This window comes from Arachis ipaensis, chromosome B10 (assembly GCF_059453495.1).
Source record: "Arachis ipaensis isolate K30076 ecotype BB chromosome B10, ASM5945349v1, whole genome shotgun sequence".
In the NCBI taxonomy this organism is placed as follows: Eukaryota; Viridiplantae; Streptophyta; class Magnoliopsida; order Fabales; family Fabaceae; genus Arachis; species Arachis ipaensis.
The window spans coordinates 131,413,039-131,485,127 of NC_142435.1; the positions used below are offsets into that span (position 1 = coordinate 131,413,039).

A 72,089-nucleotide genomic window follows, 5' to 3' on the forward strand; every position below is an offset into this window, starting at 1 on the left:
GTTTCATTTACATTTAATTCATTATCATCATCAATTCATATCTCATTTCCAAATTCATTCAAAAATCATATTTTAAAATCAATCCTCATCATTCTTCACTCAAACTCAATCATCATCATCCATCCTCCCATTCCGTTCATCAACAATCCCAATTCAAAACATAATTCATTCCTTTCTAATTAAATCAAACTCAAAATGTAATTATTTTCTTAATAACTCAAAATCAAACCATATAACCCTTAAATTTTGGCATCATCTCCTCTAAAATTTGAATTCTGCCACCCTTCTCGAGTCCCATCCAAACATTCCTCAAATTCTTTTAAATCATTTCCACAATCAAACTAATTCCAATATCTCAAATCATTTTCAATTTTCAAAAACCATTCCTGATAAATCAACAATCCAAATCCAATGTCTCAAATCCTTTTCAATAAATCAAACTCATTTCCAATTTCAAAACATTTCAAATCTCAAGAAAATCAATTCGGCAACCACCAATTTAACAAAAATCAATCAATAATTCAACCACACAAACAATTACAATCGTCCAAAGAAACTCAAACCAATCCATAAGACTTACGAAATCACAAAAATATATATTTCACATTAATATCGATTTATAACAATTCTCGGAAATAAAATAAATTTAAGGAAAGTGTCCCTACCTCGACCGTGACCTAACTACACGATAAAACTCCATTTTCTCTCGGCCCGCAACGGTGGCAGCCGCAACCTCAGCTCTAAACGTGTTTCGCAGCAACTGCAGCAACTCTAATCGCAACATATAATATCCGAAACTCAGTCTTATAGCAATTAACACCGCAAAACCTCAGCGTAAGATAACAGAGCAGTGACTAAAGGGCTTTTCAAGACAAAAACGCTTACCGCAACTAAGAAGACACGACTGAGCCAAGTAGCGGCAGCTCCGGCGGTGGTTCCGGTGGCCACAGGACTGCTCCCGACAATGAGAACAGCGGCGAGGCTTCTTTCTCCTCCGGCAGCAACATCCGCGACAAAAAGCTCCCTATTCTCTCACTCCCGCTCAAGCTCCTCTTCCCGTCAAACCCAACGATGGCTGCGACGGCGCAGCAGCTCGACGACGGGGTCTCCATCGTCAAAGACAGATCGGCGTGGGGTAAGGCATGGCAGCGACGGATCTGACGTCGATCAAACTCGACCATGACGGTGGCACAACAAAGCACTAATGGCAGCGGCACAGCTTCCTTCAACCCGCGGACTCCCTCTCTTCGCGGTTCTAGTGGAGGCTCGTGCAGGGACTGATGACGACGCAGGTAACGCGAAGGTGGCAGTGAGCTGGAGCACGAATGACAGCGGCCATGGCAACAATCTCCCCCTCCACTGGCGCGCTCTCTCTCTTTCTTGTATCTCCTCTCTCGCGCGTCCTTCTCTCTTGGCAGAACAGCAGCGGCGACAGCGTTGTGCACGACGCGGCAGCGAGCTGGACGCAGTGGTAGGGCGCGGCTAGCCGGCGAGCTCCTCCTTCCTCTCTTCCCTTTCTTCTTCACTGCAACCTACTTCCCCCTTTCCCTTTCTTCTTTATTTCTTGCTTCCTTTCGTTCTTTCTTTCCTTTCTTTCTTTCTTTCCTCTGACCGTCTAAGTGAGTGAGCGAAGGTGAGGCGGTGAGTGAGAGTGGCGGTGAATGTGAGTGGCGGTGAGGGATTAAGGTTAGCGGGTTCTAATTTGGGGATTTAGAATTAATAGATTAGGGTAACTTTAATAAAATAAGGGTATAATGTATAAATTTAAAATATAATTTAATCTCTTAACATTACTTTAAAAATATTACTTAATTATCAATTTACTAATTGACTTTTAATCAAGTATTTTAATTTAAAATTAGAGATAATAAAATTAATTTTCTTTTCTTATTAAAATTAAAGTACTAAATTCTAAAATCTCAAATATTAAACTAAATAATATAAAATTCTCATTCTTTTACAACGGTTAAGTTTTATAATTTAAATATAGAAAATTATTCAATAATTATAAGATTAAGTAAAATTTTTAATTTAATTATCAAAACTTGATTTAATTACTTTTAATAAAATAATTTTTAAAAATAAAGTTTTTAATGAATAAATAAATTAAAATTAGCTCATAATAAGATTTTTCGAAAATTCTGGGTCTTACAAGATACCCACAATTAAGAATTTAGTTGAATCTTTAATTACATATTTTTTGGGAGGAATATTTTATTAATTTTAACATTTTTTACACGAAAATGACTTAATTTTAAAACTAAAAGTAGTATAGGGATCTAATGAGAAAGAAAAATTATAGGGATTTAATTATAAATTTAATAAAATTATAAGGACCAACAGAGTAATTAAACTCATATTTTATTAGGAGGGAAAAAAACTCTACTAAAGCTAACCTACACAAATTAGTAATTTGTTAATTCACTTTGTAATTAATTTTTAGTAATTACTCAAATCAGTTTCCAAAGATTTTAAAAGCAGATATTTTAGTTTTCCAAAAAATTAATACACAAAAATATTCCTAAAATTTTACTCCAGCAGATGAATCAACCTCCATTCTATTTTTTGGTAGAGTAATTACCTAAATCAGTCACCAGGAATTTTAAAAGCGGTTATTTGAGTCTCTAAAAAAATTAATACACAGATTAATTCCCAACATTTTTCTTTATCAGACAACAGTTTACGCCTATTTTTTGACGTAACTCACTAACAAAAAATGAAAATTTGACACAATTTTTTTATTAACATGGTTTATACACACATTTTAAAATAAAAAAAATGTACATGCCACATGAATGTGTATGTGAAGTTAGTCTAACTATGAAGTAAAAATTCAGTTAATTTTTTGAGTTAATTGATAATTTGGTGATCAAGTTGAGATTCAAGTGAAAATAGAAGAATAATTTTTATTATACTTAATTCCTAGCTATCACGTCAAACTAAGTTATATTAAATACAAAAATATCAAATAGTTTCAACTTTGAGTTTCTTGTAAAATAATATCTAATAATTTTATTATTATTATTATTATTATTATTATTATTATTATTATTATTATTATTATTGAATTACAATATATATATATATATATATATATATATATATGCAATTTTTTTATATTATAAATACATACATAAAAATGTAATGAAATAAATTTATTATTATTTTTGTCCAAAAACATACAAAAAATTATGATACAGTATTATTGTGTAATTAATTAATAATAATAATAATAATAATAATAATAATAATAATAATAATAATAATAATAATAATAATAATAATAATAATAATAATAATAATAATAATTATAACACCCTACCACACAGAGCCTTGCGCTTAAGTCGTAAAGCAGAGGTGGCGAGATATTACGACCTCTAAAAGAAAAGACGTATGTAAATATAGTTGAAAGAATTTCATAACTAGGAGCTTTGAAGAAGAAGTTAAGCAAAAGAGAAAATAGAAAATCGTGTCACACTCGTATGGATAATCGTAAAACGGATAGGTAAGATCAAAAGTAGGCTAAAAATATAATATACATATCAGAATTTCAAAATACAGATATCAAGCTCCAGACTCGACCTGCGAAGCTAAGGCCAGCCAGAGTATGTAATTATATATATTTATACAACCCAAAATATAACTCAAGCTACAAAATAAACACCTGTTTCTCCAAGTCAACCTCTAGGAGGACAAAATACAAACTATACATGCGGAGATTCTATATACATATATACATAGCCTAAAACAAAGTATAACAGCCCAAAAGATAGTTCTTCTCTTGTAAGGAAGGTCTCCAAACGCTCAACTAGGTGCCTCTCGACTTGCATCTGAAAAATAACAGAAATATGTATGGAATGAGAACCGGGGGTTCTCAGCATGGTAAAGGAGTCCACATAGTTAATATAAAAAGTCCAGGAAAAGTCAGAGGCATTCCTAGAACTCCAACATTCAGATTTCAGGTTAAAGGCCCAACTAAACCAGAAACTAAGTAAGTTATCTAAGGTATTCAAGTTCTAAATCGAACTTTAACCTAACACTTCACTTTCTGTCTCCTCTAATCCTTCGAATCACTGGTGGAACAACCCCCTCACACCTCCGCTAAGAGGAGTATCTCAGAAAACATACACACACAATTCAAGCAAGGAAAACACAGACAGAGGTGCAATTACAGCAAATAGAACAAGTAGCAGATAAGCAAAGTTAAGCAATTAAGCAAACTAAAACAATGCACACCTAAGCAAAACATACAAATGCACATGATGTATACCTGTCCTATGACTGATTGATGCGTGAGCATCTTATACCCTTTTTCTTAACATTTTACAGTTGTTTTTAGTTAGATTTTATTTAGTTTTACTTGATTTTAGTGCAAAAATCCATTTTGGATGCTACTTTGAGTTGTTTTAGTGTTTTTATGATTTCAGGTGAAATTCGGAGCAGTTTGGCGGAGTTTGGAGCTAAAAAGGAGAAAAGCTGACAGCCTCCCCCCTAGGGCGCTAAATGTCAGGCCTGCGTTTTGTGCCAAAAGCATGTGCGCAAGTGCTCCCCTTTGGGCGTGAAATGCCCAATTGGACGTTTAATGCCAGCAGGCTGAATTCAAATGTGAAGGCCCACTCTTGGAGCATCTCTAATGGATCTAGCATTTAGTATTTTAATTTTTTTTTTTTTTGTAATTTTTATTTACAAACAATATCTTTTAGGTTTAGAATTTATTATTTTATTTTATATCCGTTTCAGATTAGGTTAGTATTTAAAGGAAAAGACCACTTAGGTCTAGGATCTTCTTCCTCCTGAACGTTTTCAGAACCCTAGTTTCTCTGTAAGCCATGAGCAACTAAACCTCTCGGTTAAGGTTAGGAGCTCTGTTTATTTCTATGGATTAGAACTATTATTCTTCTAATTTAATTAATGCTTTGATTCAATTCTAAGGATTGTTTTCATTCTTAATCTTATGAACTCGGTGGAATGAGAGTATGACCCTTTTCTACATGAGTTCTTGTGATTCTCGAAAGAGTTATCTCGCTTGAACTACAACTTGAAAACAAATTCCTCTTGAACTGCTAATTACATGAACTGATTGGGATATGTGACATATAATCCTATTAGTCTTGGGTAATTAGGGTTTTTGTGGCATTAAACTAGTTTTCTTAACTTAACCCTCTAATCGGAATTAAGTGACCACGAGAGTGGCGGTTAATAAAGGTTAGAGGAGGCTAAATCACTAAGAGATTTGGGTTTAGACACTTATGGTTTGCCATAGAATGAATCATTCATTATTAAAATAGTTTGTAAGAAACTTTAATCCGGAAAGATAAATATCTCCGAAACTTAACTGTTTTCTCATCCTGTTTTCACACCAAACCCTTATTGCTTTCTTTACTTGTTTATTTATTGTTTTTATGCAAATTGACATAAGTCCAACTTGAAATACTTGTTTATTTATTGCTTTCTCATCCTGTTTTTCTGATTCGCCTGACTAAGTCCAACTTGACAACCATTGCTTGCTCAGTCTGAAAATCCTCGTCGGATCGACCCTCACTCACCTGAGGTATTACTTGGATGACCCGGTGCACTTGCCGGTTAAGTTATGCGTGTTCACAATTCGCAAACCAAGTTTTTGGCGCCGTTGCCAGGGATTGTTTGTGATTGACAACTGCCAGTTGTCTTGTTGCTTAGATTAGGTATTTTTCTTAGTTTTTTTTCATTTACTTTTCTTTTACTTTTTTAATTTATTACTTACTTTTATTTTTATTTTAAATTTCGGTTTTATCTTGTTTATTTTCCCTTTAATTTCTAATTTTAAGTTTGGTGTCCTTTAGTGTTTTTCTCTTTTTATTTTCAAAAATTTTAGCATTTTTCTCTTTTTAGTTTTCAAAAATTTTTAAGTTATTTTCTCATTTTTTTTCGAAATTTTTTTGGTTAATTGCTTATCTTATTTTATTTTATTTCTTTCACATAGCATATCTCACTGGGAGTTCTCTATACTCTGACATAGAGAGTCCCACTTTTTCTTTGTTTCTTGTTTGTTTATGAGTAGGAACAGGGATAAAGAACCCTCCTTAAGTTTGATCCTAAGCCTGAGAGGACCTTGAGGTAGCATTTACAACAAATTAAATCTTACAAAGCCGGAGAGAATCTCAAGGAAACTTTTGAGAAGGAAGCTGAAGAGCTCACCATGGACCCTAATAGAGGAAATCCGAATGCTAATGAGCATGAAAAGAGGACTCTGAGCTCTTACACTGCCCCCACTTTTGACTTTTATAGGCAGTATTTTAGTACCTGTGATTGGTGCTAACAATTTTGAGCTGAAGCCGCAGTTGATCACCTTAGTGCAACAAAACTGCCAGTTTCATGGACTCCCGCAAGAGGATCCCAATTTATTTATCTCTAACTTCCTGCAGATTTGTGACACAGTGAAGACGAATGGAGTGAATCCTGAGATTTATAAGGTCATGCTCTTCCCATTTGCTGTGAGAGATAGAGCAAAGCAGTGGCTTGACTATCAGCCCAAGGAGAGCTTGGACAAGTGGGACAAGGTGGTCACTGAATTTCTGACCAAATTTTTTCCACCTCAGAAGCTGACTAAACTTATGGTGGATGTCTAGACCTTCAGGCAGAACGAGGGGGAGTCCCTTTATGAAGCCTGGGAGAGATTCAAACTGATGATTAGGAAGTGTCCTCCTGACATGTTTTCAGAGTGGACCAGGCTACAGATCCTTTATGATGGCCTCTCTAAGATGGCCAAGATGTCACTTAACAACTCTGCTGGTGGTTCCTTGCATATGAAAACAACGTCTGAAGAGGCCAACGAGCTTATAGAGATGGTTGCTAACAACCAATATCTATACACTTCTGAGAGGAACCTGTGAACATTGGGACTACTTATAAGAAAGGAGTCTTCGAGGTGGACACTGGATGCCATTTTGACTCAAAACAAGATCCTATCCCAATAGATTAGCATGATCTCTCAGCACTTGACCGGGATGCAAGTTTCAGTTGTCAACGCTCAAGATGTATTCTATGACATGACTGAGAGCTACACCCAAGAGGACGCCTATGGCTACGGTCAACCCACCATTGAGCAAGTAAATTACATAGGAAACTCCTTCAGAAATCCCAATAATGATCCCTATGCCAATACCTTCAATCAGGGATGGAGAAATCACCCTAACTTCGGATGGAGAGAGCAACCACAGAGGCCCCAACAGAGCTTCAACAATAATCACAATAATTAGGGTGGAACCAATCAGAATAGATTCAACAACATGCAGTTCCAACCCTCTCAGTAGCAACAAGGACCCTCTCAGAGCCAAGACAATTCTAATCTAGCCACAATAGTCTCTAAGCTTTCCAAGACCACTCATAGCTTTATGCAAGCGACAAGAGCTTCAATTCGGAACCTGGAAGTACAAGTGGGTCAGTTAAGCAAGAGGATACCTGAGATACCTCCCAACACTCTTCCAAGCAACACAGAGGTCAATCCAAGAGAAGAGTGTAAGGCCTCATCATAGGCAAGGAGGCCAAGCATAGAAAGACACATGGTGCTAAGGATTTGAAGGAGAAAAAGGCTCAAGAAAAATCTCGAAGTACACTGGTACACTCCCCAATAGTGGTGAAGGAGCCTGAAGTACAACGCCCTTAGAAATTGCAAGAGGAGACCAAGGATGAGCAACTCACTTAATTCTTGGAAATCTTTAAAAAGTTGCAAATCAATAGTCCTTTTGTTGAGGTGTTAGAGACGATGCCTCCCTATATGGCCTGTCTGAAAAGCGTACTCTCTGAGAAGAAGGCCTTGAAGGGAGATGAAACTGTGGTGCTGACCAAGGAGTGCAGCGCACTAGTCCAGAAGAGGCTACCCGAGAAAATGCCAGACCCCGGAAGCTTCCTGATTCCCTGTACTATAGGAACCATCACATTTGAGAAGGCATTGTGTGATCTTGGTTCAAGCATGGATCTGATGCCTCTCTCTGTGATAAAGAAGCCGGGGATATCTGTGATAAAGAAGCTGGGGATATAAGAGGCGAAGCCCACAAGAATTGCACTTGAGATGGCCGACAATTCCCAGAAGCAAGCATACGGATTAGAGGAGAATGTCCTAGTAAAGGTTGAAGACCTTTACCTCCCTGCAGACTTCGTGATGCTTGATACAAGAGAGGTCATTCTTAGCCACAGGAAGAGCCCAGATTGACGTTGAGAAAGGAGAGTTATGCCTGAGGATGCATGAAGACTATTTGCTGTTCAAAATTTTTAAACTTCAACCACTCTCTGACAAAGGAGGTACTTGCGTGCAGAGTTCAAAGCTCAAGCCTTCTCACTTGATGGAGAGCCATACAGTTTCCCCTGACATCAAACCTAAGTTTGGTGTTGGGCATTCACCACCCACCAAAGATAAAGGAGGCCCCAAAAAGAAAATACCCAAAGGCTGGAGGAACAAGAAGTTTCCTACTGAGGACTTCTCACCTGGCATGAGAGTAGTCTTCACAAGAAGTCTAGCATACCACATACTGTGAACAGAATCCTGTCTCTAGAACATGTTGAGCTAATTCATGAGAGTGCAGGAAAGAAGTTCACTATGAGGAGTGAAGATTTGAGCCCCTATGATCCTCCTCCTTAGAGGAGCTGCCCGTCAACCTAATGACGGTAAAGAAGTACTTTTTGTGAGGAAATCCAACCATACATATCCTTTAGTTTATTTTTGCTTTATTTCAGTTTCTCTTTACTTTAATTTCATATCATTTTATTTGTCATTAATTTTTATAGTTTTCCTAGTTTTTCTAATGTTTGTGATCATGTACAGTGCTTAGAACAGGGACAAGAGAGCTTAGACAGAAAAACCGAACACCCTAGAGAAGGCATGCTGTGGACGCTAAACGCCAACGAGGGCATTTAGCACCAAAAGAGGGAGTTTGAATTTGGATGTTTAACGTCCAAAAGGGAGCTCACCCACACCAATTTTTGCTCTCCCTAGGGGGTTTAACGTCCATTACTGGCGTTAAACGCCAGAAAAAAAAAGTACATCACCCCATACTAGCGTTAAACACCAAAACCAGCGTTTAACGCCCAGGGGGCGAGTCTCGGGAATGGAGGCATGGCTTTAGCCATTGGTTACACCCCACTACAAACCAGTCTTACCCATTCAAACCTTATCTATTCTCTCTCTTACTTTCTCACTTTCTCAACCACATTCATCCATCCCATCACCCATCACTTCCCTTGATTCTCTCACCCTACCTCTCACTCCACCTAATCAACTCTCATCAATCCCATCTATCTCTCTTCCCAACAATCCAAATTCAAATTCAACTTTTCCCCCACCCTTATCCCATAACTGAAACCCAACCTTTCTCCCACCTATAAATACACCTCTTCACATCCACTTTCACCACACCTCACACTACTCTCTCCTTCTTACTTACCATTCACCAAACACACTCCTTTTTATCTTTTTCCCCTTTTCCACTACCAAGGCCGAAACCGCCTCCACTCTCCTCTATCTCTTTCTTCTATTTTCTTTTCCTTTTCTTACTTTATAACTTTACCTTGCTCGGAGACAAACAAACTTTTGAGTTTAGTGTTGGGCGCTCCACTTTATTCTTCAATTTTTTTTACTACCTCTATAGCACCCAAGAAAGGAAAATCCTTATCATGAAGGAGGAAAGAAAAGGCACCTACTCCCTGTAACACCCTCACTACCAGAATGTCACGCTTCTGGAGAGCCACTCTGATAGCAAGAAGTATTACGACTTCTTTATATACTTAATATTAAAATAGGAGCCTTTGACTTGACACCGTATCGCTAATTTCTTTTAAGAACGGAAATAAATACCTTATCTTAAAAAAAAAAAAAAACAGACATAGATTCATATACAAGACTTCTTACATAATAGCTTATAATGTAATATACATAAAAAACATACAACTCCTATCCCTCTTACAAAATTGAAATAACAAATACGAGGGAAGAAAAATTATCTAATTAATACAATATCATATAAACCAAAACGCAATATAACTCTTCATAATGCTCCTTTATCCGATTTCTGAAAAGGTAAGGCTGTAGGGGGTGAGAACCTAACCACACGATCTCACCACGGAGTTTCAGAATTATCATAAGAAGATATTTAATAAAAAAAATGTTTTCAAGCTCAATGATTATTATTATTGCTTTATGAATCTTTTAAAAACAATAGCTAATCATTCAAAACCTTTTCAAAGAAACAATATTTAATCTTTTAGAAATCCAAAGCCTTTCTTTTCTTATAAGAAAATCTTAATCAGAAACCAACCACGCAATCAATCAACACAATCATCAATTCAGCACCAAAGATCATTCTCAAAAGTAGCACACCAGGACAAACACAGGCAAAACAGACAAGAAAAGCACAGGTTTAGGTAGCAGTTACAGCAAATAGTTCAGGTAGCAGTTAAGAACAGTTTAACAATTAGGCAAACCAAAACAAATCTAAACCAAAGCAAAGCATACAAATGCATATGATGCATGCCTGTCCTATGGCTAATGAGCACATCTGTCGTTATACAGCCAACCCGACAAGTCCGGTTTGCTAAACCATTGGACTGTCCCCCGACGCGCATCCCCATGAGTCTATGCATAGCTTTTTCTCATATATATATATATCAAATTGCTTAATGGGGGTACCATTCTCGGGAATTTATAAGTGCCCGATCACCCTTATGTCGTAGGGTCAACAGAGTATCGAGTCTCAACCTGGAGCAAGTGGTGGCAAGCCACTGCGTCTACCCAGGGAAACTCGTGTCTCAGATAAGTCAAATTCATAAGCCATATAAATAATTCATTCAACATTCATCAATATCTAAGTCATTCTCAATATCATCATCATTCGTCAATCCATATCTCATTTCCAAATTCATTCAAAAATCATATTTCAAAGTCAATTCTCATCATCCTTCTTTTCATTCCGTTCATCAATATTCCCAATTCAAAATATAAATCTTTCTCTTCTAAATAAATCAATCTTAAAATGTATAATGCTTAAAACCAAATCTTTCCAAATAATTACTTCAAACGAAACTTCCAATTTTATAAAATTTTGGCAGCATCTCCTCTAAAATTCGGACTCTGTCATCCTTTTTTGGGTCCCGTCCAACATCTTCCTCAAACCCTTTCTCAACCATTTCTAAATCTCAATCATTTTCCAAAACTCAACCAGTTCTAACATCAAGTTATCTTCAAATCCAACCATTTCCAATAATAAATCTTTTTTCAAAATTAAACCAGTTCAAATATTAAATCATTTATAAAATCAAACTAATTCAAAATTAAACTGCTTCCAAAATTAATTCATTTTCATATTTCAAATCATTTCTAAAGCCGATTCATTTACATTATCAAAATAACTTCAAAACCAAGAAAATCCACTTTTCATAATAGTCAACTAAATAACTTTTAAAACTAATTTCTTTTCAACAATCACACACCACTCAAGCAATCAAGCAATCAAGCAATCTGTCATTCAATCCAGCAAACAACCACATTTATAAGATAATCATAATCACAGACATATGTTTCTCACATTAATATCTATTTATAACAACTCTATAAGATAAAATAAATTTTAAGAAAATCCCTACCTCAATTATTCGCAATCTGCATAATTAAACGTGTTGAATACCTTTTTCCCTTGGCTCATCACAGCGGCAGCCACAACCACAATTCCAAACCAATTTTGCAGCAACCATAGCTACTCTAATCGCAACAAGAAATAACCGAAACTCAATCAAATAACAAATAGCATCGCAAAACCTCAGCCACATAACAGAACAGTGACTAAAAGAGTTTCGAAGTAAGAACGACTTACTATACCAGCAAGGAACTAAAGTACAGCGCAGCCGCAGCTCCAAAGGCTAACTTTGGCAAGCTCCAACGGCAGCGGCTTCAGCCTACAGCGAAAAAACTCACTGCAACAACAGCTTAGAGCAAAGGCAGCAGAGAAACTCGCGGTGACTATATAACTTGGCACAGACAACCTCAGCGATAACTCTCATGATAAATGTAAACTTAACGGAGAAAGAAGCTGAAGCAGGGTTAGGGCTTACCAACAGACACAGGCTTCAAAGGCAGTTTTCGGTGCCAGTGGTGGCGGTGAGGAGCTCCGGCAACATAGCAGCCGCGCGGGCAGAACGACGGCGAGCCCAGCAACGCGGCGGTGATGGCAACTCCGCGACGGTTTCCCTCGCGCGTGTTCTCTGTTTGGGACTCCAACGACAGCGTCTGGCAGCGGAGAGGACGAACGGCGGCGGCGCTAGCAGCAGGATCCGGTGGCGACCTCCCTCCCATCGTGGCTCCCTCACGAGCTCTCTCTCTCTCTCTCTCTCTTTCTCTCTCTCTCTCTCTCTCTCTCTCTCTCTCTCTCCTCTGGTGTGCGATGGCGGCTTGGCGAGTTCGGCGGGGACGCGGCAGAGCGTGGTGGCGGTGAAGCAGCAGCAAGGCGGCGACGGCTCCTCCCCCACTTCTTCTTCCTCTCCACCTCTCTTTCTCTCTTCTTCTTCACCCCCTTTCCCTTCCTTTCTTGGTTCCCCCTATTTCCTTACTTTCCCTTTCTGAAATGTGTGTGTGCATTTAGATTAGGTTAGGTTTAGGAATTGTATAATTAGGGTGAAATTAGGTTTAGATAAAATTAGGGTTAGGTTATATATTTTTATTAAAAATTTAGGTGTAGTAGTGCAATTTTATAAAATAAATAAAAAATAGGGTAATAATTAAAAATCAAATTAAATATAAAACATCCATCTTTAAAATACCTTTCAATTACAAATTTGTAAATTAGTTTCAATTAAATGCTAATTAAATAAAAATTGGAGATAGATAAATTAATTCTCCTTCTCATTTATAAAATAAGTTTGAAAATATAAATATTTAAAATTAAGACATATAAAATATTCACTATTTTTCAATTATAAGAACTCTAAATTAAAAATAAGAGTTTACTCAACTTTTATATATAAAAATCTCCAAAATATAGTCTTAAATAAATATAATGCATCATAAATAATTAATTAATAACTTTTAAAAATTTAGGGATTTTACACTCCCGACCCATGGAACTTCACCCGGTTCTTTCCTAAGACGCATGAGGACCACTTTTATGAGGTGGTGCACAAGAAGAAGGTGATTCCCGAGGTCCGCTTCGATCTGAAGCCGGATGAGTACCCGAAGATCCTATAACAGATTCTGAGATGAGGTTAGAAAGTTCTGGCCAATCCCGTGACTGAGATTGGAGTATTGATGGTGCGGGAGTTCTATACTAATGCTTGGGTGACATACAAGCATGTCATAGGCGTGAACCCGGAGCCAAAGAATTGGCACACTATGGTCAGAGGGCATATCATGGAATTCAGCCTGGAGTGTGTGAGGGTGGCGCTACAGTTACCACCATCCAGAGAGGACCCTCAGTCATACACTCACAGGGTCAACACTGACCAGCAGTTGGATTAAGTTCTTGCAGACATTTGCCTCCCTGGATCTCAGTGGATGAGGGATTCTAAAGGCAAGCCATACCTGCTTGGTAGGCATGACCTTAAGCCAATAGCTAGAAGATGGTTGGAGTCCATCCAACGTTCCATCCACCTTACGAGTAATTGTTCTGAGGTTACAGTCGAGCAGACAGTGATGATTCACTGTATTATGCTCAGCAATGAGGTGGAGGTGCATGAGGTGATACCTCAGGAGTTCTACAGGATAGCAGACAAGTCCTCCACCACTATGAGACTGGCTTTCTCTCATATCATCTACCGCCTATGTGCAGTAGCTGGAGCTCACATTGATAGAGATACCCCGATCGGCATAGAAAGACCAATCACAAAGAAGGATATGGAGCACGCTAGGGAGCTTGGACAGGGACCGCAGCAGGAGCCAGTTCTACCGCCTCCACAGGATCTTCCGAAGATGCCTTAGGGAGTTTACTTTCCTCCCTGTGACTATTGGGACTAGTTGACTACATCTATAGGAGAGCTGACATCATATGTTGATCAGCTGAGGATAGAGTATCAGGATCACTCTGCTCTCCTCCACCAGATGATGGAGGAACAGAGGAGGCAGGGGCATGATATAGAGGAGCTTAAGCACTCTAGAAGATTCTTCGGAGGGAGCAGCAGCCACCATCACTAAGGTGGTTGAGTTTCATTCTCCCTTCCTTTATCTTATTTCTGTTTTCTAGTATTTTATTCTAGTCTCTGATTTCCTTTCTGAGTTTGCATGATCACTATTAAGATTTTTCTACTTTCTAGTTTAGTTATTTATTTCATTATTTTATGTTTAATTTAAAAGGATGTCTTATGTATCACTTACTGAGCTTAAACAAATATTAAAAGAAAAAAAGTAGTAGAATGCATGAAATATTGAGTATATATTGTGTGTTCTAGTTACTTTGATGTGGTGGCATTATCTTTAACTCTGAATGTATGAGTTAACTGTGCATATTTGATTTTGGAGTTAAGTATACTGGCTCTTGAGGAACAGAGACTTAGAGAAGTATTATTGATTCTCTGAAATAAGAAAAAAATAGATTGTTGAAGCAAAATAAACAGAAAAAAATTGAAAGAAAAGAAAAATCAAAAGAAAAAAAAGGCCAAAGCTTTGAGCATCAATGGTTAGGAGGATCAAAACTGATCTAAAGCTCAAAAGAGTGATTTTCCCTAACCATATGCTTGTGGTGTGAAAGTGTTAAGTAACCCTTGAGACTGAACACTTAAAGTTGTGACCATTTGCTGTTACTGAGTATGCCTAAGGCTCTGAGCACCACTGTCTGGGAGAAAAAGAAAGAAAATATTCGAACCCAAAGGAGTTCCCCAGTTAAGTACTTGTGGTGTTCTTGTATCAAGTTAAGCTTGAAAACAAAACACTTAGAGTCACGGCTAGGCTCAATGTGCAAAGCACCAAAGAAAAGAAGAGCTGTGTTCAAGAATCAATTAGAGCCTAAAGAGGAGAATCTATAATATCATCCGAGTTCTAGTTCCAAAGGATACTGACATTTCTGAGCTTCAAAGGATAGTGAGATGCCGAAGCTATTCAGAATTCGAGTGTCATAAGCACCATTCAGTAACTAGATCTGAGCCTAAATGACAACTTAAGTCTCGTATATTTTCTCTTTTTGGTCCTACATTGTTTTCGTTGCTTGAGGACAAGCAATAGTTTAAGTTTGGTATTGTGATGCGTGAGCATCTTATACCCTTTTTTCTTAGCATTTTACAGTTGTTTCTAGTTAGATTTTATTTAGTTTTACTTGATTTTAGTGCAAAAATCCCTTTTGGATGCTACTTTGAGTTGTTTTAGTTTTTTTATGATTTCAAGTGAAATTCGGAGCAGTTTGGCGGAGTTTGGAGCTTAAAAGGAGAAAAGCTAGTAGCCACCCTCACCCTAGGGCGCTAAACGCCGGCAGCATGTGCGCAAGTGCTCCCCTTTGGGCAAGAAATGCCCAATTGGACGTTTAATGCCAGCAGGCTGAATTCGAATGTGAAGGCCCACTCTTGGAGCATCTCTAGTGGATCTAGCATTTAGTATTTTAATTTCTTTTTGTAATTTTTATTTACAAACAATATCTTTTAGATTTAGTATTTATTATTTTATTTTATTTCCATTTCAAATTACGTTAGTATTTAAAGGAAAAGATCACATAGGTCTAGGATCTTCTTCCTCCCACACGTTTTTAGAACCCTGGTTTCTCTGTAAGTCATGAACAACTAAACCTCTCGGTTAAGGTTAGGAGCTCTGTTTATTTTGAAATTATATAATATTCCATGAAGTCAAACTCCATGCTCAATAATATTCCATGGAGTCAAACTCCAAACTCAATCATATAATATTCAAAATTCATATATATATGCATGCCCATGGGGGAACCCGAGGAGTTAAAGTGTCTGGTCACATCTTGCGACAGAGGGTCAACAATTAGTCTCAATGTCATCATCATTCATAAAAAAATTTATACACAAAATTTAATCTATTCTTTTCTAAATAACCACTTCATACGAAACCTCCAATTTCCATAAAAACTTCGGTAGCACCTCCTCTAAAACTCGGACTTTTGCCATCCCTCTAGGGTCCCAACCACCAAACCAAACACCTTTCAGTCATTCAAATCATTTCTAGTATCAAATTATTTCAAAATCAAACCAATTCCAATATTAAATCTTTTTCATAAACCAACTAACTTCAATAGCAAACCGTTTACAAAATCGACTCTCACATCTCTCAACTAATCCATTCAATTTCGCAAACTCACCATGAATCCTCAACATATCAACAATCATCATTATTTTATACCAATCAAAGTCATAATCCGACACATACAAATTCATTCATCTTTTATACACACATCATAAACCATATTCACAATCCATCAATAATTCATTCAATTCATTCCTATCTTAAGGTCTTCTAGCCTAAGTTTTCGCGTGACATTAAATATTAACAATGAGAAACTAAAATCATACCTTGGCCGATTCCTCTCTAAGCTCAGAACACCTAAAAAAACCTCTCCTTTCACAAGCTCTAAGCTTCCAAACATCAATTCCTCAAGCTTAATCACCCGGATTTCATTCCAAACCGCCCAATTGAACTCCAAATCAACAAGAACACAATCTAATTCACACAATATCACTATAATCATCATAGGGTTCACTAATTCAATGATTCACAAGGTCTAACAGTTTCTTACCTTATCCATGGATCAATGGACAGAACCCAGTGATTATCCACCGCTAGAATATCTCTAAACCATCAAAATCACAAAATATCTCCATTTCAAAACCTAAATCACAAAAATGAAAGGAAATAACTGAGAATGAAATCTCAAGTTTCTTACCAAATTATTAGGTGAATTTTGAAGAGAATTCCGAAACGAATGTGTGGCCGCTGACGGCTCGTCAATCGGAACTCCAAATTGAAAATTATGAACGATTGAATTTTGCAGAAGTTAGGGTTTCGGTTACGCTCTTTCTCCTCTCTTCTTTCAGCATACCGATCTGAAAAATGAAGGAGAAAGCTTCGTTTGGAAGCTTATATAGGTTGGGCCTTGGGTCGGTTTAGGCCTGGTCTAATCAGTTCAGTCTGTTAGTCCGGTTTTAGGTCAAAATCTTTAAAATTAATGTCAAATTTCGTATTTTAATTATTTCTATTTCATGAAATTAATTTTTTAATTTCTTTAAATAATAATTAATTTATTGCTTAATTATTTACTAATTACTCGGAGTTTACAATAATAATAATAAGAATAATTTTAATTTTTTATGTGGTGTAACTGATATTAATGAATGTCATTGAATGTATGAGCATATTTTGGGCTTGTTTGTGTAAGCTTCTAAGAAGAGATCTTTTTTCAAGTTAACTTTTTTCAAAAGATTTTATAGAAAAGTAAACGTAATTTTATGTTTAGATATCTCATGAAAAAAAATCTTTTTATATCATATAAAAGTATTTTTTGTTTATTTATAATATGAAAAATATCTCCTTTTTAAAGAAAAAAGATCTTTTAAAAAAAGATGTAAGTTGTAACTTCTCAAAAAAGATGTTTTTTCTAGTGTTTTTATTTTTTACTACTAAAAATTTACCAAACACGCTGAAAAATAAAAAAAAAATCTTTTTTCATCGAAGAAAGATCTTTTTTTTATCAATTTAATGACGCCCAAACAAACACTTACTTACAATCTTACATAGTGCATACACATGTATATAATCAATGTTTGGACCACTTCTTAATGAAAGACATATCTGACTTGGAGTTAGAAAATACTCAACATAACAAAATAAAATGTACAAACAACAAGATATGAAAATAAACAAACCACAATAATATGCTTTTAATGAATATGAGACTTAGTACATCTCTTTTTGTTAGATTTGGAATTGTGTATGTAGTGAGAATGATTCAATAATATTTTTTAAAAAAATACCATATTAAAAATCAAATAGGTTTAACCACGGTTCTGAAAATCGAACCGGACTGGACGGTTCAACTGGAATAACCGGGAACCAGTCATCTAGCCGGTCTGGATAAGGTTAGAAACCGCCTGGTAAAAAACCGGTAAAAAAACCGGTCAAACTGGCAGTTAACCGGTGAACCGGGAGAACCGTCCGATTTTTTAGCGGTTTTTAGTTTGAAAGTAAAAGTGCTAAACGGCGTCGTTTTGTCTCTTTAAAGAAAAGAAAGGCTAAATGCCTAACGAAGCCCTAATCAGTAATCAGAAATCACCCAGAAGCCAGAAGAGGAATCAGCAGTTCAGCACCCACAGCAACTAGCTCTCCCCTCTTCGCAGTCACATAGCCACCACCACCAATCGAGCAGCCCATCGCCATCGCCACCGCATCCCGCAGCCACAGAAGTGACAGCGTTGACCACCGCAACCACCACCGCATCCTGTTTCGTCGCCGAGCTCGCCTCCTCTTTTGTCACCGTTACTTTCCGCCGGTAAGTAATACTCTGTTATTCACTTAGTCCTCGTCGCTGCCTTCTGATTTTCTGTGCATGATTTTATGATTTATTTGTTCATGGTTATCTGATTTTGATTTTGATTTTCTAGATTTATGATTTTGATTTTGATTTTGATTTTTTTAGATTCATGATTTTCTTATTTATTTGTTCATGGTTTTCTGATTTTGATTTTGATTTTCTAGATTCATGATTTTGATTTTGATTTTCTGGATTCATAATTTTGATTTTTGATTTTCTGAGGTTATTTGTTCATGATTTATTTGTTCGAGCTCTTTCTCTGTATTCGCCGGTGTCGCCATCTCTTCTGTCGCCGCCGTCACTCCTCTTCTTCTTTGCCGCCGGTAAGCACTCCCCTTCCTCTTCGCCGATGTGTCTCCTTTCTCCCCTGTTTGAGCTCCCTCTGATAATAGTTAATTTTGTTCATAATTTTCTGTGATAATAGTTAATTAGTTTGCTGAATTAATTTTGTTCATAATTTTCTGTGGAGTTTGTTGATTTTATTGTGGAGTTTGCTGATTTTAGTTTTGCCGTGAAGTTTACTGAGTTAATTTGTTCATAATTTTGCTGTGAAGTTACCTGATTTTATTGTGGTGTTTGCTGATTTTAGTTTTAAGGTGGAGTTTGTTGATTATTTTGCTGATTTTAGTTTTTTTTTGTACATTGAAGATGGAGCAATCACAAAGAGTTAATTATATGAATTAATTATTCTGTATTCTTGATTTGAATTCTGAATTATATGAATTAATCATTCTAAAGGTTGGATTCTGGATTTTGGATTTTGTATGTAATTTGTAATTTGGATTTCAGAATTTTGGATTCGGATCAGCTTCTTAAGCCATGGCAAATTTCTCACCCAATTCAATCAATCATGGCATTCGCGGATATGTTCCTGTATTGATTTGCCTATTTTTTGTTTTCATTGGTACCATTTATATCTAAATAACAGAGAGACTTTGTGTTAATTAATATGAATATATTATCCTGTTAATATTTTTATTGAGCATCTTAACCTATCCAGTATTAGTGCTTCTAGTTTCATTATAGAAAAAAAGTATATTATGCATTAAAAACAAGTTGTATCCACCATGTTTATCTCTCTAATTTTTGGTTTAGTGTTATCAGATCTTATAATTGTGCAGTTGTAATTTTGTCTATGTTTAACTAGTAAACATTAGTTAACCAAACCTTATTAATAAATTTTTTAAGAAAATTACTAATGTCAAATTTTGAGGTATAATACCTTTTAGTCTAATGTTGAAGTATATCTCTAAAATTATTTTCATATTAAAATTTTTTGACTTAGAAATTATTGAGTTTAAATATTTAAAATTATATATTAAATTTTTAATAATTTTATTTAATATTTAATTAAACTGATTGAACCCCGGTTGAACTCCGGCCGAACCACTGAACCAGTGAATCAGTCGTCTCACCGGTTCATTGACCGGTTCGGTTTTCGCAACCGTTTAACTTAACCTTAAAAGTTAATTTGATTATAATATCTGCTAATATTTTTTTCTAATAAATACTTAAAGAATTTAGTGAGTTATGCTAAAAAATGGACGGGAGACTGTTATATCTAACGAATAAAAATATTGGAAATTGATCTGTATATTAATTTTTTGGGGGACTAACATGTTCGCTTTTAAAATTATTGGAGACTGATTTGGGTAATTACTTCAACTAAAAATAAATTGGGGACTGATTTGTCTACTATAATAAAATTTTTAGATTGTTTTTGTGTATTAATTTTTCTTAGGAACTAAAATATCCGCTTTTAAAATTTTTAGAGACTTATTTAAATAATTACTCTTAATTTTTTTAAATCATAAAATTCTAATGATAAAATTAAAACTTAAAGTAAAATATAAAAGATATCATTTTAATAAATCTGGTAGTTATATTTTAAAATCACAAAATTAAACATATATTTTCAAAGAATAAAAAAATAACTTGCTCAAACCGTAAGTTTTATTGATTGAATATATTACATTACGAATTACGAAAATCAAATCAAAATTAAGTATTTTTATGCGATTCAAAATTTTAATAGTTAAACTCTCAATAATCTTAGGAAATTAAAATGAGTCAATTTCAAATAAAAATGAAAAAAAAAATACCAAAATGAGTATATACGAAATCATAAGTTATAACTTATTTTAATAATTTTATATATAGTTTATAATAATACTAAATAACATTTATAATTTAAATTAAATTTTTCGGAAAAATAAACTAGTTACTACAAGAATTTACGTGATTCAGTTTACAAAAGTTATGAACTTATTTGTAATTAAATTTGAGGGTAAAATGCATATTTAAATCAAATGGAGTCTAAAATTACACAATTTATCCAAAAAAAAAAAACGTTATATGAATCTCTTAATAGGACGTTTTTATATAAATCGAACGACCCCATTCGATTTATCCATTCCAACACTAATTCGAATCAGATCAATTCGAATTACTATACAAAGATGCAAATCAAATCTAATCAAGTCGATTTATGCATGCATGAAATGGCCTAGTAAATCGAATCATATTGATTCGAATTATGCATGTGACGTGCCTAGTAATTCGAAACAACCTGTTTCGATTTACACCTCGTATTGTTCTTATATAATTCGAATTTGTCTGATTCGAATTACCAAGAACATATAAATCGAACAAGGTAAATTCGATTTACTGCGACGCCAACGTATATAAATATGATGTGAACATGAATTCCTCATGAGAGTGAAACACAATGGCTAGTGAGGATAGTTTTTTAGTGTTGGTACACTATAGAGGGTCGATTAAGAAAAAAACACGTTCTGGAATTAAGTTTACTGATAAGGATCCCCTCAGTGTTTTACTGAAACCTACAACGAGCTTCGCTGAGTTCTTGAATTCTATAATCCAATAACTGGGGTTGCTAGGCATGAAACGGGTTGAGAAGTTATTCTATCGAATTCTGATTCCAGTTTTGCGAGATGATGTGAAATACGATTCGTTTGTCATAAGGAGTGACGAAGATTTGGAGGTTCTGTTCTATTGTCGTCGGTAGTTTTCCAAGGTCAGGACCCCTGAGCTGTTGGCCAAGCATGTAGATGTGGTCTCTAATTCAGGAAGTTCAAACCGAAATTCCCAAGCTACAGCAACAGCAGCCTGTTCTAGTTCGAAACCTGTTGGTGCTTCTTCATCCGTGCCTGTGATTGCACTCGAGGCAATGGTGGTTGCCTCTCCGTCCTTCGCAAATGATCTAAACCGCAGTGGTGATGGAGAAGTTGGTGTTACAGATACGGCACCGGTTTCATTATAGGGTGGAACACCGGATGGTATAGACGATATACTGCGGGATGATGATGACGATGATGATGTGGAGCCGGACATCATTGCTGATGATAGTGGTGATGACATAGCAGCGAGTAATCCAGCTGGGGCTGGCGGAGCGTCTAGCTCAGGGACTCAGCAGTACTCCCCGGGCTTTTCAACTTTGGACTTGGATGCCATGAGACATTAGGAGGTTCCTGGCGAACCTATTGGATTTGGTGCCAGAGATACACAGGGTACCGGAGGGCTAGCGAAGTTTCAAGTTGGTTAGCAGTTTTAGGATAAAAAGGAGGCCGTGTTAAGCGTGAAGGCTTATAGCATCTGACACGGGATTTAGTACAAAGTGGTGGAATCCGATTATCACAAGTACTTTGGGAAGTGTAAGGAAGTTGGCAACGAGTGCACATGGTTGATTCAAATTTGTCTCCACAAGTGTAGAGGTATTTGGAAGGTAAAACAGTATAATGGATCTCATAATTGTCTGGCCACGTCGATATCGAGTGATCACAGGATTCTTGATTATCATGTGATCTCGGCATTCATACTGCCAATGGTTAGAGATGATGCAGCCATGTGTATCAAGGTACTGCTAAATGCGACAGGGGCACATTTCGGTTTTAGACCGACTTACAGAAGGGTTTGGTTGGTTAAGCAGAAGATCGTGGCACAGATTTACGGAGATTGAGATGAGTCATACAATGAGTTACCGCGATGGGTACTAGGTGTGCAGATGACGATGCCTGGTAGTGTTGCAGTGTTGAGGACGAGTCCTATGCGAGTGGGTGGGCAAGTGGAGCAGTCGCATGCCTATTTTCACCGGCTTTTTTGGACATTCCCACCATGTGTTGAGGCCTTCTGGCATTGCAAGCCGTTAGGGACCCATCTGTACGGCAAATACGGGGTACATTGCTCGTTGCGATTGCTCAGGGTGGGAACTCCAACATCCTGCCGATTGCATTTGCACTTGTGGAGGGTGAGAATGCTGAGTCGTGGTCGTTTTTTCTATCCCACCTCCGCCAGTACGTGACTCCGCAACTGGGTATTCTGGTGATATCAGATCGGCATAATGGTATCAAGGTGGCACTTGAGGCTCCCGACGGAGGTTGGCTACTACGGAGCGGCACCTCGTCCTCGTCTCCGTCTCCAGCTGCCTCTGCCTCCTATGGGGGTGGAGAAATTTGAATTTTAGGGGATACTCTGTAGAAATTTTTATAAGATTTTCAGTGAAATAAAAAAAATTAAAATTATGTTTTCAAAATTGTTATAATTAATTGTTGGGTTGCTGTATTTTTATGCAATTATTAATTTGAATAATTATTTTGATCTTAGTTTATGTTTTTGCTTTTGTTAAGTTAGTGTTATGATAAATATTTATGGTATTTACAAGAGAACTATATATTCATTTTGGTTTTTATGAAAGAAAAATTTTTCCCTTGCAATTAGTGTTTTATTGCTCTATAGGCACTTGTTAGTTTGCTAAACTAACCAAAAAACTTATTCATTCTAATTTAATTATTTTTGAAACTAAAATACTATGTAATTTCCTATTTTTTAAATTTACTAAACTAAAACACTTTTAGAATTATTTGTTATTTCTTAAGTTTCTTCTTATGTTATTATTTATTGGTGTTTGTTATGTTATTAATATATTCGCTGTACAGACATGATGACAGGTAGCAGAAGTAGGTCGAATGGGTCACATGGTCGTAGTAGAGGACAGGCTTTCACCGAATCCCTTAGGGCTACCTAGTCATCGCTCTCTACCCCGACTATCCCGTCAATCCCTATGACGTCATAGGCGGTCTATCGGACCAGTAATTCATCATGGTCCCAAATCCGAACTGGGTGTCTCCTTCTGCTACGCCCTCTACAGATGCAGCGACGACGTCGACAGAGCCCGCAGTCGATGATTCCTCCAATGCCCCCGAGCAGGATGCCCTTCTACCACCGCCCATCATCCGACTGAAGATTTGGTCCAATGGCATTCAGTCGTGAGTTCAAGGTTTTAATATTAAGTTTGTTTATCTTATGTGTTTGTTAATGGGAGATTTTTTCATTGACAGGTTTGCACCAAACCACAATTCTTGCACTACACAAGAGATATCTGAGGTCATTAAATCCATGTACGACCACCCATGGCTGACCTACACGCAGATCCCGACTGAAACCACTGAGGCTGGTTTCAAAAGTGGGTGGTAAGAACCCAATTTTGTTTGAATCAATTAACCGTATTTGAACTGTATTTTATTCCGAGTAACTAATCTTGGCGACTCACTTTGTGAAGTTGAAATTCATATGGGATGCAGAACACAGTGTCATGATCAAGAAGATCTATGATCACCGGGCAAACAAACGACTTCAACAGATGATGAGCGATGTTGTTAGGGGAAAGACCACCTGACATCATTGATCCGTCCAAACATCAAGTGTGAACTGGAGGCCTATCTTAGAGATAACGACGGGTTTAAGCGTCGCCGTTTGACGAACGTCACTAACAGGGCTTCGCCCAAGTCGTCGAGGTATACGGGTCGGTCGGCGATCTTCATGAAAACAAAGAGTAGACTAGTAAGAACTTTTGCATTGTTTAATATTTTAATAATTACTTGAATTAGTTTTTTAATTTCTTCATTTATTTTATAAGAATGTAACTGATTTATAAGCATTCTTGTTTTGAATATAATCTTTGGTGTTAGCCTCATTTTATTGATATATACTTATATAGTCTTGTATGAACTGAACTGACTTGATCTGATATAGAACTGCTTTGTTAGTTAAATTTTTTTTATTATCAAGTTAATTAATTAGTTAGTAGAGTTTACTTATATTAACTTTCTATTTTAGTGGATTTAGGTGGTTAGGATAGGTTAGAATAGGTTAGATTAGGCTTTGAGATTGCTGAAAAATGTTGGATTATCGAGTTATTTGTTGATTCCTGCTGCTAAAATTGTTTGAAAAATTCTTAATTGTATTAATAATGTTTGAGTTGTTTGTATGTTACCTTAATAATGATTGAAAAAATTAATAAGTTGAGTAGGGTTGATGGATATTTGGTTTGGATGGAACCCTTCAAGGGTATGCTAAATCCGAATTTTAGGAGAGACTCTGTCGAAATTTTTATAACATTTTTAGTGATATGAAAAAACTTAAAATTATGTTTTGAAATTAGAATTAAGATTTTCTATATTTTGGTTCCTATATATTTATTTGCCATTGTTTAATTTATTCGTTTATTTTATTACTTAGTTGATATATTAATTTGTAGTCTAAGTCATTGCATCGTGAGGCGACACTGGCAGAGACCTTCAAGTATACCCATACTTTGAAGACAAACAAGGAGAGATTTGCTGATGAGCGGTCTACAACCCATTGTGTGAGTTTAAATTAATCCTAATTTGCAACTTTCTTTAGTTTAAAGTCAATTATTTAACTATTATCCTAATCAAAACTAAGGTGTATGATGTAGAAGGAGTACACGCAAGAGTTGGAGGCTGCGACTTAGCAATCTTAGCCACCTAGTGGGGCCGAGAAGCCCGCTCTAAGACCTCAGTGGTGGATCCTGATAGGATTTGGCGCAAGACCGCCTCTGAACCCCATAAGAATTGCCGCTTCAGGTTAGGATAGTTCCTCACCAGTGGCCTCCGCTCCTCTGCGTTGGCGGCTTCCTCTGCCTCTGCCACCAGCCCTGCTAATCCCCAAAAAGTTGTTGACTTGAGAGAGGAGGTGCAGAATCTAACACAGGAGCTTCACCAGCAGGCGGAGCAGTCTGAGCAGAGATATCAAGAGATTCTTGCACGCGTTACCGTCAGCTCAGACCTGACAGAGAAACTGGAGGAGCACAGCCAGCAGATGTGCGTTGGAGGCAGCGGTGCTGCTGGTAAGGCACCGACGGCAGCACCTATTCGGCTGCCTCAGCAGGGGGACCACGACACCGTCGCCGACGACGACGAAGATTACTGGGATCTATAGGTTTTAGGGTTTTATGCATTTTTATTTGTTTACTTCATTGTATTCTATCTTTGTGACATTTAATTTTATTCAGACCATTTCTGGCAACTTTAAATTTCTACTAACAATTTTGTTAACAAGAGTCTACTAATCGTGGCTTAACTGTGCCAAAAAAATTTTAAAAATAAAATTAACATTATCATAGGATTTACGTCGGATAAATTCGATGGTAACTTGGCACCTGAACACGTGAAACGGCGCCAAAGTTACTGTCGGATGTATCCGAGGGTAACCATCAACACAATCTCGCCAAATCCATTGAAAAGATCGATGGAAAATTCGCTGGTAGTTAGTGTCGAACAAAATAAATCTGCCGGTAATCATTTTAGCGGTAGATTTATTTGATGAATCCGACGATAAATTCAAAGTACTCAATTTTTTTCTTGTAGTGACTTGCAGTGAGCTGGAATTTTCAGCTACAAATTCATGATCAAAACCAAATTTTAATGAACTAAATCAATTTAATCAAAATCAACAACATAGCCATCTTACTTTATAGAAGGGGCATCTGAGAAACAATTTGTTAGGACTTGTCGGCCTCCTCCACTTGTACAAAATGGCATAAACTCCACACTGCACATCGAAGCAATGTTATCTTTCTCATCTTCACCTTGTACACGTTTAATGGTGAATGACAATGAGACTCGTCGTGTACTCGAGGAAGCTCATTCACTTGCCATGAAACACGACACAATACCCCTCACAAGCTCTAACAAAAATGACATCAATGGTGCTGCAATGGAGTTTGCCTTCGATTTAAAAAATTAGCGCAGCTCCCAAAATGACGTTGTCTAGTCATTAAAAGACCTATTTGTCCTAATATTTTTTGAAACTTGATGCCAATGCACTATAACAGACACGTAACACCGTCACAACCACATAAGCACCACAATAGCTAACTCCATTACATTTGGCTAAAGAGATTGCACGAATGTTCTATTATCACGTGTTTCAAATAGTGATGAATTATTTTGTATTTTTTAATCCTGAGAGACGTATTTGTCTTCGATTAAAAGGTTAAGAATTTATGTCTTTTTTTTCTAATTTTAAAATTAATAATAAACGATATACAATTATATTACATATACTCAAAAATCAATAACCAATAACAATTGTATAAACATACGTATTTTTGCTGTTTTAAAAAAAATATTATGTTACTGTCATTGAAAAATTTTAATTACTTTATTATGATAAAATTAGTTAATAATTCTAATGATTGATTAATTTGTTAAAAATGTATCAAAAAATATATAAAAATACAAACAAATACATGATAACTATTTTTAAGTTCATAGACTATTTTTAAACGTCATATTATTAGTTTTGAAAACTAATAATATATTTTCAATATTAATTTTTCATCACACGTGCTTCATGTGTTTTTTATGCTCCCATAACTTTTACCCACTCGGGTAAACTTGGTTGACAGGAATATACCAAAGGAATGAAAAATCTTAAATTTGATTTTTATGTTAATTGTTGTTCCTCTTTGTTTGGGATTCACTCATTATTAGTTGTGAGAAGATATTTGGATTCGGAAGCTGGATTAATGGATTAGAATGCTCAAGTCAGCCATTGCTATTGGAGGTTGCATTATTGTTAGTTTGAGATCACTAGTTAACTAACTCACCTGAATTTCTGGATCATCATATGTTATTTTTTAATTAAAATTTAAATGTATCTATATAAATTGTATCTAAATAGACTACTTTTTATTTACTAAAATTTAAATTGATAGACATTTAAAATCAATAAGGTATATAATTATCGACTATACATAAAAAGAATTTATACGTATAAAATGAGCTACTAAATCGAATATCATGCATGTATTTATGCATAAATAAATGTATTATTTTATATATTTTTTATATTTTAATGTATAATTTATATAGGTGGCTATTTTTGTATACACATCATAAGACGTAATGCTTATTAGTTCAGGTCAAAATCAATTGAGATTAGTTTTTGGAATTTTTTATTTTATTATTTATTTATTTATTTTACAAAATTAACAGTTTCAAATCTTGAAAAAGTTTCAAACTAGAGAGGAACTATACTTCTATAGTATTTTACTACTTCAAGTTCTGAATTCTCAGACTGATTTGTAAACATTTTTTTTCTTTAAAATAAAATACTTCAAAAAGAAAAAAAAATTGTCCTAGTTACTATGCCAATAACTAAATCAGTACCAATATAGTTTAGTATCTGTTGGACAACAGTTAAAGTGGACGATAGAGATTTACATAAAGATATTCAAATTGTGCAAATAAATCGCATGCATTATTACTTACAATGACCATAACTAAAACAATTATACTGCGTCAAACACAAAAATTTCAGTTATTGGAATAAAATATATGTTAAAATTTAAAATATATATTAAAAATAAATTAAACAATATATATTTAATAGACAAATACACTGTAAATAATTTTATGGTTGATTTTTAATGTGTATATAATATTTTTTATTTTAAAATTATTATTATTCATATCATAACATGAAATAAAGAACCGAACCACATGATCTCTATTTACCTAATTAGTTGTTTACTCCCTTGAAGTTCATGCAAATAACTAAGAAAGAAAGTAAGATAATAGTAGCCCTTTTTTGTGAGGAGTGTGGGTCATATATAATTATGCACTATTGAAATACAAGATTTTGAGATAAATTATGGCTATGGTTAAAGTTAAAATAATAAATATTTTTTAGTTTTAGTGGATAATTATGTATCACTTTCTAATTAATATATATCACCTAATATTTGGAATAATTCACGTTGATAAAATAAATGAAACTTAAAATTATGTAGATATCTTAAACTAGAATTGATTACACGTCGTATCTTGAACATCTTTATATATAATTATTCTCCATATACAAGTCATTTTTTAATATAAATTTATACAAGTCATTTATATTACGCGTGTACGTTCTTCTTCGTGCCGTTACTGCACGTTCTTTTTCGTTATTTTTCTCTTTTGCAGATCTTAGCCACTACATTTTTTTATGTTTTCTTGCCATCATTGAGATGGTCTTGTAGCTTGCCTTCCCTTCTTTTTGATAGGTCAAAGTTTCTATGGTTTGCTGTGTAAGGACCGGAGAGAAAGAAAGAGATTAGAGAGAAGAAAGTATGAAGAAAAGCAATCAAGTGTGTTTGAATAAATTAATTAAAGTGAGTTGCTTTTACTTCCCTTAGGTGGAGTAGCGTGTAGCATTGCTAATCACCATCATATCAATTTGTCAATTTCTCTCTCATAGTTCCCATGCAATAAATGATAATTGAATGAATTTGAAATCCATCACATGGTTAGAATTGAGATCCGTTGGAGGGCATAAGCAAATATCAACATTTGCTTTCCTGATGAATTGTTTTTGGATCATGCATAGGAGTGTATGGCAAAATATGTTTAACTTGGGCTTGCAACAAGTAATGGATCAATTTGGCCCAATTAAACAAAACATAGTTTCAACCACTATGATCACAATAATTTAACATCAAGGCTGAATGAGAATTATTTCAATGGGCTTATTTAAATTTGTTCTTCTCTGTTCGGCCCATAAAGAAAACTGCACAGCAAAAATTATTTTAATTAAACATATATTGATCAAAGATAAATTAATAATTTTGCTGTTAATAATGTTTGATCATCATCAATTTAAGTTAGAGTTTTTCAAACTCATCAATCTTCCCCTTGATGACAAACATTATTAAAATTGAAATGTAAGGAAATTAAAGAATTAGAGTATAGAGTACTCCCTTTGAAGATTTGTATTTCTCCCCCTTTCAAATTGTTACATGGCTCCCCCTTAATATATGCCATTTTTTACCAAAGGAAGCACTAACCTATAAAAATTTAATCAAGCTTCAAGTAACAATGTTATTTAGCATATTCATTACATGATGCTAAATGCTTGATTTATGAGTAGATTTGAATGATATACAAAACTTATTTGTTATCATAAATTAATTTTCTGCTCAAACTTTATACATATCAATTTAGTACAAAAAATTGTTCAAAAGATTTTCAAATATTTTTCAATCAAGATATCAGAGCAATATGATTATGGTAAGGAAAATATTTTTGAAACACACATGATCACATCAAACATGGCAGCTGTTATATTTTACATAGTTTAAAAGAACTGCCAAAAATAAGTTATCAAGCCATCATGTTTACCAAGATGAATCAGAATATTCTTATTTCAAAAGAGGCATGCATATTCATCAAGATAAATCAACAACCAGGCATTCATCAAAACAAATGCATTGTCAAACATTATAAACCAAATGCATTTCCAATAGCAGCAATCACAGTGAAGCAAATGTAATATCAATATTATCAACATGCTTGTTCAAGCATCAGATGTATTCTTTTAACAAGGGTGATCATAAATTTTCAAAAAAGAAAATTTCATCCCTGTTTTTTTCAGATTTCAATTTTCAGCTCTTTCTCCCCCTTTTGTCATCAAAGGGGCACCTGCAAAAAAAATTATCATGGAAAACAGAGTATGCAGAATATAACCCAAAATATAATCCAAAAGTGTTCATAAAGTATCACAGAGTTATACTACTAGCAGTATTCAACCCAACAAAACAAAGTAACAGATTGAGTCTAAGTGTGCCAATATCAAACAGTAAACATAAGTTTAATCATCAGAGAGATTAAAGTCAGATTCTTCGGCCTCTGCCTCACTACCCACTTCATCCTCAAGGTTTTCCAGCATTAGACCGACCCTATCTTTGCATTTCTTCCAAGCCGACTCATTTTCATATGCTAGTTTGCGTGCTAACCTATGAAATTGTACTATGAGTTCGGACATGTGAGAGAATTCTGTGAGAATGTCTCTGAAGGATTCGGTTGCCTTGGAGGATTCTGGCCGACTTTCAAAATCATCATCAGAAGTCATAGATTTCTTTCCCTTTTTAACAGCGCCGCCTCCTTTGATCATAAAGACTTTGTTCTCTACATCCTCATTTGTTAAATCTACCTTAAAGTACTCAAAAATACACGTGAAAAATATTCCATAAGGTAAATTAGCCTTTTTGGTACTCTTTATAGACTCCCACATATGTCTAATCATGAGATAACTAAATGAAATAGAAGATGAAGTAACGAGAGCAAAGATTATGAGACAATCAGATACTGTTATCCTGTTATGAGAGCCACTCTGTGGGGTGAGAATGTGAGTTATGATGCGGTGCAGCAGTGAGTTGGTTGGTCCAAGAGCCTTGTGAGTAGGGACAGTACCATCTAGTCCAGATAGATTTTTACAAATATGTTGAAGAACTTGTTTGTATGTGACCCCAACGTGTGCATCTCATTTATCAGTCATGTATACCCTCGGTCCTTCATCCGTGTATCCAAGGGCAGAGCCAATGGTCTCAGCATTCAGAGTGATATGCACACGCTTCACGTAGGAGTGAAGACTACCATCAGTCAATCTCAGATTAGCATAAAATAGCCTTACCAACCCTGGGTAAACCATTTTGTGAATGAGGAGCAATGGAGACCATTTGAGATTGTCAAACAGAGGATGTAAATTGATTCCTTTGGCAGCTAGAGAATCAAGATTCACCAAGTATGAGGGACACAGATGCCTTGTGAGTAGGGACAGTACCATCTAGTCCAGATAGATTTTTACAAATATGTTGAAGAACTTGTTTGTATGTGACCCCAACGTGTGCATCTCATTTATCAGTCATGTATACCCTCGGTCCTTCATCCGTGTATCCAAGGGCAGAGCCAATGGTCTCAGCATTCAGAGTGATATGCACACGCTTCACGTAGGAGTGAAGACTACCATCAGTCAATCTCAGATTAGCATAAAATAGCCTTACCAACCCTGGGTAAACCATTTTGTGAATGAGGAGCAATGGAGACCATTTGAGATTGTCAAACAGAGGATGTAAATTGATTCCTTTGGCAGCTAGAGAATCAAGATTCACCAAGTATGAGGGACACAGATTCCAAGGAAGCAACACATGCCGGATGTACTCCGTCTATCCACCCTATCTCCCGCATAATCTGCATCACAAAACCCTACTACACAAAAGTCATCAGTTTTAGGATACCACAAGCCATAATCACTAGTTCCCTTAATGTATCTAATGATGCGCTTAACGGCCGAAAGATGTGATTCTTTTGGGTGAGATTGAAATCTTGAACATACACCCACACTTTGGACAATATCCGGTCTAGAGGAGGTAAGGTACATAAGTGAACCTATCATTCCTCTATACTTTGTTTCATCCACATTTTGACCATCATCATCCTTTTCAAGTTTTGTATTAGGATGCATTGGTGTACCCATTGGTTTGGAGTTTTCTAGGCCAAACTTTTTGATAAGTTCTTTTGCATATTTTCCTTGGTGAATAAAGGTACCACTAGGAGTTTGTTTAATTTGAAGGCCAAGAAAGAAAGTTAGCTCTCCCAATAAACTCATCTCAAACTCACTAGTCATGAGTTTTTCAAACTCTTCGCACAAAGATACGTTGGCCGATCCAAACACAATGTCATCAACATAAACTTAAACAAGGAGTATATCTTCATTAGATGCTTTAATAAATAAAGTAGTATCGGTGGTACCCCTTTGAAATTGATTTTCCAACAAGAAGGCACTAAGCCTTTCATACCAAGCTCTTGGAGCTTGTCTAAGACCATAAAGAGCCTTAGATAGTTTAAAAACATGATTTGGAAACTCTTTATCTTCAAAACTGGGGGGTTGTGCCACATACACTTCTCTATCAATAAAGCCATTAAGGAAAGCACATTTAACATCCATTTGAAATATTTTGAAACCTTTATGGGCAGCATAGGCAAGAAGCAACCTAATTGCTTCCATTCTAGCTACCGGAGCAAAAGACTCATCAAAATCTATACCCTCCTCTTGATCGTAACCTTGCGCCATCCTCACCAAGTTTATTTTTAAACACCCACTTAGTACCTGTAACTTTCTTACCATCCGGATGAGGTACTAGTGTCCAAACCTCATTCTTGTCGAATTGAGCAAGCTCTTCTTGCATTGCTTTGACCCAAGATGGATCTTCAAGAGCTTGTTTGACATTGTTGGGCTCCATTTGTGACAAGAGGGCAAAATTGTTTGGTTCGGATTGCCTTTTGGTGGAGGATCTTGTTGTTACTCCTTGAGAGGGATCACCAATTATGAAGTCATGAGGATAACCCCTCATAGACTTCCATTCTCTAGGCTTCGAAGTGGTGTTGAGCTTTGATGAGTTTCTGGTGGTCTCACTATTTCAGTTTCTCGTGTCTGCTCAGGAGATAAAATGAAAATGTCTCCTCCAATCTGACGAGACAAAACTGGACTGGCAGATTCCTCATTTTGAGCAGATTTGGGATTTTCTTTACTTGTTCCAGCTTCTTCACCATCTGAATCATTATCTATCACAGTACTGGGAATTAAATTAGAATCACAAAAAGTAACATGTATGGATTCCTCCATGGTTCTATGCTCTTTGAGATAAACTCTATAGGCCTTGCTTGTGGTGGAATATCCAACAAACATTCCTTCATAGGATTTTGGATCAAATTTTCCAAGGTTTTCTTTATTGTTAAGTACAAAGCATTTGTATCCAAAAATATGAAAGTACTTAAGATTTGGAGGGGTTCCTTTCCGTAGCTCATAACGGGTTTTCTTCAACCCTTTTTCTAATGATTGTCCTATTCAAAATGTAACAAGCCATATTCACAGCTTCTGCCCATAAAAATTTAGGAATCTCATTCTCACAAAGCATGGCCCTAGTCATCTCTTGAAGGCTTCTATTCCTTCTCTCAACCACCCCATTTTGTTGAGGTGTTCTAGGGCATGAAAAATTATGAAAAATTCCTAAGTCATCACAGAATTTTTCAAAATCTTGGTTTTCAAATTCTCTTCTGTGATCACTTCTTAAATGGGCAATTTTTAAATCTTTTTCATTTTGAACTTTCTTGCAAAGAGTGGAGAAGGCATGAAAAGCATCATTTTTATGAGAAAGAAAAAGCACCCAACCAAATCTAGAGTAATCATCTACCACCACAAGACCATAGTGTTTACCTCCTAAGCTTTGAGTTCTTGTTGGACCAAAAAGATCAATATGTAACATCTCTAATGGCCTTTTGGTTGAAATTCCATCTTTTGGTTTAAAAGAGGATTTTACTTGTTTGCCCAATTGACAAGCATCACAAGAAAGATCCTTATCAAATTTGATATTTGGAATTCCTCTAACCAGATTTTTCTTAACTAGCTTAGAAATTTGGTACATGCTTGCATGACCCAACTTTCTATGCCATAGCCATTTTTCAGATTCAAGAGATGTGAAACATGTCACATTTTGTTCTTTCAAGTCCTCAAGAGTTAATCCATACACATTATTGCATCTTTTAGCTTCAAATAAAATATCTCCAGTTTTCTTACAAACAACCAAACATACAAACTTCCTAAAAATAACTTCAAAACCCAAATCACACAGTTGACTAACACTAAGTAAATTATGTTTCAAACCATTTACAAGAAGGACATCATTTATACAAGATAAAAAGTTTTTACCAACTTTCCCAACAGCCACTATTTTTCCTTTTGCATCATCACCGAAAGTGACAAGTCCTCCATCATATTCATCAAGCTTTATGAAGAAAGTTGTCTTTCCGGTCATATGCCTAGAGCATCCGCTATCCATATACCACATATTTTCTTTCCGTTTGGATGCTAGGCATACCTACAAAACAAGCTCAAGTGACCTTAGGTATCCAAATTTTGTTGGATCCTTTCACGTTAAACCATCTCTTATGTCCTAAGCTATTATAATAAAAAAACAACCTTGTAAACTTTTTCACCTATCATCCTTTCACCAAAAAAACATTGTATGGAAAAGTGTCCATTTTGGTTACATAGTCTACAAAATCTTGGAGTTGCTGTTTTGTTAAAGCTTCTTGGGTTTTGAAATCTTGTATCATTGGAGGATGAAGCAATATTTTCAAAATTAGATTTTTCAAAAGATTTATGAAACCCCAAGCCAGCTTTATCATAAAGAGGTTTTTGGCTAGCCAAATTTTGATTTAGATTTTCAGAACTTTGTGTAAACTTGGCTAAGTCTTCTTTAAGCCTTTTGACCTCTTTAAGCAAATCTTCATTCCTTCTAAAACAATCAACATATGCAACAACCGAATGGTCACTTTCACAGCTCCTAAGTTGGGCTTTTAACTGCTTATTTTCTTCAACAAGATCACAAGCAGTTTCGGCCTCCCTTAGCTTTTCTTTTAAAAATCCGTTTTCTGCTTTAAGGATGATAATTTGTTGTTCAAGTTCTTGATTATCCATCAAAAAGTATCTTATTTTTTCAGAAAGATGATCTATCATAAGATGAAGAGATTCAGTGTCAGGGTTGGGAACAATTACCTGCTCAACAAGGTCAGCCATAAGGCATGGTTGAGACTTTGTTTCAGATTCCTCATCATCATCATCTGAGTCATTTTCCAAATCTTCCCATGAAGCCATCAGTCCCTTCTTCTTTCTTCTTTTTAGCTTCTCCTCCTTCTTTAACTTGGGACAATCAGATTTAAAATGTCCCACTTCCTTGCAGTTGTAACAAGTTACTTTGCTAAGGTCTTTCTTCATTTTCCTTGAGCTGCTGCTTTTGCCTTTGAGCTTTACCATTTTCCTGAATTTTTTGGCAAATAACACAAACTCATTTTCAGAGGAGTTATCACTGAATTCATCATCCAGAGGGTTAGTTACAGAAGAAAAAGTAATTCCTTTCTTTTTTGAATCTTTTTTCAAATAAGTATTTTCAAAAGCAAGAAGGTTTCCTCTCAAATCATCACATGTCATGGAATCTAAGCTACCGCTCTCAGAAATAATTAATGCTTTTGTTTCCCACTCTTTTGTGAGACATCTCAACACCCTCCTCACAAGCACAGAATCAGGATACGTAATTCCCAGAGCATCTAAGCCAACAATGATGATGTTGAATCATTCGAACAGTTCATCAATAGACTCTCCTTCCTTCATTGCAAACATTTCATACTCTCTGTTCAACATATCTGTCCGAGTCTTCTTTACAATGGTGGTTCCTTCTTGAGTGATTTGCAGTTTGTCCCAGATTTCCTTTGTCGTTGTGCATCGTGATACCCGCCGGTATTCCTCGAAGCTGATAGCACAGTTGAGCAAGTTGACAGCCTTGGCATTTAGTTCCACCTTCTTCCTATCTTCCTCGGTCCAGCTTGCTTCTGGTCTAAGAGTGATTACTCCTTCAGCACTTGTGTTAGTTAGAAATTGAGGACCTTCCAGGATGATCTTCCATAGTCTATAGTCTACTGCTTGCAAAAAGATCTTCATTCTTTCTTTTCAATAGGTATAGTTTTTCCCATTGAAAAGAGGCGGTCTGTTGCTTGACTGTTCTTCTGTAAGGTTGTAGGACACCAGATTAGAGCCACTGCTTTCTGCCATCTGGATCTTTTCTCCAAGCTGCAAAGCTTGCTCTCTTTGAGACCAAGCTCTGATACCAATTGATTATTTTCAGTGGCTAAGAGAATGGGGGTTGAATCTTAGCCCCCTTTTTCGCTCAGTAACACTTGCTGGTCTTCAGGAGACTTTTTGATTTTTCTCTCGTCCCTAGCCACGAGACTTTTATTTTTGTCTCGTCACTTGACACGAGATATTTTTAGTTTTAGCTCCTGTGCAGTAGAAACAAAAATGGAGTAGAGAAGAGAGAAAATTACACTCAGATATATCCTGGTTCAGCTGCTAAGTGCAGTGCAGCCTACATCCAGTCTCCATCACAACCATGATGGAATTTCACTATAATCTTCTTGATTACATACTGTAAAGTGCTAACCCAACTTACAAGGAGATTCCCACAGAATCATGAAATATGTGTAGATGAACAAAGGAACTCTAAGGACATCTATGGCTTTTTCTATTAATTTTGCACTCTCTGCCTTTTTTCGCTCTATGGCTTTTTCTTACAAACCTCACTGTTTGCCTTTTTCCATGAGACTCAAGACATTAAAAAATTAAACAGAAAAATACAAAACATAATACATTGAAGGAGAAGAGAAATCTGTTAGCTCAGGTAGCTCTGAGAACCATGTGCCTTGCACTCTCACACTTTCTCCTTGCTCCAAACAGTGGATGTTCTCTCTTTTTATAGAAGAGGGAAGCCTCCACTTTTGAAGCCAAAAACCAAGCCAACTTCTTCTTCTCCAAGAACAAAAACCGGTTCGGCCAGAGAGAGAAGAGATAACCCATGCAAAACCCAACATGCAATTACCTCTAGTCCTTCCTTGGTCATCACTCTTCATCAATCCGAGCGCTCCATCCTTGGCTTGCTCTCCGAGATGGATTTCTGGCCCTTGATGCTTCATGATGATGATGACTTCTTCTGCTCCACTTTTGCTTCCTTCCTCACGTAGCCACCCTAACTACCTTCTGTGATGAGTGAACCCAAAAGCAATGACAAGCCATCTCCTCCAAAATCTTCTCCTTACTGGCCGAATCTCCTTCTCCATTTTTGGTATAGAGGAGCCAAAATCTCATCACCATATCTTTCCTTTCATGGTTGCAGATCTTAGCCACTACATTTTTTTATGTTTTCTTGCCATCATTGAGATGGTCTTGTAGCTTGCCTTCCCTTCTTTTTGATAGCTCAAAGTCTCCATGGTTTGCTGTGTAAGGACCGAAGAGAAAGAAAGAGATGAGAGAGAAGAAAGTATGAAGAAAAGCAATCAAGTGTGTTTGAATAAATTAATTAAAGTGAGTTGCTTTTACTTCCCTTAAGTGGAGTAGCGTGTAGCATTGCTAATCACCATCATATCAATTTGTCAATTTCTCTCTCATAGTTCCCTTGCAATAAATGATAATTGAATGAATTTGAAATCCATCACATGGTTAGAATTGAGATCCGTTGGAGGGCATAGGCAAATATCAACATTTGCTTTCCTGATGAATTGTTTTCGGATCATGCATAGGAGTGTATGGCAAAATATGTTTAACTTGGGCTTGCAACAAGTACTGGATCAATTTGGCCCAATTAAACAAAACATAGTTTCAGCCACTATGATCACAATAATTTAACATCAAGGCTGAATGAGAATTATTCCAATGGGCTTATTTAAATTTGTTCTTCTCTATTCGGCCCATAAAGGAAACTGCACAGCAAAAATTATTTTAATTAAACATATATTGATCAAAGATAAATTAATAATTTTGCTGTTAATAATGTTTGAACATCATCAATTTAAGTTAGAGTTTTCCAAACTCATCATCTTTTAATAAGAATAAAAACAAAAAAAAATCAAACAAAAAAGAAGAAGAAACACATAATGCTGCAAAATTACTTGGAAGATGATGAACTTACATTCATTCAACTAAAAGAAAGAAAGAAATAAGAAAAAATGCAGCATTAGAGGAAACATTTTTCTGTATTTGCAGCAAATTTGGGTATAACACGAAGATATTTGGGTGTAATACGAAGATATTCGAGTATATTGTTTAAGAATTTTCGGTGTATGTGTGCTGATAAGTTCTGCATAATTCAAAATCTTCCTCTTCCTCCTCCTCATATTCTGGTGCTTCTTCTTCTTTTTTTCATCATCATCACTATCTTCTTCTTCTTTTTTATTCATCTTTTTTTTTTATTTTACATTCCTAAGTTTCTTCTTGTTTTACTCTTTTAATAAGAATAAAAACAAAAAAAAATCAAACAAAGAAGAAGAAGCACATAATGCTGTAAAATTTCTTGGAAGATGATAAACTTACATTCATCCAACTAAAAAAAAGAAAGAAATAAGGAAAAAAAGAAGAAAAAAAAATGCAGCATTAGAGGAAACATTTTTCTGTATTTACAGCAAATTTGGGTGTAATACGAAGATATTTGGGTGTAACACGAAGAGATTCGAGTGTATTGTTTAAGAAGTTTCGGTGTATGTGTGCTGATAAGTTTTGCATAATTCAAAACTCTTCCTCTTTCTCCTCCTCATCTTCTGTTGCTTCTTCTTCATCTTCTTATTTCATATTCTCATAATTTTTTTTAGAAGGAAAAAATCAAACAAAGGAGAAAAAAATACATAATGTTGCAAAATCAATAGAAAGAGGAGGAGAAAAAAATGCAACAACAACAGTAATAAAAAACGACGATGAAAATGAAACACGCGAAGAAAAATGAGGAAAAACGCAAAGAAGAAGGAAAAGAAAAAGGAGAAGAAGAAGGAAAAGGAGGAGGAAGAGGAGAAACGCGGGATACAAAAAAGAACAACGTGATTTCACGTTCGCGTTAAGTAAGTGACTTATATGCCAAAAAGACTTGTATATATAGCAGTACTCTTTTATATAAATCGAATAAAATTAACTGGATTAAATTCAAATTAGTTAAGAGCACAATAAATTAAATTAATTAAAGTTGATTTATTAAAAAAAGGGTAAAAATACTACTAAATCAAATCAATTAAATTCAAATTATAGTAGCACGCACTTGGCAAATGATAAAGCGACTCTATTAAATTTAATTTACTACCAAAATTTGATACACTAATATAATATATTGTTCCACACGGCCTTGGCAACTGATAAGAGTGTAATCCCAATAATAAAGGCCTTTGTTAAGTTTTGATCGGTTTATACCAATAATTAAAAAGAAAATTAAATACATCTATGGACTTTTTGAATTTTTAAAGATTTTATTTTTTTCACACCCTTAAAAGTATATATCATATAAACATATAATTTAAACTGGCCTTATAATTATTATTTCTCTAGGAGTGTAAAGTTACTGAAAATATAATACGAGTATAATAGTATATTATATTAATTTTTAATTTAAAATTAAATAAATATAATTAATTATATGAGTATAATAATATTATTATATTTATTTTTATCAAATTAAATTAAATTATTAATTTAAATTATATTTATTTAAATTTTAAATTATATGAATAAAATTATATTAATTTAAAAAATAAAAATATATACAATCCAAATTGTACAAAAACAGAAATAAGTTTGTTAACCTGGACGAGTTTACTATTTTCATGAAATTTGCGAATTTGCTATTGCGTCGTCCAAACAATTAAAGAAGTTGGGTCTCAGTAAATAAATACGGAAAAATTGTTTTTGAGAAATAACAATTTTTTTATTTTATTTGAGAAAATTTTCCTAAAATTCTGTATAAATAATATTTTGCAAAATTAATAGTTAAAAAGTTTAAACAACTTATAGTTAACTATTTTGTTTGCTAAAAGTAAAAGGTATAATTTATTTTGTTTAACAACAGAAATCAAATTTTTAGAAAATAAAGGTTAAATGAAAAATAATCAAACTATGAGTCTAATTCAAACCGAAGTAATAAAATCAATCTACAAATATTATTATGATAGGAAATTATAATTTTTTAATTGATTTATGTACAATATATATAATTGATTTTAATTATATTAGCTATTTTATATTATATGAATTATATAAGTAATTTATCTCAATTATTATTAAAAATATAAATATAAAATAGAATAAATTATTATTATTTTTTATTTAAATTTAAATAAGAATAAACTAAATATTTTATTTTACCTAGGTCTTCAAGATTTAATAAGAATCAATAGTTAAGTATAAATAGAATTTTAGGGTTTTGGTCTCAATATACTAAAATCATTTTGTAACTCTTATTTTATTAGAGAGTTGCTATATATTCAACCTAAAATAAAATTTTGATAGATTTTGATCGAGGAAAATCAAAAAATTCTAAAAGTTAAACACTTTCAATCATGTTCAAAAATTTAGATATATATATTTTCGCTCTTATATATATATATAATAATTTATCATGAATAATTTTGGGTTAAGAAATTCTAACATATTAACTAATACTACGACAGCATAAGTTAAGAAACAATTTAATTAGGTATTTTTTAAAAATGGTACAATATTCAATCTTTTACTACAATAATTTAAAAAAAATTAAAACAAACATTATCTAAAAATTATGAATAGATTTAGTGTCTTTTTAAAATTAAATACATATTTAAAATACAAACTAAATAAAACTGAAATTTAAAATTTAAAATTTAAATTTTAAATTTCTATGTTAGATTTAATATATTTAATTATTAATATATTATAATTTAAATATATATCTAAAAATTAAATTATTTAAAATTTAAAATTTTAATTTTAAAATTCTAAAATAAACCTTAAATCATCTAATTATTAACTAAACCCGTACAAAACACTCAAAGAAGCAGAGAAGTCACGTTTGCCCCACATTCAAAATCCAGAGGCGCACATCGAAACCCAGAGAAGTCACCCTCTGCTGCCGTTCATCCGCGCCACCTTCCTCTTCCGCGCTCATCCTCGACGCTTTCTTGCTCCTCCTCGACGTTCATTCATAACGCTGCATTCCCTTTCGTCAACACTCATCTTCGTCGCCGTTCGTCCACGCCAAAAACTTACCTAAGGTTTGGATGGGCCTCTGACACTATTACTTTTTTTTATTATTCTGTATATATTTTTTATTTTTTTTGAAATAAAAAATCGAATAAAATGACCTGAAAAGAATTTTATATATATTGCAATGTTAAATTATTTTTGCATGTGCAATTTCTGTATTTTGGAAGTGTTTCAAAAATATTTTTTGTATAATTTCATAATTTTAGATGTGTTACAATTATTTTTTAATGTTTAAATTTAAATTTTAGATTTATGATTTTGGATGTGTTTCAAAAATATTTTCTGTATAACTTCATAATTTTAGATGTGTTACAATTATTTTTTAATGTTTAAATTTAAATTTTAGATTTATAATTTTAAATGTGTTTCAAAAATATTTTTTGTATAACTTAATAATTTTAGATGTGTTACAATTGAAAAAGAAATTACAACCACCGCAAGGGTTGTAATAAACTCTAAAATTGCATTTCGATCATTCTGAATCTTTTGAAAATTCTAAGTTATGTCGTTCAATTTGTTAGAGTTTGTTATAATATTAAAAATAGTTTGTGTATATAATTATATTCGACCATTCATCACTAAAAAGTCGTAAAACAGATTCTGTATTTTATCAAAGATACAATAAGAGATTAATTTTTTTCTAAATGCACATTGATTTTGAATTCTTTTTTTCTGCAGAAAGAAAAAACTGTATTACAGAAAGAGAAGAAACATAAAAAAAGGAAATAATAACTAACTATGAAGTGGGTAGGAAGTTAGAGAAATTTTAATTTTTAAAATTTAAATTTTTTTTACCATTTCGAACCCGCAACCTCTTAATTAAGTATGAAAAGACTATGTCATTTGAGTTATAAATTATTGGCATTTTTAAAATTTAAATTAATCTTAAATATAAATGCATGTGTATCCTAAAAAATAAGAATATATTTTAATTAAAAAAAATTAAATAATATTAAAGGTTGACCAAAAATTGAATTTTGTTATACAAGTAACATTTTCTGTTAAGATCGGATTAAATCAACGTGATTATTTGGGTAAAAACAAACTGGGTTATTGCGTTGTTTTATATGTATGAATATAGAGATAATATTTAATTTAGTGTACGAATTTGTAAGTGAATCTTAATTTAGTTTTTAGAATTTTAATTATTTTTATTTAGTCTTTAAATTTTATAAACATAATTTATGTTAATTTTTGACGCACAAACATTAATAAAATACTAATGTAAACAGTTAGATGTTACGTTAGATTCTGTAAAATAATGTGATTTTAATTTTAGTACTCAAATAGCTTCAAAATAACATCGTAAATGGTGTTTATGGAAACTTTTTCTCTAATTTCAAAGCATGTGATATGATATTATTTTTTAACTATTTGATTACCAAAATCAAAATGAAATCATTTTATAAGTTCTAGAATGACATTTGATTATCTATGTCAACGTTCCATTAATATTTGTATACCAAAAATTATCCTAAAAATTAATATAGTCATGTTTGTAAAATTTAGAGATTAAAAAAAATAATTAAAATTTTAAAGGCTAAATTAAAACTCATACAAATTCTAAGACCTAATTGAATATTAACTCTATAAATATGCTTTCTTTCTAACAAAACATTATACTCGGCTTTCATTTTTGGAGCTGAAAAACAATAGTTGTAAAAAGAGAAAAAATTAATAATTATTTTCTATAATTACAATAAATCAGTTACCACCATATATTTATGTATATTTTATATATATTGTTTATAAATTTTGTTAATAAAGTATTCAACTACTAAAATAATCAAACTTATCACAATAGAATAATTAAATTTTATATAACATAATGATCAAACTTTTCCACAATAGCATAATCAAACTTTTTTGAATTTCAAAAAGCATTCATTACTTTATTTTTATACTTTTATTTGTGTTTTATTTTAAATATAAATTTTATTTGATTATACAATTTATAAAGTTTGAGTATTATTGGTCTGATTAAAATTTGATTATATTACATATAAATAAAGTTTAACTTTATAATATTCTATTATAAATTTGAATATATAAATTCTAAAATAAAACATATCCTTATACAGGTAATTACTTTTTTTTAATATGTAACTTAATTAAAAAAATAATTAATATATATAAAACCTTCAAAAGTTTGGTTGCTATATCTGAAAATCAACATTTCTATCATTCTATGTATATCTAAAAACATTATGTCAATTTCCAAAAATACCCCTAAAAAGAAAATTAAAAGAAAATTGGCAATGTATAACCCTTCAAAAAACTAAAGGGTGCTTAATTGCTACAACAAAGCCAAGCCATACATTGTTATACACATAGTCCTAGTCATCCCTTGTTGCTTGAATTGAATTTCTTGCTTCTTGTGAATTGGTGTTAATTTAATGAAGTTGGTGGGAGAGGGAATATAGCTAATAAATATTTCAACAATTCTACTGCAATTCTCTGCAATATCACTTGTTTTCAAAACGCATATTCCTTTATATAAGTTAAGGGGGTGGTCCTCACTCTTGCATGGAGAATGAAATCATTTCGAAAATGAAATTGCATGGAATAAGTAGTGATAATAAATTAAAAGGAAATGGCACATGTAACAAAATAAATAAATAAAGAATAAAGGTTTTTCTTCTATTATTATTTTTTATTATTATAATTGATTTTTTTGCTTTCTTTATTTAACAAAATAATTATGGTAAAGAAAAAAACTCAAACCAAAATAATATATACATTATACCCATTCATAATGCCATATTGGCAAAAAAAATGTTATTATACTTTATACCAAAAACAAAAATTAAAAAAAAAAATTGGAAATATAGGTTAACCCGCAATCACTTCTTTCTCAATCACATACCAGACACTTTTCTCCACAACCCCACACTTTCTTATGCATTCATTCATAAACTTCTCTCTTTTCTTTCTTGAAAGTCAAAACCTACTTAGGAGGGAAACAAAAGGGTAACAATTTACAAGACTCATAGAGAGCTAAGGTCCCCCCAAGTGAAAGGAAAAAAAATAATGTGTAAAGAAGCCATATATAACTTCTTCTTTTCCTTCAACTTCAATTCAATTATAACTCCTTTTCAACCCCAAGTCGGTAGATGATGAATCATTGAAAAATAAGTTCAAGGGCATTTTAGTAAATTCCTCAAAACTTTTTTCCTTTTTGCTTTAATTTGCCCCCACTTTTTCTCCATTTATGGATTGATTAATTGGAGGAGGAAGAGCTAGCACACCATGTTTTTTTTTGTACTAGCATATAGTGTGCACATGATCATATGAGTGATGAGTTATAGTACCATATAGCATCATCATCATCATCATCATCATCATAAAAAAGGAATCTTTTTTTTCTCTCCCCCCTTAATTTCATCCATGTACTATAACTTCATCACTTTCTTTCTCAATTGATGAGAAAACTCTTCCCCCATTTGTGATTTGACTTTTTTGACCCCAAAACTTTTTTTCTATGAATTTGATTGAGGGAAAAGTGAGAGAGAGAAGGCATTATTAGCATTATGATTATTTGCCTCATGTTTGTAACACCTCTCAATGTCTTGAGCTATTCTCTTTGCATCAATGGATGCACCAAGTAGTCCCTTTTTGGTGAAACCCACAGCATAGAGTCCATTCCTTCCTTTCCACCCATTTGGGAATGGCTTCATTGGGAAACCATCTTCCTTTGAGAACATATCATTTTCCTGCTCATAAATCAATAGTTCAATACCATGTCAAATTCATTAGTATTTTTCTTATTTAAGTTTTATATAATATTATGTAAATATTTGACTTAGTTGTTTACTATCTCAAAAAAAAATGCATAAGAGTCATGAGTTAATTAACACCATGTACTTATTATTCTATACCAATTTCATTTGAAAATAAAGTTGCTAAGCAAGTTGTCCTTAATATATGAAACCAAAACAAAAAAGAAATGATAAAAAATAAAAACAAAAATGCCTACCTTTAGCCAATAGGGTACATTGCTTTTGTAACCAGTTGCCAAAATGATGGCATCAAAATTCTCTATTCTTCCATCGACAAACTCCACAGTGTGACGTTTTAGCCGCTTTATGCTTGGACGCACCTACACACCCCAATTTTGAGTTTGACATAACTTAGATTTCATGTTTAATTTTATGTCTGAGTCCAAACAACAACCAATATCTTTGTGAAAGTTACTTGTAACACAATCATGAATCCAATCAACATTTTCTTTCTTTCTTTCCTTTTTCAAAATCCAAACCTTTAGTTTCGGCACATGATTTGATTGAAGATCATGCAATGAGGGGAAATAAGGGGTCATTTCATTATTGCTCCGATTTATCAATACAATTATACTAAGTGCACACTAAAATTAAATCAATTATTAAAATTAGTTATTAGTATAAAATACACATTAAAATATAAATATATATTAAAAATAAGTTATATACAAATACAATATAAAAAGAATTTTGCGAAGAATAAGTGTGTAAATAAACTTGTTAAATTATTAAAAAATTAAAAATTTTAATATTATTCAACCTATTAACAAAATTCTACTAAAAAAAGAGTAAATACCATCACTGGATTAAGTATATAAAAGCAAGGTCAAATTAAAGATATTTGCGACCCCTAAGAAAACAAAGATTTGGGGGGCACATACATAATTAGTGAAAAATAAAAAAGAGAAAGCAAAGTTGAAGTTGATTTTTGTTAAAGGAAATGGTGGGAAGTACCTTAATGTCTCCACCTTTAATCTTGGCAAGGGTACCCACATCTAGGACAGGGGTCTTTCCGGAGAGGTTTTTGAGTTCGAGGGGACCCAAACGAGGCCGATCCAAACCGAACCGCGAAGTGTCACCTAGCATGAGCCATGACACGATCAGGAGGAACCGATCGACAAGTCGCAATGGGAACCACTTCAGTAACCACATGGACAGCCCAAAAGTTGATTTTCCCAGCATCTCTCGTGGTAGGATGTGTACCTTCAAAGTTCAACCCAAAAATAATTCAAATTAGAAAAAATTTTGAAAAAAATAAATAAAAAGTTTTCATACTATGTTCTAATCAACTATTAGTATAAAATTGTAAAAAATAAATTTAATTTTAATATATTCACAGTACAAAACGTTTTACAGTCATATAATTATTTCCGTCAACAAAATTAAAAAAGGTTGAAAGTTATTTGTGGCCTAATTAGTTGCAAGCCATGGTCTTATGCTTTTAATGAGAGGTCTATGAAAGAAGAGCAAAAAGAAATTAATTAAAAAATAAAAATAAAAATCAGTTATCATTATTATTATTACTCATAACCATGATGCGCATGCTTGTGAATCCCAATGAAAGTGGAAGATCAAATTTTGATATTTGGGTTATCGAGGATTATTAGTGCGACTGTTTATAAAGCCTTTTGTTTTCTAAATCATTTTAAAACTATACATAATCCTTTGAACTTGAACCTTGTTATGGCTAATTCTACTATATATATAATAAATAAATTTCCTTCTCTTTTTTCTCAGAATGGACAGAATCAAAGGCTACATTTTTTTTTCCAATTGGGAGGGAGGAAGAGTTGAAACTTGAAAAGTTGAAGCTTTCATCATGTGTAGAAACTGGAAAGAACCTTAAACACAACCATCTTTTTTTTAATGTTTCAAAGTTGAAAACTTTTGCACGAGCAAAATGGATTATTCTTCTATCTGAGAAGTTTACCAAAATCTAGAAACAAAAAATAAAAATTTGTCTATATTTCGAAAATTTGACAAAAGTCGCAAAGTCCATTAAAAAGGCACACTATAGCGGGATCAAAAAAGTGGAGGAGGCTCTTCTTGCAAACACTTAAACTAGCTTGCTTTCTTTCTTTCTTTTCATTTAAAACCAGAAATTCCAAATCAGGAGCAACATAAAAGAAAAACTAGCATAACTGACACAACTGTGCAAGTTAGCACAATTTAGTGGAAGAAGTGAGAAAAGAAGAAAGAAGAAGAGAAGGAAATAGAAAAAAGTTTTGAACTCACTGAATCTCTAACACAAAGTGAAGGAGCAGCATCATGGTTACAAAGATCCAAACAAACTTCCATGCCGGAATTTCCACATCCAACAACCAAAACCTTCTTCCCTCTAAATTCTTCTCCACTTTTATACAAACTCGTGTGCCTTATAGCCCCTTGAAACTCCTGAATCCCTTCAATCTGCGGCACCACTGCCTCCGCATTCTCGCCGGTGGCCACGATCAACCACCGGCACGTGTACTCAGTACTTGAACCGCCACTAGTGATCAACTTCCACATCCCAATTCTGGAGTCGAACTCGGCTCGGTCCACGGTCTCATTGAACCGCGGCCTAATCCCGAACCGGTCCGCATAGTCCTCCAAGTACTGTACGAACTGCTGCTTGGTTGGATAGGTGGGAAAATCTGGAGGGAATCCCATCAATGGAAGCTCGCAGAATTGCTTGGGCAAGTGAAGGTGAAGGCGGTCGTAGGTTTTTAACTGCCACAAGGAAGCTATGCAGTTGGATCGCTCCAGGATTACGGACGGGATGCCTTTTTCTTTGAGGCATGCTGCCGTGGCCAGTCCGGAAGGTCCGGCTCCCACAATCACCGGACCTTCAATCCATTCCTTTCTATTCTTATTCCTTGTTAAGGACCTGGATTTATAACCACAATTTTTCATTGCTATGAATAGAGGATCGTGCGCTTGCTTTCCTTCTGTCTCTCTTTCGCTACAATAGTCCATGAGAGGGAAAATGATATTAATGAAGCAAAGGTTTTGTGGTTGAGGAGCGAGTGTGAATGGTAAGTAATTTAAATTTGATTTTGATTATGATTAGGATTACGATTAGGATTAACGAGATAAGAGAGCTTATCCAGATTGTGAGAAAGAAGGAAGAATGTGGTTTCAAAATGAAGAGAGGGTTAAGCGGAAGGATCGGAAGAGGGAGTAAGGGGGTATGTCAGCATTCATCACAGAGAGAGACTGCGAGAATTGAACCAGAACGATGTTGATATCTCTCTCCCTCTCTTCTCTCAATTTATATATACTTTTTTTTCATCTAACAATTCTCTTGTTACCGTGGACCCTCCTCCAGTATGTTTTTTTCTTTTTTCTCTCTTTATAAATTTTAATTTACAAATCAATCGTCTAACAGTCACGTTACTATTTATTGGAATATAATGCTAGTATGTATACAAGTTACTACTTACTAGTTACTACCCAGTTAGTGTTGTCTTTTGTGCCAACACCCGAGTTAAAAATTGTTACATGATAATTTATCCCAAAATATTCATGATTTTTATCTTTATTTTTATATAAAAATAACTTCACATGAGTAATTATTTTGTGTTTCAAAGTATTATGCTCTTTACTAGTACACTAGCAGTAAATAATTGCATAGTAAATAGAATTTTCATTTAATTCGGCAGAATTTTTTATATTTTAATTTTGAATAAGTTAACTAATTCTACAGAAATTTTACTGAGTCGGATAATTTTTAGTTTAAATTTTGTTTATAATTTTATGTATTTAGTTTATTTTATAATTTTACGAAACATCTCAAGTTTTTCTATCTTGGTTAATTGTTGATCGAACAAAATTAATTATTTTTTAGTTTAATTTTGATATATTATTTATATGTAAAAAAATAACTACTTTTATATTATTTGTGTGAATAATCATATAAAAAAATATATAATTAAATAATTACGTAAAATATTTATATGTGAACACATTAAAATTAAACTCACAATTAAATATATAATTTAACAATAGTTATTTATTATGTATGTATAGTTGAATCCACAACTTACCTCTATCATTTGAAATTGAATGTTCTACTCTCAAGTCTCAACTCCTCCCCATCCTTTAAGGTGCATTTGAGAAATTTTAAAAGTAATTTTTTTGAGTTTTTAACTTATAAAACATAGTAGTATTAATGTCTGGTGTAATTTTTAAAATTAAATTGTAGTTTCTTAAGAAACTACTTAAGAACTTATAGAGAAGTTAAAAATAATGACTTTTCTTATCATACTACTATTTTTTATCATTTTTCTTATCATACTTCTTAAAAATTCAAACACAAAATAATTTATTTATAAATTACTTTTAATATAGTTATTTATTGTTTAAACTATTTTTTCAAAAAAAAACTTAATTAAGCTTTTTACCCAAATTGAGTTTTAATGCCTTTATAATTTAATTTGGTATATAATTTCGGAAACATTTCAAGTGCACCAAAGAATACCGGTACACCAATTATTTTAACCGTTGATTTCAATTAATATATATTATATATATTTTTTATAATTCAGATCAACGGTTAAAACAACTAAAGCACCGGTACTCCCGATGCACTTAAAATGTTTCCTATAACTTCTAAGTTGATACTGACTACTTGGGGAGAAAGGTAAAAAGAGAAGGCACATTAGTGGGGACTTGTTTATTAATTTAAACAAAATGCTAAATACACAGAATCTTGCACCCCCCCCCCCCCCCCCGCCCCCCGCCCCCCGCCCCAAAAGAAATAAATTAATTAGTATACACAAGAATCATAAAAAGTTCAAGGATTACACATATTTAATTTTGGATTTAATTAATTTAATCCCCAAATGGAAACGTCACTATGTACGTCAATATGAATTAGAAAGAGATTTATTGGAGAGGGTGGGGGATTGTAATTTGTAAATTATTATTATTAGATCAGTTTTATTGGTTAGCAAAAAATGAAAAACGGCATGAATGGAAGTAATAATTAATTAATTATCTACAAGATTTAAGCTGGTGAATAGTTATCATCCTTATCAGTTATTATGGCCGATGTGAAATGAGTAGCGACTCAACTTGCGTTGGATGCAATACCACACAAAATAAACAAATAAATAAATAACTATCATTATTTTCTAAAGATATCTTCCAAGTTAAATTAAGTTATGTTTAATTATTCTGTTGGTTTTTATAATTTTATAAAATTTTTAAGTAGGTTTTTATACTTCTTTTTCTTTTAATTGAGTTCTTGTACCAAATTTTTTTAATTGAATTTTTATACTTTTTTTTTTTATTTGAGTTCTTGCACCAATTTTTTTTAGTTAGGTCTTTATATAATTAAGTCAATTACTACTAAGAGGGACCTAATTAAAAAAAATTTGGTATAAGAATCTAATTAAAAGAAAAAAAAGTATAAAAATCTAATTAAAAATTTCACAAAACTATAAAACCAACAGTGTAATTAAATCATTAAGTTATTATATAATTTCATACAAGGAATATGAAAAACAGTCAATTATTATTTAATACTTAGAAGGACTCGCAGTATATATAATTGAAAGTAAAACAATTCATATGCAAATCAAATTAATTAGTAGATATTTGTGTATATTAATATACATTATTTAACTTTTTTTTAACAAAATAATCAACATAAAAATAATTAAACATTTCGTAAAAGAATAATCAAACTTGTTATATTAAGATAATTTTTTTTAGAAAAAGGTTAGACGTGAAAAAAATAAAATAAAAACACAAGTCCATTTAAAATTCAAAGCGGAGAATTCAGTTAGAAGAAGTAGGACTTCGTTTTCGAATTCATTGGAGAATCCGCTCAATAAATGTTGAGATAGAATTACGACTTAATGTTTACCAAATAAAGAAAGAATAAGAATTAGGCTTTCGCAATGACATGTCACACCCGGTCTACTCTAAAATACGGATTAGTTAAGTGTTAAACCCTTGCATGAACAGAACTCTGTAACTGTAACAATATATGTATAATTGTTTTAATCCGTTTCGAATCTTACTTTGTATAGGTAATAATTTATTAATTAATAATAAATTTTTAATTAGAATTCTAATTTATAACAAAATTAATTCTTATCCTGTTGAATTAAAAAATATCATAAGAAACTAATATATATATATATATATATATATATATATATATATATATATAAAAGTTTGTTTCTAAATAGAATGGAATAAAAAAAACATGTTCTCACTTCTCACCCAAAGAATAGAAAATTAAACAGTATAAAAATTCAATTTGGTCTTCCAAATTTTAAAAGAGACATCATTTGCTTTTAAAATTTTTTATTTTTCTAAAATAGTGTTTTTTTTTAAAGTAGATTCAATTTGGTATTTCAATCTTCAATTAACCGCGAAATTTGACATCGTAACCCAATTTGATCTTTCGGTCACCTCATGTCATGATAACATGGCATGCTTGATTTCATTGAGGAACCAAATTAGTTATATGGTTAAATTTGAGTTATTGAATTGGTTCGTCGAATAAATTTTATAATTATTTATCTCAATTGAAGTTTAAAGGGACAAATTGAGTAAGCAGAAACTAACTTGCAGTCGATTTCATATGAAGTTGTTTTTTATGGATGACACGTGTTATCATTTAGTTTAAAAAAAATTAATTTATTTTATATAAATAATTTAATTAAAAAATTAATTGAGTACAATAATACGGATACATACAATTTTATAAATCATTAATTTAAATTATATCTATTTAAATTTTAAATTATAAACTAATACAAATTTTATAATTTAAAATTCTAATTATTTAAATAAAGTTAAATTGATTAAAAAGTAAAAATATACTAATACAGTTCAAATCGTATTAAAACGTAAACAAGTTTGTTGAGTGCATAATCAAACTTTACATAAATAAATAAGTTTAGTCAATGTGATAGGTGAATTTTGTACAAACTTTATGAAAACACAGTAAAAAAAATAAATCCTGAAAAATAACATGATTTTTAGAAATAAAAAATCTGATTAATATTGAGCTGGTTCAATATATTAGATAATTTTATTTTTTTAATAATTTTTAATTATAATTTTAGTTAAAAAAATATTATATAGTAAACAATTAATTATAATTTCTCAATTTAAATTAGTCAATTTGTTTTTAAAATAAAATACGGTGAAAAATCTAACATTATAACTATATCAATTGATTTTTTAATTAAATTATTTGTATAAAATAAATCAATTTTTTTTAAACTAAATGGTAATACGTATCATCCATCTAAAAATAACTTCATGTCAAGTCGATTACAGTTGAGTAACTCTAGACGTAAAATTTCAGATATCAAATTGAGCTATTATTCGAATAAATTAGTTCAAATTCAAATACTTCTCAATATCATAACATACATGCACTCTCTAAAATTCTTTAATTAGGTTTAGATTTAATTGTTTTAGATGCTTGCTCAACTCTATCATTCTTATTTACAAATGCCACATAAATATAAAAAATCGGTATAAAAATATGTATTTGATGTTTATAGAAAAATTTAATCGTACTACTATCAAAAATTTGATTGTTCTACTTTAATATATTTGGTTATTTTATTATATATATATATATATATATATATATATATATATATATATATATATCAGATTTAATTATTCTAGTAGTCAATTATTTAAAATATATATATATATATATATAGTAGCTAAATTTTTGCTAGTATTTTCAAAAGTTAAACTACATAATTGTCACGAGGAAAATATATATAATTCGAACTACTTAAAATTAACAAAAGTATTATTGCTTGTACTTCAAAATCGATATTCACTTTTGATTAGACACCTCTTAAATCTAAGGTGGAAAAAAATGGATGAATGAAAAATATCAATTTTAATTTTCCCTTACTAAAAAAGATGTTCAGAATAATAAGTTTAGAGAATATTATTGTCTTATAATATAATATATTCCACTATTCATACAAAAGCAAATGCTTTTTTCTTTCTTTTTTTTTTTTTTGCAAACTAAGACTAATATTAATGTAGATAATGTAACTAAAATCTTAATTTAACTTTTAAAATTTTTATATATTAAAATTTTAAATAAGTTAATCAATTCTAAAAATTTCTGTTGGATTAACGAATTTACGATTTATATGATTCCATATTTTACATATTTAATTTATTGTAAAAAAAATTATATAAAATATTATTTTTTAAAACAAAATGTAGGGTCTCATGAGAAAGCAATAATTTGAGTTTATTGCAAATTGAGTAACTCATTAAATGGTAGATACTAGAGGCCCTTGAACTCCCTAATACGAGTGACCTAATCATTGGAAAAGGATATCAAGACAATAACTACACACAAATGAAGGCCATATATATATATTGATGACTTGGAATAAAGAGGGCCATCCCAAGGCATGACATTGTAGGTGGTTATTAATATATATATATATATATCTTGTGCTCTAAGGACATGTGTTAAAATTATAATTTTAATTTTTTTTTTAGAAATACAAAAAATTTTTAGTTTCTAATGTATTTATTAAAAAAATTTAAATTTTTTATTAATAATAATCTTATTATATATCTTTCTTTTTTTGATAGAGTAGAGAGATTAAAGACCCCAATAAAAAAATCAACTAGTTACATTCTCAATCTGAGAGAGCTGAAAGCATCTAAAGAGAGAACATGAGTTATATCTGGAGGGAGAGCATAAAAAATATGGAGCTCATACGATAGATCATGTCTCTTTTTAGCGAAAATATCTGTCACCGAATTCGCTTTCTGAAGAATATGGTTCCAACTCACTTAAGAAATTCTTCTCACAAAAATAGCAACATCCTCAAAGAGTGTTGTACAAAAATGCTGGGCCGAACATTTATTTTTAATAAAATTTATTATCATTTCAGAGTCCGACTCAACAATCACATACCAGAACTTATTAACCACCGCGATCTCGAAACCTCTAATAATACCTCATAACTCAGCTTACATGATGGAGTAGCTGCCTAGATTACAAGAGAAATTTGTGACAAACTTTCTCAACTGATTACGGAATATTTCTCCACAACTTACATGCATTCTCTGTATGGCTGAAGAAGGATCCATCGATGTTGATCTTAATATATATTTAAAAATATTATTTATACATTAAAATTAATCACTAAAATTAACATTGTATATTTATGTATTTATAAATAAATATACATATAGTTTAACTTATTTTTAATGTGTATTTTATATTTTAATATATATTTTATACTAATAATTGATTTTATTATATAATTAATATAATTGAGTATATATATAGATAGAGTGGTTGTGTACTTTTTTAACATTTTCACTCGATGTTAATAAAAAATATATATTTTAAAATTGTATATATTTAAAATATATTTCATATAAAAGATTTAAATTAATTTTTATGGAATATAGTATTTAAAATTTATAAAAAAACAAAAAAATTATGAATAGTTGTGATTATTTTTAAAATACACACTAAATAAAATGTGGTGAAAATTATATAATTATTTTTATTCAATAAATTATGTCTATATCCATTTTCATTTGTGACATGAATACTACGTCTCCAGTAGTGAAGTCATTACCGACATTTATACTCTATACCTTGACATGCAATACATATATACTCTTATTAATTATTGTTATTAATTATTCACAAACTTGTCATAGATTTAAATGACCAATATTATGTCAGAGATTTAAATATTATTGAAAAATACAATAATAAGAAGGAAAATATTCTAAAATAATGGCATATATAGATGGACACTTAAGTAAACTCTGTTTTCCAAACTTATTGAAGATGATTCATCGATACTTCACAAACTATATACTTTTATTTAAATTAATGCCTATTTATTCATTTCAATTTTAGATTAGTTTTACTTATATTCCCAAAAAAAAGATTAGTTTTACTTATGAATATTAATAAATTAAACATTGCGTATTTATGATTTTAATCAAAAAAAGGAAGGAAAAAAAAAACTAAAATTAGATTATATAATATAATGTTAATCTTATCTTGAATTGAGCTTAAATTTCAATTTGTACTTTTCCTATTGCTTCTGTATTTAGTTCTGAATATCAATATCAGTTATTTTCAATTTCAAAAAGTAATTAAATATTATATATATTTAATATAATATAATTAGGTTTTGAAACTTTAATACATAATATTTTGGTTTAATTATTTTATTGATCCTTATAATTTTACTAAATTTGTAATTAGATTTTTATACTTTTTTTCTTTTCAATTGAGTTCTTACATTGCTTTTAGTTTTATAATTAGTTCTTTTTTAGTGTAAAAAATATTAGAGTTAATTGAATATTTTTTTTTGTAAATTGAAGGTATTCATAATTAAAAACCTAGTTAGATCTTTGACTGCATGTATTTTGGAAAAAATATTCTGATGTTAATTTTAATATTTTTAATATGAAAAAGACCTAATTACAAAATTAAAAGTAGGATGATAAGGACATAAGGTCCCAATTGAAAATAAAAAAAATATAAGAACCTAACTAAAAATTTAGTAAAATTATAGAGACCAATAAAATAATTAAACCTAATATATTTTTAAACTTTTTACCATAAAAAACTCCATAGATTTTAACTGTTTTAAAATATTGGAGATGAAAATTTTAGCAAGCACTTTTTTATAGGATCTTTAAATGAAACGAAATATGTAAAAGGAGAATATTCTAAAGTTTCATTAAGAAATCAGCACAAGTTTCATTAAGGAAAACCATGCATGCATGTTCTCTTATTTTCCTACGCCAAGGTTCCAAAAAAATTTACAGCAAAATTTGCAGTAAAGTGGTTTTTAAAAAAAATTTGCAAGAAAAATCCGTAGTTATTATGTTATTTTTTTAGCAGTGCGCAACCACATTAATATACACTAATTTAAAAGTAACAAATTGAAGAGAAAGACTTGGCCAGAATATATATATATATATATATGGATGCCATTTTTTGGTAGAGGAAAACTAAAATTAATTTTAAATTTGTAAGCTCCTAACTTTTTTGAATCATATTCATTATTCAATAATTAATTAATTAAATTTATAATAATTTAATATTTAAATTTATAATAAAAAAATTATGTTATATATATTAAATTTAGATTAGTTCTTTATGAATTTATTTGAGTGTCGCAATAAATATCATTTTTTTATTTACTTATCAATTATTAATTTAAATGTAACTCATTTATATCATAACCAAATAAGAAAAAAAGTTGACTTTTTTCTTATAGCTCGTCAAAAAATTTTACTTAAACAAATACTTCAATATACATAAAAATAAATTAACAGAATTAGTTTTATTATACTATTATTATTATTATATTATTATAATATAAAATTTATTATCATACAATTTCTTATTTTTAGAGTTGTATAAATATTTTATAATTAATTATAAAACAAAAAAAATTCCTATCTCCTTGTCGAGTTTAAAAAACAATAATCACATTTTTTATGATGACAAAACATTGTATTTGGATGAATTAAAGTCTAAAGTTGTTTAAGGTGTATTTTATTGTGCAGGTCTATAATAGAGTTTATTGTATTAAATAAAGGAAGATTCTATGGTGCTTATCAAAAAAATCAACATGTTATGTTATCCTTATGTGTTAATTGTTGATTGGAGACTATTTTTTTTAAATGAAAAAGAGAAAAGAAAGATTAAATTAAAGTAATATAATAAAAATTTTATTATAATAGTTTATTATAATAATAAAAATGTTGAAAAATATTTTAAATAAATTAATTAAATATTTTATTTATCAAAATATATTATTATAAGAATATTTATTAATTAATGTAATATTATTTATTCCATATATATATATATATATATTGTTTACACTATAAAAAAATAAATAAAAAAATATAAAAAAATATTAAAAAAGTCTATTAATGTCGAAAATAATAATAATAATAATTATAAAATTAATCAAAAAATATTTAATATTTTTTATTAGAAAATTGTTAAAACATCAACTTAGATGAGTTATGTAAATTGATTTTACTTTTTAAAATAATCTAAAATAAACTATAAATACTGTCTTTTTAATTATCCAATAATCTATCATGAAAATTAAATAGATATATAAATATTTTATTTACAATTTTAAATAAAATTGACTAAAAAAAATTAATATATATCCCGTTTACATCCTAAGTATGACAAAACAAAAAAAGCTCTACGAGAAATTAATACTTAGCTCTAAATTATTGATCTTATATAATTTTTTTAGCGTTGTTATTTGTACAAATATAATATGAGTCCTCGTTTTATTTTTTTATCATAAAAAATAATTGAACTTAAATAATTTGATTAATCATTATAAATTTTAATATAAAAGATTTAAGCATTAATATTTAATTCATAAAATATATAAATTAATTTTATATTCATTAAAATTAAATTTGATAAAATTATTGAAATGATACAATAAATAATTTTATTGAATAATTTTTAATTTTATTAAATTAATACAATTTTAATAAATAATAATTTATTTATTTTTATTTGTGATGGTGCTATGGATGCAGTAATCCTAACCTGATTAAAATTCTTACGGTCGTAGAAGGACATTTAATTTAATTTTTTTTAGGATCTAAACGAGATACGTATTAAATTTTTTTATTCAATTTTATTTAAAATGTAAATGAGATACTTATATATCTATTTAATTTTTATGATAGACTATTGGATAATTAAAAGGGCCCTAATTAAAAAACAGTATTTATAGTTTATTTTGGATTATTTTAAAAAGTAAAATCGATTTACATAACTCATCTAAGTTTATGTTTTAACAATTTTATAATAAAAAATATCAAATATTTATTATTTTAATTAATTTTATACTTATTATTATTATTTCAGATATTAATAGATTTTTTTAATATTTTGTTTATATTATTTTATTTATTTTATTTATAGTGTAAACAAAATATATGTATATACATATTATTTTTAATATAAATAGAATAAATAATATTACATTAATTAATAAATATTCTTATAATAATATATTTTGATAAATAAAATATTTAATTTATTTATTTAAAAAATTTCTCAAAATTTTTATTATTATAATAAACTATTATAATAAAATTTTTATTATATTACTTTAATTTAATCTTTTTTTTCTCTTTTTTATTTAAAAAAATAACCTCCAATCAACAATTAACACATAAGGACAACATAATATGTTAATTTTTTTGGTAAACACCATAGAATCTCCCTTAAATAAATTGGCCCATCAAAGACAACTAAGGAAGGTCTATTACTGCTGATTTTGTTTGGGCAAAAGAACTTGTTGCACTACATCCAACAATCCTAAACTTTATAAGAAAACAAGCAAGTTTAAAATTGGTTCAAGCTCTTGTGAAAAAGTGCTTCACTTTTCTATCAAACACCAAAGAGTAAAAGAGGAAAAAAAATTGGAAGCTAAGTCAAATCAATGGAGTCAAATTAAGCTAAGTCAAATCAATGGAGTCAAATTAAATCCCTAAGTCAAGGATATTTAGAAGAAAAAGGTAAAACAAATTTACCATTCTTGTACACACGCAATAGCTTGTTGAAGTTACTTTGAAGAGCAACCACAATTCGAATAAGAAGAAAAAAATAGAGATAACTTTTTTCTGCTGTAAATCAAAGGCTAAAAATATAACCTGAGTCCAAAACACAAGATTAAGGGTGTGGATTTGGCTAATTTATTGGAGGTTTTAACTAAATCACCATTACTATCCATCTTACTTTTACGTCATTCATCTTTGTTTTTAACCTTGATTTTCTGCTTCAATTTCTTAGGAGAAGAAGAAGAACTCAGCTGATTCAATACTCAAGGTGTTGACTCTTACCTCTAATCAAGCATTGGAGGCGTTATACCATACAAAACGGAATAATCAGCCAAAGATTGAAGTAAAGAGAGAGAACCCATAAATATGAACCTATTCAGTACCCTCACTACTCAAGTCTGAAATTTTGGAAGCAATGTACCTGCAATAAAGACATCATTCCGCCAAGATGAAAGACAATATTTGAGTGTTTAGAAATTAGGTTATGCTTATAGCTTTCAAGCTGTTTTAATTCTTCTTCTTCATGGTTCTTTATTGAATATTCTAGTTCTTCTGTTTTTCTTTCTTTGTTTCATTCAATGAAAAAAGACATAAATATGAAGATTTAGAAAAAGCCATTGAGAGAAAAGTCAAAGAGAGTTAAATTGGAGAAAAGTCAAATGATTATATCAATCTCTTTTGTAATCTGTTTCTATTTTACTTCTTGTACATGAGAGGTATCCGTTGCCAAGTTGAGTGAGCATTTAGTGTTGTGAGTCTAGAAAGTGGACCTAGCCAAATCAAGTTTGGTTAGAAGTTTGATTTGTCCCGAATAGGATTAGGAAGAATCTTAGAAAATTGGTGAATGTAAATCTTTGAAAAGATAGTAAAATTTCTACTATACTTGTGGTTGAGACTGGATGTAGGTCACATGACACAAAGTGGTTGAACCAGGATATATGACTGTGTACTTCTTTCTTTTTTGCTATGTTTTCGTTCTGTTCGTTATGAGACAAAAATATTTTGTCTCTTGCATAATCACTTTCACTCACATAGCATAATCTGTTCTGTGCGGTAAAGTTTAAAAAGAACTTAAAAGCGATACTAGATTCAACCCCCTTTTTTTAGGCCATTGAAAATCTTTATCCTCTATCTTTTATTATGTCACTCATATACTTTCTCCACTTTATTATAAGAATAACCATTATCTTTTCTCACTTTTTTATTCTCATTCTAAACTCTTCGTCAAACTATTCACAAATTTTATTTATATATTGTATGAGAAGGTATCCTCTCTAAATGATGCTAACTACGAAGACCAGAAATATAGAGATTTTCTTTTTACTACTACAATAAAGCCAACACAAATTCAAAAAATTGTATAAGATTCATATCTTCTGCGACCTCTATATTTATATTGAGTTCATCAAGTAAGACATTTTTGTAATTAGAACTCATCATTTATTTATTCCTCATATTATTTTTACTAATAGTTTATGATCTATTAGTTTCTAATCAAATTCTAATCACTTTGAATCTTAATCTCATGCATATACTTAAAATATTGAAATCTATCTCTTAGTCAAATATTCATACTTATATTAAAATACACACAAAATCTAGCAACGGAACAAGTCTTTCTTTACTAACAAATCATGCCTATTTACAATTAGAATATTTATAGGATTTTCACGAATTTTACTAAAGGTAGAACTTATATACTTTTTTATGTGTCATATATTAAATATTTGTGAGTATGGATGCCATCATTGCATGTCATGAGATAATCTCTCTTTATTATATATACATTAAACATTTTAATAACCATGCATTAAAAGAACTGAGGTATAATCCCTCAGTAAGAAAAGATGACTCTTAAGGACAAGATAGTCGAAGTGATCCTTCGGTAAGGGATGATGATCAACAAACTTTTGGAATAAGAACATTTGGCAATAAAAAAAAAGGACTCCTATCAATTTTATATACGGTTTGATTTCAATATCATCCAAAAGCAAAAATAATATTAAAGGAATGCTTAATATAATTATTTGATATGAATAAAGTTTGTCATTATTTTTGCTTTTATAATTTAGTACGTCTATTTTTTTATTTTAATATCACTAGATCCACTTATATTTTTTAACTAGTATCAATTCTAATGATTAAAATTCATTATTTTTAAATGACTTTCAAAAATAAAACTAGTTATCCACTATTAATGTGACTATAACTGTCGTTATGATATTTTTTTTTATATGAATAAGATTTATCATTGTTTTTGTTTTTATATATAGTTTAGTACGGCAATTTTTCGTTTTAGTATCACTAGATTTATTTATATTTCTCAATTAGTAATAATTATAATGATCAAGACTCTTATTATTTTTAAAAATAAAAAATAGTTATCAATTTTTTTTATAAATTATTTTATATAAAAATTTTATTTCAAAAATTTTGTAAAATATTTAAGTATTAACAATTAATATAATTCAAATAAAGTTTAAACCTAATTTAAAAATATTCGGGGGTTACAAAATTCAACAATATAGTAATAGTATCAAATCAAATATTATAGTCATAAAAAAAATCAAATATTATAATTTATAATAACGTGTCCGCACATAAATTCATCAATAAGGAACCACTAGTATTCAATCTACGATCTTAATTAAATTGTTATAATTTCACTGTTCCATAATATTAGCAAAATCACAACATGATTATTGAACTTTGGCCTCCAAATATGTCTAAAATCATGTATAGGAAACAAATGAAACCAAACAATTATTGGCCCCTACCATATATATATATGAAAGTAAGATAGACATGTAAATTTTAGCGGTATAATCATACATTAATTATCAGAATTAGAAGTCCTTAACAGATCACATGCATAAAAAGTTGACTATAATTACGTTAAGAGAAAGTATAACAATGCTTATACTAAATAACGTGAACAACGAATTAAAAAAAAATATGAAACTAATTTTAAAATTTAAATTTTTAGTTAATTAAATATTATCATATTTTAAAATTTGAAAATTTAGAATTAACACTTCTAAACACATTTTACATTACATATAATACTTACTATTTTACCATAATAGCATTTTCAATTTTTACTATGCAGCCTCCACAGTGTTTTGCTGGTCCACATCCATATTTCACCGTCATTGCCAGAGGTATCTTTGACGCGAGGTGTTTGTCCATCCAAGTCTGTTGCTATCCCGCAATATACGTGCAGCTGTAGTCATTTTTGTTTTACGATTCTGTGCTTTGTAACACCCTACTACACAAAACTTTACGTTTAAGCCGTAAATCAGAGGTGGTATGGTATTACGACTTCTAAAATAAAATATATACATAATAGTATTGGAAAGAGAGTAATATACGAGGAGCCTTGGAAAACAGGTAAAACAAAATTGCAAAATAAAAAACGCAATGCTCAGAAAACGAGATTACTTGCGTGCTAAGAAATCTAAAGATCATAAGTGTAAATAAACAGAAAGAGAGAATAAAGAGTCAAGAATACAGGATAACTAGCTCCTAACTCAGCCTGCGAAACCAAAGCTGGCCGGAGAATATTTACATACATATATACGTATCCCAAAATACCTAAAATACAGAGATAAAACCATAACTCTCTTTAAACCTCTAAGAGGGACAAAATAAACAAGTTTCTTGGAGAGAAAGCTAAGTACATATATACATAAATTGAATAACAAAAGAACCCAGAAACCACTCTGCTTCAGAAGTCCAGACGCCTAGCGAGGTGCCTCTCAACCTGCATCTGAAAATAACAACACAGTATGGGTGAGAATCGGAGGTTCTCAGCATGGTAAAGGTGCCACACATATAAGATATAAGGTCCTGGGAATGCTAGAGGCAATCCTAGAACACCGACACTCAGATTATACAACTTAATATACTAAATAGAAACCATAAAAAGGGTAGGTGTCTAGGGAATTCTAAACTCAGCTTAGACTTAACTTTAACACCAAACATGTCCACCTTTTCTCCGCTCCTCCATCACCAATGGTTTAGCAGAGACAAATAATCAAACAATTTCAAGCACAAGTAGAAGGCAGGTAGTGCAAGAAGCAAATATAATAATTAGCATAATATATACTCAAATAGGCATTCCTAAGTATGCATAGCAAACAAACAAAAAAAATGCACATGATGTATGCCTGTCCTATGGCTGATGAGGCTCATCTGTCGGTTATCAAGCTAACCCGACAAGTCCGAAACCCTTGGACTGTCCCTCGTCGCGCATCCTCATGAGTCTATGCATAGCTTTTTCTCATTTCATTCATAATTCATACATTCATTCATTCATATAACTTACTCAATGGGGGATATCCATTCCCGGGAATTTATAAGTTCCCGGTTACCCTTATGACGTAGGGTCAACAGAGTATCGAGTCTCAACCTGAAACATGTGGTAGCAAGCCACGGTTCTGTATCCAAAAAAACTCGTGTCTCAGATAACATTAAATTCATAGGCCGCATAATATTCATAACCATTCATATTCATTACATAATCATTCATCATAGCCATGGCATCATATAGCCGTCATACATACACATTCTCCTCATATAACTCATCACTTTTAACCTTTATTTCATTCCCAAGTTACCTTTATTTCCTAGCTTTAACTCACTGCTAGAGTAACTACTATGATCTGGGGCTAAAAGAGTGAAAATAGAGGTTTAGAAACTTGAAGTTTGACTTAAAAACACAAAAATCCATTTTTGTTGAAACAGGGGACACGCGTATGCGTGGGCGTGCAGAAACCCTTGCTCGCGTGTGCCAGCCCCTGCTCGCATACGCGAGAATTCCAACCCGAAAGGGTTGGTCACGTCGCAAGCGACTGGTCGCATACGCAAATCTCCGGCCACGCGTACGCGTGGGCATGAAAAGTCATCACTCGCGTACGCAAGCTCCCTGCTCGCGTATGCAAGAACCCCTTTCAGTCGCAAGTAGCTGAATGCGTACGCAAATGCCGGGTCACGCGTATGCAAATGCTAGGTCACGCGTACGTTTTTCAAAAAATTTGCATAAGTCTAAAAAGCTGCAGAATTCCAACCTTTTTAATCCCAACTTCCGACACGCATAACTTTTTCGTTTTAAATTATGTTTCCTCCGTTCTTTGAACGATGTAAACTTCATGGACCCAATTTTCATACAAAATAAGTTTGAAATCATTTGGAGGTCCGGAAGCCAAGTTATGGGTTGCCGAATTTCAGCCAAAAACCAAATTTCACAAAAACTTCAAAACCTCATTTTCATTAAAAGTCACTCTCCATTCAATACCAAACCTGCAAATCATTAACAAGCACATCTTCCTCAACACCACAACAATCTCCATAATATACCATATCCCAAATCAACAATATCATACATACCCTTTCCAAATACATCAACAAAATCATAATTTACCAATTCAAGACTTATATATTCATGTCCTCAAGTCCTTAATCATCAATACGTCAATTATCATTCAGTCAACAAGTACCAAAACCAAAACATACTTCTTATCAAGAGCATTAAGCAATAAATGTATACATACGTTCCAACCTATCCTATGGTCTCCTAGCCTAAGTTTTCACAAAATATTACATATTAAATACGCAAAACCTAAACCATAGCTTGGCTGATTTCTACGTATTAACCAAGGCAACCCACTTTGGCAAAAAAGGCAAGGCTTCAATCACCAAAATTCAACTCTAACACCCACTAAGCTCTCAAATCAAGCTTCCAATAATTCTAAGGTCTCTATATCATGCATTCATACACCTAACACATATATATGCATACATATACCCAACAACTCAATATCCAACATAATCAAAACAAGAAATCACTAGGGTTTAGAATCCTTACCATGTCTACAAACTAAACGAACTAAATCCTACAAGCTCCACAAGCTAAATTGAACCTCGAGTACCAAATTAAATAAAATCTCAACATGGGTTCTTACCAATTTTTGAAATTCAGAGGATAGAGAAATTGGGGTGAAATTGAAGCTTACCAATAAAATTGATCTAATAGCATCGTAGAGCTCGACGCGCTGGACACGTGGCTGCAAACGGTGTGGCGATCGGAGCTCGGATGAAGAAGTTATGGTGGATTAAAGTGAGCTTAGGGTTTGATAAGCTTCTCTCTTCCCCTTTTCAAAGTTGCAGCATGAATTCCCTTTTTGGGGGAAGAAGGGGACGCTGAGTCTCTTATTAATGAGGGCTTGGTTGGGCCCACAGGTCCGGTTCGAGTTCGGTTCGACCGATTTGGCCTATTCGGCTTAATCTTGGGCCAAATTTTTTGAAATTAGTGTTAAAATTCTCGTTTTAAAGAGCTCTATCCTATTTTAATATAATATTCACATTCTTAATTTTCCTTTTTAAAATTTAATTTATTGACTAATTATTTACTAATTTAGCGGGGTTTACATCCTACCCACCTAATTATGAATTTTATCCTCAAAATTCAGATTTAGTTACCTGAAAAGAGGTGTGGATAGTCCTTCCGCATATCTGACTCGAGTTCCTAAGTATGTTCTTCAATATCAGCCCGATTCCAAGCCACTTTCACTAAAGATACCTCCTTTCCGCGTAAACGCTTGATGCTAGTGTCATCAATCCTAATTGGAGTTACTGGAAGCGTCAGATCTTCTCTTACTTAAACTGATTTCGGTTCCAGGACATGATTTGGATAAGGATTATATTTACAAAGATACGACACATGAAACACATCGTGCAGGTTCGAAAGATGCGGCGGTAAGGCGATCCTATAAGCCACTAGTCCAATTCTCTTCAGGATCTCAAACGGTCCAATGTAACGGGAATTCAGTTTCTTAGTCTTAATGGATCTTCCTACTCCGGTGGTTGGAGTAACCTTCAGAAAGACATGTTCACCTTCTTCAAATTCTAAAGGCTTCTGCCTTTGATCAGCATAGCTCTTTTGAAGACTTTGCGCTACATGCATTTGGCTTCGAATCTTCTTTATCTATTCAGTGGTCTCAGCTATCATTTCAGGCCCTAGCAAGCTTCTTTATTGACATTTCCTACCATACAGAGCCTCATACGGAGTCATTCCGATGCTCGCATGGTAACTATTGTTATAAGCAAACTCCACTAAGGGCATATACCGATCCCAGCTCGTCGGCTGGTCCAAAACACAAGCTTTCAGCATATCCTCCAAAGTTTGGATTGTTCTTTCTGACTGACCATCTGTTTGAGGGTGATATGCAGTGCTTAGTCTCGATTGAGTGCCAAATGCTCGCTGAAAGGCTCCCCAGAACCTTGATGTGAATCGAGGATCCCTATCGTATATAATGGTGGAAGGTACGCCGTGTAATCTCATAATTTCCTTAATGTATAGCCGTGCTAACTCCTCCATCGTGCAACTTATCCGAATGGGGAGAAAGTGAGCCGACTTGGTTAGTCGGTCCACAACCACCCAAATGGTGTCAAAACCCATCCGAGTCTTAGGTAAGCCTAATACGAAGTCCATTGTAATACTCTCCTACTTCCATTGTGGAATCTCCAAAGGCTGAAAGGTTCCTGACGGTCTTTAATGCTCAATTTTAACTTTTTGACAAGTTAGGCACTTGGAAACGTGCAACGCCACATTATTTTTCATACCCGGCCACCAGAACATTGTCTTCAGATCTTGATATATCTTGGTGCTTCCCGGATGGATTGAGAACCCGCTCTTATGAGCCTCTTTCAAGATACTTTGTCGCAAATTTCCGACATCTGGCACAATGATTCGATCCTTGAATCTCCATAAGCCGTCCTTATCCTCTGACACTCTCCACCGCTTCCCCTGCTCAATTGCCGGCAAAACCTTATACAACTCTTCATCATTTTGATGAGTCTTTAGAAGTTCTGCTTTGAAATCACTTGAAATCTATAGTTGACTTAAGCATAGAGTCCCAAACTCTTCTCTAACTCTGAGTTTCAAACCTTGGAAAGCTCTTAATAACTCTTCCTCTCGCAACATCATCCAAGCAGCACATAGAGACTTCCAGCTCAAGGCGTCTGCTACAACATTCGCTTTTTCAGGGTGATAATTCAATTTGAAATCATAGTCCTTCAGAAGCTTCATCCACCTCCTCTTATGCATATTCAACTCCTTCTGCTTAAAGAGGTACTTCAAGCTCTTGTGATCTAAGAAAACTTGAAACTTAATGCCATATAGATAATGCCTCCAGATCTTCAGAGCAAACACAACAGCAGCAAGTTCTAAGTCGTGAGTTGGGTAGTTCATCTCATGCAGCCTTAACTGCCGTGAGGCATATGCCACAACTTTATGGTGCTGCATCAGCACGCACCCCAGGCCCTTCAAGGATGCATCGCAGTATACCTCGAACGGCTCGCTTGGCTCAGGCAGTACTAGCACAGGTGTAGTGGTCAACCTCTGTTTCAATGCTAGAAAACTTTCTTCACACCCAGGAGTCCAAACGAAAGGCACATCTTTCCTAGTTAGCTTGGTTAATGGTAAGGCGAGCTATAAAAATCCCTTAATGAATCTCTGATAATAGCCCGCCAAACCGAGAAAACTCCTGATCTCCATCACTAAATTTGGTTGCTCTCAATTCATCACTGCTTCAACCTTAGCAGGATCTACTGCTATCCCCTACTTGCTCACCACGTGGCCAAGAAACTTCACCTCATTCTTCCAGAATTCGCACTTAGATAGCTTAGCATACAACTTTCTATCTTTTAAGATTTGCAACACAGTCCATAAGTGATCCGCATGCTCAGCTTCTGTCTTAGAGTAAATAAGAATGTCATCGATGAATACGACAACAAACTTATCCAGATACGGATGGAAAATTCTATTAATGTAATCCATGAATATTGCCGGAGCATTAGTCAATCCGAAAGACATTACTGTGTACTCATAATGACCATAACGCATCCTAAAATCAGTTTTGGGAATATGCTCATCTCTAATACTTATCTGGTGGTATCCAGATCGCAAATCAATCTTGGAAAACACACCATCTCCTTGTAACTGGTCCATTAGGTCATCAATTCTTGGCAACAGATATTTATTCTTCACAGTAACCTTATTCAGCTGCCGATAATTGACACACAAGCGCATACTTCTGTCTTTCTTCTTTACCAATAACACTGGCGCTCCCCACGGAGAAACACTCGGTCGAATAAAGTGTTTTCCCAACAAATCTTCTAAATGAGCCTTCAGTTCGGCCATCTCTAGGCGTGACATCCTATAAGGAGCACTCGAGATCGGACCAGCTCCTGGCACCAACTCAATAGCAAACTCAACCTCTCGTTTAGGTAGGAATTCATCAATATCATTCGGAAATACTTCAGGAAACTCACAGACAATCGAAATTTGCTTCAAGGTTTGATCATCACCCGAAACACTTGTCGTTAGCAGCATAATACCCTAGCATTCAATTCCAAAACAATTCACTATCATAGAATTCAAATAATAGATATTCGCTACAACCGGCCCGTTCGTATCCTCCAGCATAAAACACACTGATTTCGCAGAACAATCAAGCAGGACATGATCCTTGGACAACCAATCTAGTCCCAAAATGAGATCAAGACCAGTCATCGGCAGACAAATCATATCATGCACGAATTCACGTTGTTGTACTTGAAACGGAACTTGTGGACATCCTAACCTAGTCACCATAGCTTCATGGGTAGCATTATACACCTTTAAATCATACCCCAATACCACTATTTTCAACCCTAACTCATCAGCCTTCTCAAATGCAATAAACGAATGTCTTGCTCCTGAATCAAATAAGGCATTTAAAACTTTACCAGCCATCTCACAGTTACCTCTAATTAGTGTCTTTGATCCCTCAGCACCTGCTGTAGAAGTGGTATACACTCTCTTCAGCTGCTGCATTCTATCAATCTCACACTTTTTCTTCTTTGGGCAATTATTGGCCAAGTGCCCGGGCTATCCACAGAAATAGCATACTCTAGTTCTAAACCTGAACGAAACTCCTGGATGATACTTTCCACATCTCTGACAGCTCAAATCCTGCGGTAGCTGCTTTCCATACCTTCTTCTTTGATTAGCATTAGCATTTGGCCTTCTGAAGTTGTACTGCCCCTGATTGTTTTGAGGGACAAAGCTACCATGCTTGAATTGTCTGCCCCTTGGTGCAAAATTCCTCCCTGGAGTCCTCTGGAAAGGCACCCTCAGACTTCCCTTCTCTGCTGCATCCTTTCTTACACACTCTTCAGCCACCCTACTCTTATTCACGAGTTCAGAAAACACCCTAATCTCTATAGGTGCAACGAAGCTCAGAATATCATTCCGAAGGCCTCCCTCATACTTGATACATTTCCATTTATCAAAATCCTCAGGAGCTCCTTGACATATCCGGGAAAAGCGGCACAATTCCTCAAATTTGCTAGTATACTCAGTAACAGTCATCTGGCCTTGTTTCAGCTGAAGCAGTTCAAGTTCTTTAGCATTCCTAACTGAACTAGGAAAGTATTTCTTATAAAAACCTGTTCGGAACAATTCCCAAGAAATCACAATAGCATCTGGCTACAGGATTCACCATGGTCCCTATCACCAGTGCTGGGCCTCGCCTTATAGCTGATAAGATCCAAACTCGACCCACTGTTCTTCAGGAACCTGTTGAGCCTGTAGTGCTTGCTCTATAGTCTGGATCCAGTTGTCCGCATCGGTGGGGTTTGAGGTTCCTCTGAAGGTTAGAGGATGAACCTTCAGGAAAGAGAAAAGCGTCATAGGGACCTCATCGCCATTATTGCCATTATTCCCATTATTCATTTGGTTTCCCAGAGCTTCGGCTGTCGCCTGCATAGTCGCAGCCATGTTTCCCAGGTCAGACTATCTGACCTCTTCTCAAAGAGCTCGACCAAATTGCCTGGAAAGCCCAATAAAAGGGCCCAGATAGAGGAACACGACCCCAATCCAAAGGCAGCCCAAGCCTATAGAGATAAGGGCGGTTTCCTTGGAGATAAGATGACTTCACTCAAAGATAAGATAAGATAAGATAAGATAATTATCTTATCCCTAGAAAGGTCATCCTCTACTATTATAAATACACTGGAGCACCCAAGTATAACTCATACTCTGATTCTACTAAAAACCTGCTTAATACCCTTGCTAACTTGAACATCGGAGTCCCTTGTAGGTACCACCACCCTCCAGTGACGAAGGATCAGCAGCGCAGCCAGTCCAACAAGTCGGACACGACAACTCCGGCCGCCACCCACCAGCCGGACACGTCATCTCTGACCAGTACAGAAGATCTTGTCCGAGATCAAACTACAGTTTTAGGTAACCCTTGGAACATTGGCGCCGTTGCCGGGGAACCTGGAAGTCATCCCATCACCATGGCGGACGACCATGACAACGACCACGATTCGAAACTAGAAGATAGAACGCCGCATAAGAACGCGGACACTACACCAAAAGATACTCCTCAACCTAACAAAAACAATGATTCACCAAATGTGGGAGCCGTGGAGGCACTTCAAGATCTCTTTAAGCAACTCGTAAAAGAGGTGGAACATCAACGAGAAGCTGAAAGAGACCTATGAAGGGAAGTTAGGCGACGCCGCGAGTTAGAGGACAAGCTCCTAAAATTCGAAGCAGATCTCAAGACCAAGACTACTCAATCCGGTCACGAAGACGACTCCCGTAAGGACCAAGACCTATTCACCAAAGAGATCATGAGGACCAAAATCCCAAAGGACTTCAAACTTCATGACATGACTTTATACGATGGCACAGCAGATCCCGGCCATCATCTCAGTAATTTCAGAAGTAGAATATACCTCACCGACGCATCAGACGCAGTTCGCTGCAAAGCCTTCCCGACTACTTTAACAAAGACAGCAATTAAATGGTTCGATAATCTACCCCCTATGTCCATCTCAAGCTTCGACGACTTAGCCAAGAAATTTCTGGCTAGATTCTCCATCCAGAAAGATAAAGCGAAGCACGCCCCAAGTCTATTAGGAATCAAGCAAGGAGATCGGAAAAGTCTTCGCAGCTACATGGAAAGATTCAACAAAGCATGTCTGGACATACAAAGCCTACCAACAGAGGCCGCCATTATGGGTCTCATCAATGGCTTGCGAGAAGGACCTTTTAGCCAATCTATATCGAAAAAACATCCCACATCTCTGAACAAAGTGCAAGAACGAGCAGAGAAGTACATCAATATGGAGGAGAACTCTCGACTAGGAGAGACCTCAAAATCCGAATTTTCCTACTCCTCCCGAGATAAGGATAAAGATTCCAAAAAGAAAGAAGATCAACAAGGGGAAAAAATAAAAAATACCACAACTACACCCCCCTTCGGGTGTCCCTTGTGGATGTCTACAGAGAAGTTTTCTATACTGAAAAAATACCCCCGGCTCGACCACTCAAAAGCAAAAAAGGGGAAGGAAATCGGACCGAATATTGCGAATACCATCAAATCCGTGGACATTCCACCAACGAATGCTTTGACTTAAAAAATGTCATAGAAAAACTGGTAAGAGAAGGGAAATTAGACCGGTACCTAGCTAACCGAGTCGATGAGCAAAGAAAAAGAAGAAGTGACGAAGATGTCAGACGAACTGAGCGATCACCTCGTACACCAGAGAGACACGTCCACATGATACACGGAGGATTTGCGGGAGGAGAAACCTCAAAATCATCTCGCAAAAGATATCTTAAAGAAGTATATCATATCAAAGGAAAAGAGGAAACACCCGACATCCCCACAATTACTTTTACCAAAGAGGACGCATCCGGCATCATCTCAGGACACGACGATCCCATGGTCATCACTATCATACTGGCATACGTAAATCTCCACCGCACACTGGTAGACCAAGGAAGCTCTGCCGACATCTTGTTCAAAACTGCCTTCGATAAACTTGGCCTGGAAGAAAAAGAACTCAGAGCATATACGAACAGCCTGTTCGGACTGGGAGACACTCCAGTTCAGCCACTTGGATATAACTCACTACACACAACCTTCAGAAAAGGAAACCAGTCAAGAACACTCAAGATAGACTACATCGTGGTCGACGTGAGTTCAGCCTACAACGCCTTAATAGGTCGGACAACATTAAATCAGCTCGGTGCAGTAGTCTCGACTCCTCATCTATGCATGAAGTTCCCGACTACAGAGGGGATAGCTACAATAAAAGCAGACCAGAAGACGGCGCGCCACTGTTACAACGAAAGTCTAAACCTCAGAGGCAGAGGAGAAGAATTCCACACCATCGAACTCGATGGAGTTCAGAGGCGGGAAGAACTCCGCCCACAACCCGAAGGTGAAGTAGAAAAAGTCCAGATCAGAGACATCCCAGACAAAACAACCAATATCGGTACAATCCTAAAAGAAGACACAAAATAATCACTCATACAGCTCTTACGAGATAACGTCGACCTCTTTGCATGGAAGGCTGCAGACATGCCAGGCATAGACCCTAAATTAATGTGCCACAAGTTAGCAGTCTACCCAGGATCTCA

The 72,089-nt window shown here is 33.2% G+C and overlaps 2 protein-coding genes across 2 annotated transcripts; both read right to left on the reverse strand.

Moving 5' to 3' along the window:
- Nucleotides 1-43,948: 43,948 nt before the first annotated feature.
- On the reverse strand, nt 43,949-48,235 carry LOC107624141 (indole-3-pyruvate monooxygenase YUCCA6). The gene is made up of 4 exons (XM_016326601.3): nt 47,249-48,235; nt 45,968-46,216; nt 45,211-45,333; nt 43,949-44,947 (listed from the first exon to the last, which is right to left on the reverse strand). The coding sequence occupies exons 1-4, from the start codon at nt 47,966-47,968 to the stop codon at nt 44,714-44,716; spliced, it is 1,326 nt and encodes a 441-aa protein (XP_016182087.1). The 5' UTR covers nt 47,969-48,235; the 3' UTR covers nt 43,949-44,713.
- A 19,771-nt stretch (nt 48,236-68,006) lies between these two features.
- LOC107621081 (uncharacterized) lies at nt 68,007-68,483 on the reverse strand. Its single transcript, XM_016323127.1, has one exon. The coding sequence runs from the start codon at nt 68,481-68,483 to the stop codon at nt 68,007-68,009; it is 477 nt and encodes a 158-aa protein (XP_016178613.1).
- Between the last annotated feature and the right edge of the window lie 3,606 nt (nt 68,484-72,089).

What these genes read in the sequence shown, in the direction of transcription:
- LOC107624141 (XM_016326601.3), bottom strand. Translation starts at nt 47,968, where the DNA reads ATGGACTATTGTAGCGAAAGAGAGACAGAAGGAAAGCAAGCGCACGAT. An exon ending in CACTTTGTGTTAGAGATTCA is followed by an intron (nt 46,217 to 47,248) that starts GTGAGTTCAAAA and finishes TGAACTTTGAAG; the next exon opens with GTACACATCCTACCACGAGA. An exon ending in TTAAAGGTGGAGACATTAAG is followed by an intron (nt 45,334 to 45,967) that starts GTACTTCCCACC and finishes TGGGGTGTGTAG; the next exon opens with GTGCGTCCAAGCATAAAGCG.
- LOC107621081 (XM_016323127.1), bottom strand. Translation starts at nt 68,483, where the DNA reads ATGCAGCAGCTGAAGAGAGTGTATACCACTTCTACAGCAGGTGCTGAG.